We start from the raw sequence: 72089 nt of genomic DNA, 5'->3' as shown, positions 1-72089 counted from the left end.
CAACAGTTACCAAACCAGTTTGAATATGGCACCTTTCGAAGCTTTATACGGAAGGAGGTGCAGGACACCGTTGTCATGGGACGAAGTTGGAGACCGTCAATTCTTTGGACCAGATTTGATTAAGGAGTCTGAACGGAAAGTTAAGTTGATTCGCGATAGGCTCAAGGTAGCCCAGTCCAGGCAGAAGAGCTACGCAGATTCAAAACGCAAGGAGACAGTTCACGAAACTGGAGATAAAGTTTACCTTCGAGTATCCCCACTTCGAGGAGTTAAGCGCATTGGAGTTAAGGGAAAATTAGCACCGCGCTTCGTTGGACCATACAAGATCTTGCAACGTATGGGAGAAGTCGCTTATAAGTTGGAATTACCAGAGGAACTGTCAGGAGTTCATGATGTATTCCATGTTTCTCAGCTGAAGAAATGTCATGCCGAGATGGCGGAGGTACCGCTAAGAGATACCGTGCCACTCGAAGCGATTCAGTTGGAGGATGACTTAACATATGAGGAGAAGCCAGTCAAGATTCTCGATTATGCCAGCAGAGTTACCCGCAGCAAGGTTACCAAGTTTTGCAAAGTTCAGTGGAACCACCACTCAGAGGATGAAGCCACCTGGGAAAGAGAAGAAGATTTGCTCAAGGACCACCCTCTCCTATTTTCTAGCCAACCCGAATCTCGAGGGCGAGATTCATTTTAAGGGGGGTAGATTTGTAACATCCCAAATTTGCAATTTGGAATGTTATACACTAGATCATCATGCATAGCATATTTTCTTGCATTTTGGCCGATCCTAGAAATTTCACGCAACTCAAGGACCTTCGGAGAGAGTTGGAGATTTCGTTATTTTCATATTTGAGAGTTTTCTCAAATTTGAAAAGAGGATCATTTGATTTATTTATTTCATCTTCAATTACTTTTCCAATATCAAAAAAAATGAGAGAGGGAATAATATGACTTTCCCAAAGTTAGGAAAAATGAAGATTTAATGAATAAGTCAAGTTTTGGTTTTGCCGGAGTTTTGTTTGCTTTTATTTGGATAGGGGAAAATGCGTGTTTTCAAAAATTGCATTTTAGGCCCGGAGAAAAGTTCATTTTGTTCGACTCATTTTTAGGAGTCGGGGAAAATTTACTTTAGATTTTCGGAGTTCGTTTAGATAGTTTTTCTTTTGTTTTTCTGCGCGCGAAACCGATTAAAAAAAGGAGCAGCTCCCGCGCGCCAGGCCAGCCGGGCCAAGGCCCAGCCAGCCGCCACCGCCCCAGCCCCTCGCGCGAAGCCGAGTCCCAGCGGGACTCTAGGCCGCCGCCCCCCCCTTTTGCCCCTTGGCCAAGTCACACCCCCCTCCTAGTATATATACTCACCCCCCCCCCTCTCCCCACACCACCCCAAGCCGCCGCCGCCTTAAGCCGCCGCCGCCGCCCGGAGCCCCGCCTCCCGAGGTAGCCGCGCCGCCTCTTCTTTTCCTCGGTTCGGTTTTTCTTCTAGAAGACCGTTCCGGTTCTTCTCTTTTTTCTTCTGGTTTTTCTTCCGGCTTTGTTTCGGTTTTCTTCCAAAACCCTAGATCGGTTTTCATTCTTCTTTCGGACCGTTCGTCTCAATGAACGTGATCACCGATTTTTCCCGGTTAACGACGCCCGTTCGTTTAACCGTTCATCTCTTTCTTTTCGTCGGAGTTATTCCGCGATCGCGATCTCGGATCCGATCTTCGTTCTAGTCTTTCTTCCCGCTCGTTTATCGGAATCAGTTGATTCAAGCGCTTGGAGTTTCATCTCGAAACCGCCGTTCCATCTAATCAACTTGAACAAGCCTTTGCTACAATAAAATTTGACCTAGTTTCAACTTGCTAGAACCGAGTTGCTTTCTTCCGCCGTTTGTTTTTCGGTCGTCTGTTCGGTTCTTTCTTTCTTTGCAACCGGAGTTCTTAAGTTGAACTTTCTGGTTAGTTCTCTTGTTCGAGTTTTACCTGTGCATTAGATGAGTACTTATTGTGTGCTTGTTGTTTGTCTGTGATAGATCACCCGGATTGCGCCGCTTGTTACTTCGAAACCCTAGGTCTCGCGGATCATCAGCAAGGCAAGTAACACTTTGATCATACCTTTTCTACAACCCATGTTTTATTGCATTAGATCAATCCTCTCACATTGCATGATTAGGATCTAATTAAATTGTGGGATGGGAAGTAGATGAGGTAGTACCTATTACCTGTATTATTATCAAACCTTTGGGAGTTACTTCTACGTTTGCTTATTATGCCATGCTATGCTAGTAGACGTGGATTGGGTGAGTGATATCCATGACAGATGTGAGATTGATAATTAAGGGTTTATCTAAGGTGGCAACTTGAACACACATCTGGGTGGATTGAGGCACCTGATGTCTATCAGGACTTGCCTGTTTTTATTTCGGACCGCCACCCAGGCTCAAAGGGATCATAAGATCATTCATGCTAGTAACTTCCGTTTGCAGCCACAAGCCATTATGGGCTCTGGCATAGTTGACTAAGTCATGTGAACTCTTACAGGGTAGAGTAGCAGATGTAGGGGAAAGTAGGTGTACCGGTCTATCCATCGTAAGGTGCTAGCGCTTCTGAAAGACTGTGTCTTGGTCATCCGTCTTCTCAAACACCATGTAGTGCGAGAAACCAAACGGAGGCGATCGAGTCTTGTGGGGAAAAGTGCGCAAACCTCTGCAGAGTCTAACAAACTAATCATGATTAGCCGTGTCCCCGGTTATGGACAACTTGAGTATCTAGTACTTGAATATCATGTGAATCTCATCACGTTACTTCTAATTAATGTTGTTGGGTTTTAATTATTCACTTAATTGGGATCGGAATGCTGTCAACCATTCTCGATGTTTAACAACTACCATGATAGTTAAATAAATTTATTCCTTTGCAGCAGGGAAAAACTGGCTTTACGCAAAACTATAACCATAGAGCTTTCCACCAGCCATATATGCATGTAGTATAGCTGTTTCATTCCATTACTCTCTATGTGTTACATTGCCAGCATATTCCATGTGCTGACCCGTTTTCGGGCTGCAACTTCTCATGTTGCAGACTTTTTTCAGACGACGAGTAAGGTGCTTTTAGGTCGTGGTTCTATACTCAGTGATGCCGTTGGAGTTGATGGACCCATTTATCTTCCGAGCCTTCCGCTGTTATCGTTATTAGATGGCCTTAATCCATATTTATTGTATTAAGTTCTCTTTGAGAAATTGATGTAATAAGTGTGTGATTGCAACTCTGCTATAAATCCTTCGAAGTACTGTGTGGTGTCAGCATTACTGATCCAGGGATGACACCGGAGCACAGTAGACTTCATCCATTCGGGTCGGGTCGCTACAGAGATGGTATCAGAGCACACACTGACTGTAGGACACGACCAGTAAGTTAAAGCCATAGATCACCATTCTCTTCTCATTTTCTAACTCCTCATATTTTCTACTCTTTTAGGATGACGAACGCGAAGATTAAGTACACTCAACCAGATGAAGGCACACCATTTGGATTTCACCTGAAGGAAGTCACCAAGTACCTGAACATTGGATTACCAAGCTTCACGGGAACCTTCAACGCCACTCTGCCTGAAGAGGAGCGCTGGAAGATTCAAGCTCACGTTCCGGGAAGGACATTCGCGCCAATCATGAAGCCTATAGATAGTGTTTTCAATGCACCAACCTGTAGTCTGGGAAGGAGCATGGCAGCTCATATCACCATGGGACGCATTGGAGAAGTTTATCAAGAAGACTTCAAGGACACTATCTACCAGATTTGTGGACGCCGAGACGAACAATGGGAGTTAGTCAGCAACAAGAGGGATAGATCCATTGCATCTTTCATCCAGGAATTAAACCAGCACATTCGACGCCACGAGATCCAGATGTGCAATGATATGATAGAGTTGAAGAATGCAAAGGCAAGGATCATCGAGCTAGAAGGAGAACTGAAGTCTACACGCAAGGACTACATGGACGAGATCGTAGCTCTAGCAAGACACAATGGCGATCCTAAGCAGGAGATTGAAGAACTCAAGAGGGAGTTAGCATCCAAGGAGGAAGACGAGTATGTCGCATGTCCGGACAACTACATCATCATCGACGACACCGATTCGGATCCAAGTGAACCCGACTTTGTAGACGAAGCTGGAGCAGATATCATGGAGTCTTCCACCGGTTCAAATTTCTAGATGACCACCAGATAGTAGTAGTATTCCCCCATGTAAACATCATAGTCGAGCACTTTTGCGATAGTTTTAGACCGATTGTAAGCCCTTGTTTGATTGAATGAAGTGATTTTGTGTGCATTTGCTCATGCGCATTGGGGTAGTGTTTTTCTCTTTAGACCTCACTCTATTCTTAATTCTCGTCTTTTCTAAACCCTCAGATGCCTCCAAGACGTGACAATGGATTCCCACCGGAGCTCACTCAGTTGATCCAGCAGCAGAATCAATTGATGCAGATGTTAGTCCAGAACCAGCAGAACAACAACAACAACAACAACAACCCACCACCACCACCACCTGTTGACCACTTAGCCCGTTTCCTTAGGCTAAATCCGCCGGTGTTTTCCAGTAGCACCGAGCCAATAGTAGCAGACGATTGGCTCCGCAAGATAGGAAGGGAGTTGACCACTGCAGGATGCATAGATGGTGAGAAAGTGAAGTTTGCCGCACATCAGCTTGACGGACCCGCGGCAGCATGGTGGGAGAATTTCACAGCCACTTACCCAGTTGACACTGTCACATGGGATCAGTTTCAGCAAGCTTTCTGCACTGCCCATGTTTCAGCAGGAGCTATGGCCATGAAGAAGCGTGAGTTTCGCAACTTACGCCAAGGAGGAAGGACAGTTGGCCAGTACGTTGACGATTTCAGCAAGTTAGCACGTTATGCCCCAGATGACGTTGCTACGGATGCAGCTAAGCAGGAGAAGTTTCTGGAAGGACTGAATGATGAACTAAGCATGCAGTTGATGGTAGCGAGTTTCAACAACTGCCAGGAGTTGGTAGATCGTGCCATCATGATTGAAGGAAAGCAACAGTAGATTGAGAACCGTAAGAGGAAGTATGGACAGGGGAAGTATAACTCTGGAGCCCAGCAGAAGCCCCGTTTTACCCCTAAACCGGGATTTCAGTTTCAGCATACCCATGGAGGAGGTAGTTCGCTCAACCATAATGGCCACAAGAATGGTAATGGGAATGGAGGAAGCAACGGCCAGAACCGTACCACCCCATCGACCCCAACCAAGAGAGATCTGAGTCAAGTCACTTGTTTCAAGTGTTCCAAGACCGGACATTATGCCAATGAATGTCCCGAAGGCCAGAATGGAAATGGCAATGGAAGCTCTGGGAAGAAGCCGAACCCTTTCAATAGGGGACAGGTGAACCACGTTAATGTGGAGGAGGTTGAAGATCAGCCTGATGTAGTAATCGGTAAGTTTTTGGTTAAGACATTTACCGCACTCGTTCTTTTTGATACTGGTGCATCGCATTCATACATATCAAGGGGATTTGTGGAAAAGTATAGCCTGCCCACTAGGATTCTTAAAACGCCTATGCTAGTAAGCTCGCCAGGAGCAGAGTACATGGCCAGACAAGGATGTTTCCAAGTGCCATTAAGTATAGGAAGGCATGTTTTCCCAACGGATTTAATTATTCTGGAGTCCCAAGGTCTGGATTATTCTGGAGCACAGTAGACTTGATCCATTCTGGTCGGGTCGCTACACATAGCAAGCATGGATCAACAACAACATCCTCGGCAAAATCGCTAACAAGTAGACAATCTGCCAGGAATCACGAAATAGCAAAAGTAGAGCTTGATTGACTCAATCTAGGATGCTCCATAATTACAAACAAAGACATGGATGGATAGAGCACTACACGATTAACAAATCATTCTTACTGATCATTCTCAAAAGAGGCACGGATCACTAGGAAACAACATGAACATACGGCATATTGATAAAAATAGATCAAGGACTTAGTGAAATCCTAAGTCCCTGAAATCAGCATTAACGAATGCACTACTTTACGAGCTTGTGCTAGTCACCACACATATCACAAAAATACATGGATAGCACCTCTGGAAAGATGGCATGGCATATAACAAAACACATGTAGAGCTCAGGAGCATATCATGCACACAATAAACATGGAAAAAATGACAAATAGCTATTTAGTGCAGCAGATCTGACAAATAACTCAAATAGCACTCTTCCAACAGCATTTCGGGCATCAAGATGAGCTCAAATGAAAATGATGCAATGAGATGAAATGATGTGCTCTCTGAGACGAACATTTTGATATGCTACACGCGCAAAACGGAGCTACGGATGCAGAGTTACGACATGATGAACATGGGCATTTGAATCTGGAAAACTCAGGGACTTAGCCGAAATTATACCTCCCGAAACGGATCTAGGGTTTCGGGCATGCCGTACGAGGTTCGCCTGGATCTTCGCCGGAAAAGCTTGATCTTGCCAGAAAGAAGGACGGGGAGGAGCTCCGGCGGCCGGATCCGGAGCAGCCGAGGCGTGGGGAGGCCGTGGCGGCGGGCGGCGCTAGGCCGGCGGTGCTCCGACGAGAGCTCGAGGCGGCGCGGCACGGGGAAGATCCCGGGCGGCACGGACGATGAGGTTGCCTTGCGGCGGCGGAGGCGGGCGGCTGCACCGGCGAGGCGCGGGCGCGTCGGGGCGGCGCGGCAAGGAGCGGGAGGCGGCGCGGTGCGGATGGGCTCGGGGGCCCGATCCGGGCTCGCCCAGGCCGGTGGCGATGGGAGGAGGCGCGGGACACGTGGCGAGAGGCCATTGGCGCGGACGGCGGCGGCGGGTTTGTCCGGCCGGGTCCGGACATGTCCGGCGCGGTGCGAGGGAAAATTAGGGTTAGAGGAAGGGGAAGACCCGAGAATTTTCGTGGGGGATCTTTATATAGGGGTAGAAGGAGCTAGGAGAGTCCAAACGAGGTGCGGTTTGCGGCCACGCGATTGTGATCGAATGACCGAGATGATGGAGGAGGTTTAGGTGGGTTTTGGGCCAAAATGGAAGGGTGTTGGGCTGCAACACACACGAGGCCTTTTTGGTCCCTCGGTTAACCATTGGAGTATCAAACGAAGTCCAAATGGTACGAAACTTGATAGGCGGTCTACCGGTAGTAAACCAAGGCCGCTTGGCAAGTCTCGGTCCAATCCGAAAACGTTTAGCACCCGCATACGAAAAATAGGTAGAAAGGGACACCGTATGACATAGGAGCGCCGGATTGCAAAACGGACAACGGGGAAAATGCTCGGATGCATGAGACGAACATGTATGCAAATGAAATGCACATGATGACATGATATGCAATGCATGACACGCAAGCAAGACAAGGCAAACAACAAGGAATAACTGGAGGACACCTGGCACATCGGTCTCGGGGCGTTACACGCTTATCTTAAGCTTAAGATGCCCGGTCCACGTGGCATCATCATAGTTAGCGGAAACATAGAGCATTCCTTACATGCGGAGGAATGTGTGGCGGCTTTAGCAGCCGAACACTGAGTGGCCTCTACAACCAGAATAAATGATCAGTCGTCAAGACCGCGGACACGGCTAGACGAGTCCGGCGCACCACTAGTTGTAACAGCTCAGATAAACCTAAGACTGGGGTCGATGGATATACCCCCATAGGTGGTGCTAGGGGCTTCCCACATGTAAAAAGGACTGCAGTTCAGCTTGACCTTATTTAGATTGAATTTTAATGGTTTATTAAGAATAACCAATTTTTTGCACGAAAACTTTCACCTGGGTTTTTCTCTCTTACAGATGATCATCGTGCTACACCCCTCCAGGATACGGCACAACGGAGACACAGGCGCAGACGTGCAGCAGGGGCCCGTTCAAAGGTTTCTTTTTAGATTAAGACCATGTGTAAACCTTTTTTTACCGTCTCTTGTTGCTTCACACCCTCCGGATACTCAACATAACCAAGAGGGATGCTGGCGTTATTGGCATTTCGTCACGTCAGACTAATGCACACGTACCTGGAAATTCATGGCTTACTATCGAGGGCGTTACTCAGCCCAGTATACATTGTAAAGACCGAATACCTTAGGGAGTGTTCGGCGTCTTGAGTTTGGCCTTATATGCATCAGCTCCAAATCATGTCTTTGGTCAATAGTTGGGTTTGCCTGGCTCCCGTGTTTTGCTACCTTACGTTCCGCTCTATCGGCTAAGGTGGCACCGGGAGAACTACTGCGATTGTGCCCTGGTTCATCTGGATGAGCACCTCAGTAGAGAAAGCCGAAAACTGACTGTCATGATAAAGCGCGAGACTGGTCAACCACTCGAGGACTCAGCGGAATCTTCGCGATTTCTCCGCATTAACGAAGGACCGGTTTCCCGGTCATGTATGTACGCGCACCGTACTCGGATAAGCGCGGAAGTACCAGGGGCTATATAGTAGTCCCACTGTCAAACTCCTATGGCTAAGTGGAAGTGTTAAAGCAATATAGTCCGATTGCCTTGTTCGCCGCGCTATCACCTCCTTAATGGACCAAGACGTTGGATCAAGTGTGAATATGCGCTTTTCCGAACACCCCTGCATTATATGCATGGGGGCTGAAGCCGACGATTGCAAACTTTCAGGTTATATACATACATAAACGGCCGCACATGAGGCATCATAATACTTTCAGGCAAAAGTATAGACACAGCCTTTATAATCCAAATAGCATTGTTTTTACAATTGGGATACATGTCACTCGAATAGGATACTTTTTGAGCACTGAGCCTCTATTAAACGAGCACCTTCTAGGAGTTCTTCAAAATAGTGCTCGGCCGAGACCTGTCCTACGGCCGGACCCCGGGTTGCAATAGCGGTGGCATCCATATCTGCCCAGTATGTCTTAACATGGGCAAGAGCCATCCGCGCACCCTCTATGCACGCCGACCTCTTTACAGCGTCGATATGCGGCACAACACCAAGGAATCGTTGCACTAAACTAAAATAACTATTCGGCCTTGGTCCTTTCGGCCAAAGATGATCCATGACAGACCTCATGGCAAGCCCGGACAACCTATGGAGCTCAGCCCACTCAACCATTTGCTCATTTAACAGCAGCGGACGTGTTGGAGCACTGAACTGTGACCAGAACAACTTTTCCACTTCGTGATCTTTTTGATCTTTGAAAAACGCAATTGCATCAGCAGCACTCATTGCCAAGTCCGAATACGCATCTGCAGCACTCCATAATTGATCCGGAAGGGCATACTTTGGATCTCCGAACTTCGTCCGCAACAAAAAGGGCTTCCCAGCCGTGATGTCTCTGGCTTGACGGAGCTCCTCCTTCGCCACTCTGATTTCAGAACGGGTTTCCTTGGCTGCTTCCACGGCTTTCTTCAAGTCAGCCGCTCTCGCTTGGATTTCCTTTTCAAGAAGCTCATATCGGTCGGCGGCATCTTTCAACTCAATAGCCATCTTGGCTATTTTATCTTCGCTCTTGCGATGAGCAGCCTGTTCGGCTCTTAAGTCTTCGGCCGCCTTTAGGTCGGCCGCATCACTCCTCCTGGCTTGTTCCTTGGCTCGGGCAAGTTCCGCCCGAAGGGTCTCCATGGCGGCAGCTCCATCTGCAGTCACAACATATTATAGATAGTATCATCATGCTCCTCTTAATATTTGTTGACCACCCGAAAATACATACCCTGTGCCTCGTCAAGCCGCTTGTTCACAAGCGTAATGTCGGCATCTGCTGCGTCAAGTTGCCGGCTCATTCTGGCCAACTCAGCAATCCGGTCAGCCACCGGACTGTCAGCCGCCTGCACATGAAAGCAGCGCGATCATTACTTGGGACTACGATCTTCTGTTTGCCGCCTCTGGACAGCAAGCAGAGTCTCAAGGGCTACTATCTGTATAGAGCACACCTAGCGTGTGCGGTACCGTCAAAAATTTTATATATTACTTTACGTACCTCAAAGCCTCTTAGCAGGCTCGTAAAAGCTCCATGCAACCCACTTGTGGCGGATGAGATCCTCTCAACCACCGTACCCATTAAAGTACGATGCTCCTCTGAGATAGCCGCTTGCTCCAAAATACCCACCAGTACGTCCGGTTGTGCACCAGACAATCCCGGACTCTTTCTGTTGCTCCCCTTAGGACCCGAATACTCCGGACTCCGGGTGGCCGAAGGGTTACCCTCTGGCCTTGGCGGATCAGAAGAAATCCTCCGTGATGACACCTCAGGGCCGTCCGCCCCAGGAGACGGGGAGACAGGGGGAGGCGTTTTGCTCTCCATCATCTCTGGAAGAAGATCCCCCGAAGACGAACTCTGTCGAGAAGGGCTACGATCCGGCCTGCAAGACATATATCTCGGTTATTATCCTTGGAGATAAAGCATGATATATTTACCAAAGGTACTCTTGTTCACTTACAGCTCGGTGGAGGGCTGATCCCCTTGTGGGCACTGTGCGGTAAGGATGCCCTCCGGGGCAGGACCCCCTGGCGAAGGTTTCTTCCCTCGTTTGGAAACCCTTGTTTCCAAGTCTTCAGAGGCGGTCCTTTTCCTTCCTTGGGGAGAGGGAATTTCAGATTCTTCTCCCCAATTATCCTCCTTCACGGAGACACTAATTCCCCCGGTTTGGATGAGTAATGCGTGAGGCCCGCTTTCGGCTTCTTTATTCCTCCCTTTATCTTCCCCCGATGGCACTTGATAAGGTGCGTGCTCAAGCATCCTGGCTAGTACAGGATCCTATGAGCCTTCGGGAAGGGGGGCCGAACACCTGATCATCTTCGCCTTTCTTATCCAGTCCTGGCCAAGAGCAATTTTTTCAGAATGATGTTATGACAAATGAAAAGACAACATGTTCGGCCGCAGAATTACTTACGTGGGTATCTGGGCGATTGCAGTTTAGACCCGCATCCTCGGTGGTGTCCGGACACTTTATTCGTGGTCCGAAGAACAATCCATACATCTCTTCGAGCGTCACGTCGAAGAATTGCTGAATAGTTCGCGGTCCTTCCGGGTTGAACTCCCACATACGGAGAGGTCGGCGTTGGCATGGCAGGACCCGACGAACTAGCATGACTTGCATTACCTTGACAAGGCTGACATCTCTCTTGAGGAGATCTCAGATGTGACTCTGTAATATCGGCACGTCATTAACCGGCCGCCAGTCTAGCCCCTTGTTAACCCATGACGCCAGTTGCGGCGAGGGGCCCGAACGGAAGGCGGGGGCAGCTACCCACTTAGTACTTCGGGGAGCTGTGATGTAAAACCACTCCCGCTGCCATAAGTTGGACATCTTCGGGAAGGAACCCTTTGGCCATGGAGCATCGGCGCCTTTGCTTATTATGGCACCTCCGCATTCTGCGTGTCGCCCATCAATCATCTTCGGCTTCACATTGAAGGTCTTGAGCCATAATCCGAAGTGTGGGGTGATGCGGAGGAAGGCCTCACACACGACGATAAACGACGAGATGTGAATGATGGAATCTGGAGCTAGATCGTGGAAGTCGAGCCCATAATAGAACATGAGCCCTCTAACAAAGGGATCAAGATTAAAGCCTAGCCCTCAGAGGAAGTGGGAAACAAATACGACACTCTCGTTGGGTTCGGGAGTGGGGATGGCCTTCCCTTGAGCAGACAGCTTGTGCGAGATTTCGACGGTCAGATACCTGGCTTCCCTTAGCTTCTTGATGTCCTCCTCTATGACAGAGGAAGCCATCCACCAGCCTTGAAGGTTGGATCCGGACATGGTTGAAGGTCCGAAGCGCTTAGCCTGAGCCTTGGGTGTTGGAACTCAGGGTGGGGGAAGGGAAGGATTGAGCGCGAGAAGAAAAGGACATGCCTTGGCCCCTTTATAAAGAGGGCGAATATCAAGAGTCCTCCGCGTGACCGTTTGGAACTTGCCTAAAATCGAGGAGTCGTACTAACAAGCATGATTGGGTTACCCACACCCGTATTGATGAGAATCCCGTGATAAGGGGAACACGATCTCTGCTTCGACAAGACGTGCCAATAAAACCGCCTCGCAACACGTGTAGTGGCAGGCAGGGAAAAACGGTTCATAATGACCGGGCCACGGCAGGACGTCACGTTATGAAGAGTTGTCAGCAGATTAGATTTGTGGAATAATATACTCTCTACGGTGGTATGTGGAATTTGTTTTGCAGAGCCGGACACAATCCTTGTGTTCAAAATCTTCTATGGAGTATTCGGAGAAGGAACCCGCCTTGCAATGCCGAAGACAATCTGCGCCGGACTCATCGTCATTGAAGCCTAGTTCAGGGGCTACCGAGGGAGTCCTAGATTAGGGGGTCTCGGACATCCGGACTATATACTTCGGCCGGACTGTTGGATTATGAAGATACAAGATTGAAGACTTCGTCCCGTGTCCAGGTGGGACTCTCCTTTGCGTGGAAGGCAAGCTTGGCAATTCGGATATGTAGATCTCCTCCCTTGTAACCGACTCTGTGTAACCCTAGCCCCCTCCGGTGTCTATATAAACCGGAGGGTTTAGTCCGTAGGAAAACAACAATCATAATCATAGGCTGGCTTCTAGGGTTTAGCCTCTACGATCTCGTGGTAGATCAACTCTTGTAATACTCATATCATCAAGATCAATCAAGCAGGAAGTAGGGTATTACCTCCATCGAGAGGGCCCGAACCTGGGTAAACATTGTGTCCCCCGCCTCCTGTTACCATCCACCTTAGACGCACAGTTCAGGACCCCCTACCCGAGATCCGCCGATTTTGACACCGACAGCTGTGTCTCCGGCCCGCCCAGGACGAAAAGCCCATTTTCTGTCATGATTTTTTGTCATAGAAGTAGGAGCCCACCACATCTATGATGATATCGGGTTTTGTCACAATTATCATCATAGAAGTGTCATAGGTATGATAGAAAAAAATTCGTTCGGCCCAAAATGTCACGAATGTGTCTTTTTTTGTAGTGAACACTTGAGCTAGTCCTAGAGGCAATACTAGGAACCTTTTATTTAACTGTATATCATTCCACACGTGCATATGAGTTTTCCACTGAATCGCATATTCCACGATCGTAGCAGTTATAGCATATAATATAAACTCTTTAATTATGAATATGGAAACTCTAGGGCATATTTCCAACACTGAGCTCCCCGACAGGGATGGCGAATGCATGAACGCAATTTCCCAGATCATCACCACGCACGCTGGGCCAGCTAGATGCCTTGTCATCGTTTGCTTCCATTCCAACTGCAAGATCAAAGCCAAGTTTGATGAGTGGTTCAGATCTCCTGGCCTAGATTAACTCAAGGAACTAACAAGAAAAGGTCTATAGGTGAACTATAATTAGTGGTGGGCAGGGCAGGTCAGCCGCCATTGATATTATTCAAAAATAGTTGTGGCGGGTACCAGGACCCACCCATCACAGCTAACCGCATCCCAGTGGCGGGCGCTAGCTTGCGCCTGTCACAGGTAGGCTCTACCAAATAAGCCCGCGGGATGGAAAGTGTAGTGGCTGGCATGAATGTACTAACGACCACTATTTCTCACATAGTTGTGGCGGTAACTCAGTTTTGGCAAAACGCACCAAATAAATCCAAATTAAAAAATTTCTGCTGTGGCGCGCGTTTAGCTACCCGCCACTGCTCTCCACACACAATTACATACCCCTCCGCGCTGGCCGAACCATCACCAATCTATTTTTCGTTTCCCCTCCCTCCATTTCATATCTCAGTCAGCCCTCCTCTCCCCCTTCCACGCCGTCCTGCGCCTCGGCCACCACCGCAATCCCTCCGACTCGCATTGTCGCAGATTTGTTAGCCGCCCCATCCGCCTCCGCAGCCGCCGCCGGATCTTCTCGCCGTCTTGTCGTTCGCTTCCGACCCACGCTGCCGCCAGATTTGCTCGTCGTCTTGTCATCCGCCTCAACCATAGCCGTCGTCATCCGACACGACCAACGCCGCCTTCCCGCCGTTGTGTCCGCGGCCAGAAAAGCCGCCACCGGTATACTATTTTCGTGTTCTTTTGTGTTACTTTATTTATTTGAAGGGATGGGGTTGCATTGGGGTGTATAATAACCTTTTTGGTATGCACGGAACAACTCCCAACTCAATTTAGGATCAAATGTAGGAACCTCATGGATAAGGATAAGGTAAGGGAATTGATAGAGAAATTCATAGACCTAGGTAGGATAAGTAAATTGATAAAGTGGATAATTTTGTACGGGTACAACTTTTATTTGAATGAAGTGGAAAAATGCGATCTTTTTCTCTAATAGAACAAAAACTAATACCTTATTTGAGTCGGTAAAGATTAGATCTATTATTAAAGTGATTTAGGATCGTTTAGCCTCTACATATGACAAGTGGTGATGATGCTTGCATTTTATTACGTATGACAAGTGCATGGGCTTATCATGTTATTCATAGGGATTTGAAAAGGAGTAACAAAGTTTTGGCAGAATGTTGATTCATTTCCGTTTCACCAAATTTATGTATCTCAATATGTTAACTTCTAAAGCAAAGTTCATGTCGAATTTTGTTTTTGTCACTCAATATAAGTGGAATTGAGTCAAATTTTCTTACATATAACAAGTGCATGTGCTTACCATGTTATTCACAAAGATTTGAAAATGAGTGTCAAAATTTTTGTGGAACGTTGATTAACTTCCGTTTTGTCAAATTTCTGGTACTCAATATGTTCAATATTAAGCAAAGGTCATGCCAAATTTTCTCGGACCCTTCTTAGCCGGCACCTCATCTCACTATTACTTTCATAATTTAATATTCATGTCAACCATTTAACATTAATAAGTGCTTCAAAATTATTATTAGGGATCATGAGGCGTAAGATCTTCCAGCTCTGCAAAAATCCATGTATGGACAGTATTGAAACTACAGTGCAGTTCGAGGTCTTCTTGAGGAAGTGATTTCAAAAATCAGTGGTAACCGTCTTTAACTTCAATTTGTATTCAATTCTAATCAATTGTTTAATTGTTTTACTGACTTTATTGTTGACTATTAACTATCGCATAGTGTATCCCATGCAACATAAGGGTTGACTTCAACAATTTATGCAATAAGGTTATGTACTATGAGGATGATCACGGGCGCACATTCGAACTGTATGTGCGTTAACGAAAGGATAGAACCATCATATATAGCGTTGGATATGGGAGCAGTACATTTCACAGAATAATTTTAGAGGAGGAGAGTACATAGCCTTTTCCTAAAAAGGAGAGGTCAACAGGTTAAGGACATTGTATTTCAACAACGATGACGATGACAATGACCAAGATGACGAGGACAAGCAAGATGACCAGGATGATGGAACAACCAAGATGGAGATGAGGGCAACCAAGATGAAGATGAGGACAACCAAGATGAAGATGATGATCCATTCCTTTCTGCAATTTTCTCTCAAAGAATGAAGAAGCTTACTCAGGATGAGAACATGAATGTCACCGCGATGTTACCATCCAGTTTGTCCTTCTTGGGGAAGCCCTTTGTGCACCGTTTAACTAAAACCAGCATCGTCAAAAAAGTCATGGTGAGGTGTTTTGTATTCTTTCATCTTTTTTTGGGTCATAACCAAGTATGGTGAGATGTCTAACATTGCGTGCTTTCTATTTGCTCTTAATGATGGGGAGTTCAGAAGTTACCTATGAAGATGTTTTTCGGAGTGGACATCCCTGCCATCGGCACTGCTGGAGTACGCCATGGACCAACATGGCATGTCACAAACGTCCAGTACAAGATGGAATCGGATGGGTGCATATCATTCTATGAGTCCGGCTGGCGGGAGTTCATGACAGGAAAGAGAGAACTAAGGGTGGACACCCTTGTGATAATCACCATAAGGAAGAGCAATCGCAATGACTCTCATATGATGGTTGTCGTTGACCATGTTTAAAACTAAGGTCTACTAAGTCATGAATATACCAGCTGATGAACTGTTAATTAGTTAATTAATTAGTATGTTAATATGGATGTGATACACTGATGTTTGTTTCTTAAGTTGAACAACTTTGAAGTGTTACTGAATTATTTGAGCATTTGTTTTCAAAATGAATTCATTCCGCTTTAGTTATATTAAGAATCATATGATTACGCCTTTTGCGCGATGTGCCAATATTCAAAATGAATATACCCACTGAATTCCCTCCTCATAATCCAAACCATAGCTCACAAAGGCCGGGAAGTCGTACGAGAGTAAGAGACCACCCCTTGGTCAGCCCGAACAAGACCGCAAATGAGAGGAGAAGAGTTAAACACCAACACCGAAGAGCGATGAGAGAAGAGACAAACCCTAGCGAGAGGGAAAAGGTGATACCAATGACTGCTTATTTTTTCATCGCTCGACTAAGCTTGTGTGATAATCGGGGAGCTCCTAATTGACACCTTGACTGGCCGACCCATTAGCGTGCACGCCCGTTCGCCCATGCTGGTACTATAGCGCAACCCCTGGTTAGCCCGAACAAGACCCCAGATGGGAGGAGAAAAGATAAACTAAAACCTCGGCGGAGCAACGAGAGAAGAGACAAAACCTGGAGAGAGGGAAAAGGCGACACCAACGACTACTTTTTTTTGGTGTTGTTCGACTGAGCTTGCATTACAATCGGTGAGCTCCTCTTTGACGCCTCGATTGGGCCGACCCGTTGGCGTGCACGCCCGCTCTCCCTACTCGTAGTGTAGCGCAACAACAATTCACAAAAAGCAGTGAACGCACAAGGATTCAAACTATAGACCTCTCACTGGTTAAGGAGTGTTGCTAGCCAAAGTTTGAAATTTCAAAATTTTGCTCATGCTATTCAAAAAATGTTCTCTTTTTCAAACATTATTTGTCTTTTAAAAAATTGTTCATGGTTTCTAGGAAATGTTCAACAAAAATTTGAACCACGTGAATAAATTTTGAAATGCATGAACAAATTTTTAAAAATGTGATCATTTTTAATTGTGTTTTTTATTATAATTTTTTGAAATTGAAAACAATCTTTACAATTCTAAAATAAATTTAAAAATATTGAACATATTAAAAAATGAAGATTTTTTGAAATCACTCTTTTTAAAAAGTGATCAAATTAAAAAATATGACACCATCATCATATAGGAAATTCCTTACAATTGGTCGTCCTCTGTGGTTGTCGCTTGGCTGGGCCTGCGATCTACTTGGACCTTCTCTCGTGTCTAGCTGCTGTACATCGGCCCGGTTTTCCACTAGGTCGATTTTCTGTAAAAGAAACCATCGAAGCCCACAACGCAGGATTCTCAAAAGAAAAAAAAGCCCCCAACGCAGGCGGCAGCCATTGATCCCCTCCTTCCTCCGCCGCCACGAACTCCTACTCCGACACGAACTCTGCTCAAGCCCGCTCCCATGATTCCCGTCATCGACATGGACTCTTTGCCCGGTCCGCAAGCCCAAGGCACCACCTGTTAGAAATATGAGCAATTTACCAAATGATTTTATTAATAGAAATACTAGATAAAACATAACTAATATAATAGGGATAAAACAAGTCATGCGTTCTGATAGAGAGAAGGTAAATAGCTTCTGCATATATGAACCGTAGCTTATCATATCTAAAGCAGACAGTATAACAAGTAGCATATATGAAGTAGAACCTATCATGTGTAGGACAAGGACTAGAACAAGGAACTGCGGTAGAACCTTTGACAGGAAAGACAAAAATACGTATGGTACAGCAGCAGCAGAAGCGCTAGACTTGGGGTCAGTGTCCTCGCCTGCCATGTCGTCAAGGAGGTCGTGGACGTCGGGGAAGTAGTCGTCGGCGACCGGATCGTCCGTGATGAAGCAGCCAGTAGTCGCGCTGAGCGCTCCCCAAAAACCTTATCACCATTTTCCCGTACAAGACTCAAAAGATGCGGTTTCGAAGGACTACTATCCCGGTCTGCGGTGCACGCCGCAAAACGGGATGGGGAAGAACGTAGCAGCAGCGCAATGGTCGAAACTTTGTGGCAAGAGGAAGAGGAGATTCTGTTGTGTCTCTCTGGAGAGGAGCGACCTCTCTTATATAGGCACAGGAGAAGGACGCGAAGAGACTGCGGCAGGAGGTGAAGCAACGAAGGGAGACGAAGCGAACAGGCAGCGACTGAAGAGGCGTGCCGTTCGAATTCAGTGTCCACTACAGAAAACGTTTCAACTCCCACATGACCTTTCGTATACCCGTAGTGCGTGGCAAAAATTTAGATATTGGATTGGCTCATTCCCGCAACCCGCATCGAGGCGTAGCGAGGCGGGCGACGGAGGAGGAGCGCGCGTGGATATCTTTTTGTTCTCATGCTCGTACAAGTGGGGAAAAAACCTCCCTTATAAGGAGATCCAACTCTCACTAAACTAGCAATATGGGTCTAAACTTTAGTAGTATCCCTTGCCTTGCATAAATGGGCTAAGTAAGCTTCTAAGATTTATTAAGAATTTCTTAAATAGTTATTGGACTGCCCAAAATAGAATAAATTCCAGCACCACGTACAGAAAGGACTCGAGTCCCTCGATCGAAATCCCAGATCAGATCGGATCGTGGCGGCCGGCGGCCGGCGGCGCCACGACAGGTTGCCGGCCTGCAGTCCTCCTCACGGGACAAGCTGCGTTCGCGGTGCGCTCTCGCTGCCCGCCGGCTTCGACGGTGTGGGCCGGGGCGCCGCCCTTCCGCAGATCCGCAATTGAGTCGTGCGTCCGGTCTGCCGCCTCCCCTCGACGTCCACGGCTCTGTGCTCTTCCGTGTTCTCTCCTAGCGCAAGCTGCAGGGGCGCTACGCCGCTATCTTCCGGCTCCTCATACAAGAGCGATGGACAAACTGAGCCCTGTGGGAAACAATTGCATCAGCTCAGCAACGTCCAGCGTTTCTCCTCTCTACGTTTCTTTGCACGCCTCATCTCCAAGCACGAAGCCACGGCGAAATGTAAGTTCCATCATCATTGCTCTGTTTTCTTGGTCATGACTTGATTCCCTCTTTTGCTCTAAATATTCTGATTACTGCATGCCATTGCTCTAAATTTCTTGATTGTTGCATGCCGCTGGAGTTGCTGTGTATGAGTAGTGAACCATAATACATGTATGTTATGCCTCCCACATGTTTGACGTAATGCCCGACCGAATTGCGCACACAAAATTCGATGGGAACATAAAGCAGCATGGCTTCCAGCTGTCAATCTTCGAGTTTCTATAAATTTTAAGCCCAATGGTCCTCTATGTCCCTGTTTCTTACCTCCTCATGCACCGAGCTGATCAAGAAGCAGCACCGAAGTCCCCCTGATGTTCCATCTCCCCCATTTGTGTGCCTCCCATCTTTCCATGTTTGTCTCTCCATCTCTTTGACAAAATTAACAAGAACTAGTCCTCTCTATCTTTCTTTCTCTACATAAGGTCTAGTACACTATTGAAGGATACATGTCTTGACGGAGAGATAAAACTCACATTATGCGTTGTAATTCAAATTATTAGTTATTTTTATTAGGTGGGTCATCAGCCTAAGGCAACAAGCCAAGAATCGTGAGGGGAGAGAATTTGACATCATAAATGACTATCTCTAGTAAGACCTTTTTCCTTATATGTTTTTTGTCAATTATATTTCAACCTGCACCTTTCAAATATTATTTCTCTGTGTCCTTACTCCTTGTACTAAGTCTACAAAAACAAAATACAGAAATAGCAAATCTAAGTATGCTCTAGATATTTAACATGTGAGACAATAGGTGAAAAACACCAGCAAAGCATCATTCTGGAAAGAAGATATCAACATTGGGATTTGAATCTTTCACATTTTATCACAAAGAAAGACAGCTAAAAACTCACTTCCAATGGATGTGGCACAAACGAAAGGAACCAAGCAGGACTGAGTGCAAGTCTTGTATTCTTCATCTGCATATATTAATAATGTAGGGTCTATGTACAGTTTATTACACTCTGACTATCTTGTATGGACAAAAATAATCATGATTCAGATCTTTTTATATAATAATTAGCGTGTGAATTTTCTTGGGGTTGGCAATTAGTATAGGTATATATCCGATAAGGATTAGGGTGCAAGTGATGCAAATTCACATGAAGTTTATTATACAATGCAAGCAAACAATTGTATAGACTCACAAAATAATGGAACCTTTTGTTCTTCAGGCAAGCTGGAATGTTCTTGCATCACCAGTGAATGTGCTGCTATCCATAATATTGATTTTAATTTTAAAATAAATAAGTAGACATCAAAATAAACTCATAAAATAATAGCACGGCCAATACCACAATTGAGTACGCTAGATGGTCTCTCCTAAAATAATTTTGTGATATTTAAATGAGCTAAATAATGAGTTTCACATATCTCTCTCAGTCTCTTGGTCAGAAATAGTTCTGTAATTTACAAGTCATGATAAACCTAGAACATGATAAATCAAAAATAACATTTATCTTACAAATGTGAACCATCTTTCATATTGTAGTAGTCAAACTTACATATTTTTTACTGCATGTTTCGTAGTAGGACATCTATTTACGAAATGGAAGGTAGCATACTTGTGGCTGCACAAATTATATTGTTTACATCGAGCTAGTTTTTTTTGCTGCATATTTGGTATTAGGACATGTGTTTATGAAACGGAAGGTAGCATACTTGTGTCTGCACAAGCAATTATATTGTTTACATCGAGCTAAAAGAATGACGGAAAAAATATTTACTTGCTAGACTAAAAGTGTAACATCCCAAATTTGCAATTTGGAATGTTATACACTAGATCATCATGCATATCATATTTTCATGCATTTTAGTTGATCCTAGAAATTTCACGCAACTCAAGGACCTTCGGAGAGAGTCGGAGATTTCATTATTTTCATATTTGAGAGTTTTCTCAAAATTGAAAAGAGGATCATTTGATTTATTTATTTCATCTTCAATTATTTTTCCAATATCAAAATATGAGAGAGGGAATAATATGACTTTCCCAAATTTAGGAAAAATGAAGATTTAATGAATAGATCAAATTTTGGTTTTTCCGGAGTTTTATTTTTCATTTTATTTGGATAGGGAAAAATGTGCGTTTTCAAAAATTGCATCTAGGTCCGAAGAAAAGTTCATTTTGTTCGGCTCATTTTTAGGAGTCGGGGAAAATTTACTTTAGGTTTTTCGGAGTTCGTTTAGTTTCCTTTTCTTTTGTTTTTTGCGCGCATAACCGTTTAAAAAAAAGGAGAGCCAGCGCCCGCCTGGGCCAAGGGCCCAGCCGGCCGGCCCAGCCGCCCCGTGCGCCAGGCGCAGCCGCCAGCCCCGCCGCCTGCCTTGCGCCGCCCTAGGCCGAGTCCTAGTAGGACTCTAACCCCCCCCTCTTGCTTGCCCCCTCCCCAAGAAACCCCCTCCCACCACCACCTATATAAATACCCCCATAACCCCCCTCTCTCCCCACACCACCCCTAACCCCAAGCCGCCGCCGCCTATAGCCGCCGCCGCCGGAGGTAGCCCCGCGCCGCGCCTCTTTTTCTTTCCCCGGTTCGGTTTTTCTTAAAAGAACTGTTCCGTTTCTTTTCCGTTTTTCTTTTCGGTTTTTCTTTTCGGTTTCTTTTCCGAGAACCCTAGATCGGTTTTCGTTCTTCTTTCGGACCGTTCGTCTCAACGAACGTGATCACCGATTTTTTTCCGGTTAACGACGCCCGTTCGTTTAACCGTTCGTCTCTTTCTTTTCGTCTGATTTATTCCGCGATCGCGATCCCAGATTCGATCTTCGTTCTAGTCTTTCTTCCCGCTCGTTTATCGGAATCAGTTGATTCAAGCGCCTGGAGTTTCGTTTCGAAACCGCCGTTCCGTCTAATCAACTTGAACAAGCCTTTGCTACAGTAAAATTTGAGCTAATTTCAACCTGCTAGAACCGAGTTGTTTTCTTCCGCCGTTTGTTTTCCGTTTCTTTGTTCGGTTCTTTCTTTCGTTGCAACCGGAGTTCTTAAGTTGAACTCTCTGGTTCGTTCCCTTGTTCGAGTTTTACCTGTGCATTAGATGAGTACTTATTGTGTGCTTGTTGTTTGTCTGTGATAGATCACCCGGATTGCGCCGCTTGTTACTTCGAAACCCTAGGTCTCGCGGATCAGCAGCAAGGCAAGTAACACTTTGATCATACCTTTTCTACAACCCATGTTTTATTGCATTAGATCAATCCTCTCACAGTGCATGATTAGGATCTAATTAAATTGTGGGATGGGAAGTAGATGAGGTAGTACCTATTACCTGTATTATTATCAAACCTTTGGGAGTTATTTCTACGTTTTCTTATTATGCCATGCTATGCTAGTAGACGTGGATTGGGTGAGTGATATCCATGACAAATGTGAGATTGATAATTAAGGGTTTATCTAAGGTGGCAACTTAAACACACATCTGGGTGGATTGAGGCACCTGATGTCTATCAGGACTTGCCTGTTTTTATTTCGGACCGCCACCCAGGCTCAAAGGGATCATAAGATCATTCATGCTAGTAACTTCCGTGTGCAGCCACAAGCCATTATGGGCTCTGGCATAGTTGACTAAGTCGTGCGAACTCTTACGGGTAGACTAGCAGATGTAGGGGAAAGTAGGTGTACCGGTCTACCCACATGTAAGGTGCTAGCGCTTCTGAAAGACTGTGTCTCGGTCATCCGTCTTCTCAAACACCCTGTAGTGCGAGAAACCAAACGGAGGTGATCGAGTCTTGTGGGGAAAAGTGCGCAAACCTCTGCAGAGTGTATAAACTAATCATGGTTAGCCGTGTCCCCGGTTATGGACAACTTGAGTATCTAGTACTTGAATATCATGTGAATCTCATCATGTTACTTCTAATTAATGTTGTTGGGTTTTAATTGTTCACTTAATTGGGATCGGAATGCTGTCAACCATTCTCGATGTTTAACAACTACCATGATAGTTAAATAAATTTATTCCTTTGCAGTAGGGAAAAACTGGCTTTACGCAAAACTGTAACCATAGAGCTTTCCACCAGCCATATATGCATATAGTATAGCTGTTTCATTCCATTACTCTCTATGTGTTACATTGCCAGCATATTCCATGTGCTGACCCATTTTTGGGCTGCAACCTTCATGTTGCAGACTTTTCAAACGACGAGTAAGGTGCTTTTAGGTCATGGTTCTATACTCAGTGATGCCGTTGGAGTTGATGGACCCATTTATCTTCCGAGTCTTCCGCTGTTATCGTTATTAGATGGCCATAAGCCATATTTATTGTAATAAGTTCTCTTTGAGACAACAATGTAATAAGTGTGTGATTGCCACTCTGCTATAAATCCTTCGATGTACTGTGTGGTGTCAGCATTACTGATCTAGGAATGACACCGGAGCACAGTAGACTTGATTCATTCAGGTCGGGTCGCTACAGAGATGGTATCAGAGCACACGCTGACTGTAGGACACGACCACTAAGTTAAAGCCATAGATCACTATTCTCTTCTCATTTTCTAATTACTCATCTTTTCTACTTTTTTAGGATGAAGAACGCGAAGATTAAGTACGCTCAACCGGATGAAGGCACACCATTTGGATTTCACCTGAAGGAAATCACCAAGTACCTGAACATTGGATTACCAAGCTTCAGGGAACCTTCAACGCCACTCTGCCTGAAGAGGAGCGCTGGAAGATTCAAGCTCACGTTCCGGAAAGGACATTCGTGCCAATCACGAAGCCTATAGATAGTGTTTTCAATGCACCAACCTAGAGTCTGGGAAGGAGCATGGCAGCTCATATCACCATGGGACGCATTGGAGAAGTTTATCAAGAAGACTTCAAGGACACTATCTACCAGATTTGCGGACGCCGAGACGAACAATGGGAGTTAGTCAGCACCAAGAAGGATAGATCCATTGCATCTTTCATCCAGGAGTTAAACCAGCACATTCGACGCCACGAGAACCAGATGTGCAATGATATGATAGAGTTGAAGAATGCAAAGGCAAGGATCATCGAGCTAGAAGGAGAACTGAAATCTACACGCAAGGACTACATGGACGAGATCGTAGCTCTAGCAAGACACAATGGCGATCTTAAGCAGGAGATTGAAGAACTCAAGAGGAAGTTAGCATCCAAGGAGGAAGACGAGTACGTCGCATGTCCGGACAACTACATCATCATCGACGACACCGATTCGGATCCAAGTGAACCCGACTTTGAAGACGAAGCTGGAGCAGATAGTAGGACTGCCCATGTTTCAGCAAGAGCTATCGACGACACCGACAGTCACATGGGATCAGTTTCAGCAAGCCTTCCGCACTGCCCATGTTTCAGCAGGAGCTATGGCCATGAAGAAGCGTGAGTTTCGCAACTTACGCCAAGGAGGAAGGACAGTTGGCCAGTACGTTGACGATTTCAGCAAGTTAGCACGTTATGCCCCAGATGACGTTGCTACGGATGCAGCTAAGCAGGAGAAGTTTCTGGAAGGACTGAATGATGAACTAAGCATGCAGCTGATGATAGCGAGTTTCAACAACTACCAGGAGTTGGTAGATCGTGCCATCATGATTGAAGAAAAGAAACAACAGATTGAGAACCGTAAGAGGAAGTATGGACAGGGGAAGTATAACTCTGGAGCCCAGCAGAAGCCTCGATTTGCCCCTAAACCGGGATTTCAGTTTCAGCATACCCATGGAGGAGGTAGTTCGCACAACCATAATGGCCACAAGAATGGTAATGGGAATGGAGGAAGCAACGGCCAGAACCGTACCACCCCATCGACCCCAACCAAGAGAGATCTGAGTCAAGTCACTTGTTTCAAGTGTTCCAAGACCGGACATTATGCCAATGAAAGTCCCGAAGGCCAGAATGAAAATGGCAATGGAAGCTCTGGAAAGAAGCCGAACCCTTTCAATAAAGGACAGGTGAACCACGTCAATGTGGAGGAGGTTGAAGATCAGCCTGATGCAGTAATCGATAAGTTTTTGGTTAAGACATTTACCGCACTCGTTCTTTTTGATACTGGTGCATTGCATTCATACATATCAAGGGGATTTGTGGAAAAATATAGCCTGCCCACTAGGATTCTTAAAACGCCTATGCTAGTAAGCTCGCCAGGAGCAGAGTACATGGCCAGACAAGGATGTTTCCAAGTGCCATTAAGTATAGGAAGGCATGTTTTCCCAACGGATTTAATTATTCTGGAGTCCCAAGGTCTGGATGTGATTCTTGGTATGGATTGGCTGTCGATGTATGGAGGAAACATCGATTGCGCCAGTAAGATAATTTTGCTTACCACACCAGAAGGAAGAAGGATCAAGTATGTATCCCGGCATGTGCCAAACAGGACACAAGTAAACTGCCTAATAGGAGTTGTGCAAGAAGAAGTACCAGTGGTAAAGGATTTTCCTGATGTATTTCCTGAGGAATTACCAGGCATGCCACCGGATAGAGACATTGAGTTTTTGATTGAGTTATTGCCAGGTACAGGCCCAATATCGAAGCAACCGTACCGGATGCCAGCAAAGGATTTGGTGGAAATTAAGAATCAGATTAAGGAGTTATTGGATAAAGGTTACATTCGCCCAAGTTCTTCGCCTTGGGGATCACCCGTACTTCTAGTGGAAAAGAAGGATGGATCATTAAGGATGGTTGTTGATTATCGAGGATTGAATGAAGTAACCATCAAGAATAAGTACCCACTGCCAATGATTAATGATCTGTTTGATCGTTTGCAAGGAGCTAAAGTGTTTTCCAAGATCGATTTGCGATCAGGGTACCATCAGTTGAAGATTCGAGAGCAGGACATACCTAAGACATCATTCACCACAAGATATGGACTGTATGAGTATATCGTTATGTCATTTGGATTGACTAACGCACCTGCCTATTTTATGAACCTGATGAACAAAGTGTTTATGGAGTTTTTTGATAAGTTCGTCGTAGTGTTCATTGATGACATCCTGGTTTATTCAAAGAATGAAGAGGAGCATAAGGAACATTTGCGTTTGGTTTTGGAGAAGCTAAGGGAACATCAGTTATATGCCAAGTTCAGCAAATGTGAATTTTGGTTAAAGAAAGTTGGATTTCTTGGACACGTTATATCCGGAGAAGGTATAGCAGTTGACCCCACTAAGGTTGAGACCGTAACCGAATGGGAATCACCAACGACAGTTGGAGAGATCCGGAGTTTTCTTGGACTCGCAGGATACTATCGGAGATTCATTGAGAACTTTTCAAAGATTGCAAAGCCTATGACTGAATTGTTGAAGAAGGATACTAAGTTCAATTGGACTGAGGAATGTGAGGCTAGTTTCCAGGAATTGAAGAAACGCTTGGTTACCTCACCAGTATTGATTTTGCCAGATCAGACCAAGGATTATGAGGTGTATTGTGACGCTTCACGTCGAGGACTTGGAGCAGTGCTTATGCAGGAAGGAAGAGTTGTTTCGTATGCTTGACGACAACTGAAGCCTCATGAGTTGAATTATACCATGCATGATTTGGAGTTAGCAGCCGTGGTGCATGCATTAAAAACGTGGAGACATTTCCTCATTGGAAATCATTGTGAGGTGTACACGGATCACAAGAGTTTGAAGTACATTTTCACGCAGAAGGAGTTGAATCTCAGACAAAGGAGATAGTTGGAGCTCATCAAGGATTATGACATGAGATTGCATTACCACCCCGGAAAAGCTAATGTGGTAGCTGATGCATTGAGCCGTAAGAGCCATGTCAATACATTAATGACGGGAGAAGTACCAAAGGAGTTAGCAGAAAACCTTCGTGAGCTATGTTTGGAAATAGTTTCGAGAGGCTATGTAGCAGCATTGGAGATCCTGTCAACATTGATGGATAAAATCAGAGAAGCTCAGAAATCTGACAAGGAGATTGCTGCTATAAAAGAGAAATTGAGCGAAGGAAAAGCAAAGGGATTTCGTGAGGATGAGCACGATACCCTATGGTTTGAGGACCATGTTTATGTGCCAAATGACCCGGAGATCAGGAAGTTGATTTTGCACGAGGCACATGATTCACCGTATTCGATTCACCCAAGGAATACCAAGATGTATTTGGATTTGAAGGAAACATTCTGGTGGACCGGAATAAAGAAGGATATTGCAGCATATGTAGCAGTTTGTGACGTTTGTCAGAGAGTAAAGGCAGAGCATCAGAAGCCAGCAGGATTGTTACAACCATTGCCGATACCCGAATGGAAGTGGGATAAGATAGGCATGGATTTTATCACAGGACTACCCAGGACGAAAGCAGGCTATGACTCGATATGGTTAGTAGTTGATCGTTTGACGAAGGTAGCACATTTCATTCCAGTTAAGACCACTTACACCAGTGCTAAGTTGGCAAAGATATACATGAATAGGATCATTTGTTTGCATGGAGTTCCGAGGAGTATCGTATCAGATAGAGGAACTCAATTTACCTCAAAATTTTGGAATCAGTTGCATGAAACTTTAGGAACCATACTAGAGTTCAGCACAGCTTTTCATCCGCAGACAGACGGACAGACCGAGAGAGTTAATCAGATTTTGCAAGATATGCTGAGAGCTTGTGCACTAGATTATGGATCTAGCTGGGACGATAACTTGCCGTATGCGGAGTTATCTTATAACAACAGTTACCAAACCAGTTTGAATATGGCACCTTTCGAAGCTTTATACGGAAGGAGGTGCAGGACACCGTTGTCATGGGACGAAGTTGGAGACCGTCAATTCTTTGGACCAGATTTGATTAAGGAGTCTGAACGGAAAGTTAAGTTGATTCGCGATAGGCTCAAGGTAGCCCAGTCCAGGCAGAAGAGCTACGCAGATTCTAAATGCAAGGAGACAGTCTACGAAACTGGAGACAGAGTTTACCTTCGAGTATCCCCACTTCAAGGAGTTAAGCGCTTTGGAGTTAAGGGAAAATTAGCACCGCGTTTCGTTGGACCGTATAAGATCTTGCAACGTATGGGAGAAGTCGCTTATAATTTGAAATTACCAGAGGGACTGTCAGGAGTTCATGATGTATTCCATGTTTCTCAGCTGAAGAAATGTCATGCCAAGATGGCGGAGATACCGCTAAGAGATACAGTACCGCTTGAAGCGATTCAGTTGGAGGATGACTTAACATATGAGGAGAAACCAGTCAAGATTCTCGATTATGCCAGCAGAGTTACCCGCAGCAAGGTTATCAAGTTTTGCAAAGTTCAGTGGAACCACCACTCAAGAATGAAGCCACCTGGGAAAGAGAAGAAGATTTGCTCAAGGACCACCCTCACCTATTTTCTAGCCAACCCGAATCTCGAGGGCGAGATTCATCTTAAGGGGGTAGGTTTGTAACATCCTAAATTTGCAATTTGGAATGTTATACACTAGATCATCATGTATATCATATTCTCATACATTTTAGTCGATCCTAGAAATTTCACGCAACTCAAGGACCTTCGGAGAGAGTCGGAGATTTCGTTATTTTCATATTTGAGAGTTTTCTCAAAATTGAAAAGAGGATCATTTGATTTATTTATTTCATCTTTAATTATTTTTCCAATATCAAAAAATGAGAGAGGGAATAATATGACTTTCTCAAATTTAGGAAAAATGAAGATTTAATAAATAGATCAAATTTTGGTTTTTCCCTAGTTTTATTTGCATTTTATTTGGATAGGAAAAATGCGCGTTTTCAAAAATTGCATCTAGGTCCGGAGGAAAGTTCATTTTGTTCGGCTCATTTTTACGAGTCAGGAAAAATTTACTTTAGGTTTTTCGGAGTTTGTTTAGTTTTCTTTTATTTTGTTTTCTGCGCGCGTAACCGTTTAAAAAAAAGGAGAGCCAGCGCCCGCCTGGGCCAAGGGCCCAGCCGCCCCGTGCGCCAGGCGCAGCCGCCAGCCCCGCCGCCTGCCTTGCGCCGCCCTAGGCCGAGTCCTAGTAGGACTTCTAACCCCCCTCCTATTGCTTGCCCCCTCCCCCAAGAAACCCCCCACCTATATAAATACCCCATAACCCCCCCTCTCCCCACCCCAAGCCCCAAGCCGCCTATAGCCGCCTTAGCCGTGCCGCCGCCGCCGGAGGTAGCCCCGCGCCGCGCCTCTTTTTCTTTCCCCGGTTCGGTTTTTCTTAAAAGAACCGTTCCGTTTCTTTTCCGTTTTCTTTCCGGTTTTTCTTTTCGGTTTCTTTTCCGAAAACCCTAGATCGGTTTTCGTTCTTATTTCGGACCGTTCGTCTTAACGAACGTGATCACCGATTTTTCCCGGTTAACGACGCCCGTTCGTTTAACCGTTCGTCTCTTTCTTTTCGTCGGATTTATTCCGCGATTCGCGATCTCAGATCCGATCTTCGTTCTAGTCTTTCTTCCGCTCGTTTATCGAATCAGGTGATTCAAGCGCCTGGAGTTTCGTCTCGAAACCGCGTTCCGTCTAATCAATTTGAACAAGCCTTTGCTACAGTAAAATTTGACCTAGTTTCAACTTGCTAGAACCGAGTTGTTTTCTTCCGCGTTTGTTTTCCGTTTCTTTGTTCGGTTCTTTCTTTCTTTGCAACCGGAGTTCTTTAGTTGAACTTTCTGGTTTCGTTCTCTTGTTCGAGTTTTACCTGTGCATTAGATGAGTACTTATTTGTGTGCTTGTTTGTCTGCGATAGATCACTTGTTACTTCAAAACCCTAGGTCTCGCGGATCATCAGCAAGGCAAGTAACACTTTGATCATACCTTTTCTACAACCCATGTTTTATTGCATTAGATCAATCCTCTCACATTGCATGATTAGGATCTAATTAAATCGTGGGATGGGAAGTAGATGAGGTAGTACCTATTACCTGTATTATTATGAAACCTTTGGGAGTTACTTCTACGTTTGCTTATTATGCATGCTATGCTAGTAGACGTGGATTGGGTGAGTGATATCCATGACAGATGTGAGTTTGTTAATTTTAATGGTTTATCTAAGGTGGCAACTTAAACACACATCTGGGTGGATTGAGGCACCTGATGTCTATCAGGACTTGCCTGTTTTCTTTTGGACCGCCGCCCAGGCTCAAAGGGATCATAAGATCTTTCATGCTAGAAACTTCCGTGTGCAGCCACAAGCCATTATGGGCTCTGGCATAGTTGACTAAGTTGTGCGAACTCTTACGGGTAGACTAGCAGATGTAGGGGAAGTAGGTGTACCGGTCTACCCACATGTAAGGTGCTAGCGCTTCTGAAAGACTGTGTCTCGGTCATCCGTCTTCTCAAACACCATGTAGTGCGAGAAACCAAACGGAGGCGATCAAGTCTTGTGGGGAAAAGTGCACAAACCTCTGCAGAGTGTACAAACTAATCATGATTAGCCGTGTCCCCGGTTATGGACAACTTGAGTATCTAGTACTTGAAATATCATGTGAATCTCATCATGTTACTTTCTAATTAATGTTGTTGGGTTTTAATTGTTCACTTAATTGGGATCGGAATGCTGTCAACCATTCTCGATGTTTAACAACTACCATGATAGTTAAATAAATTTATTCCTTTGCAGTAGGGAAAAACTGGCTTTACGCAAAACTGTAACCATAGAGCTTTCCACCAGCCATATATGCATATAGTATAGCTGTTTCATTCCATTACTCTCTATGTGTTACATTGCCAGCATATTCCATGTGCTGACCCGTTTTCAGGCTGCAACCTTCATGTTGCAGACTTTTCAGACGACGAGTAAGGTGCTTTTAGGTCGTGGTTCTATACTCAGTGATGCCGTTGGAGTTGATGGACCCATTTATCTTCCGAGTCTTCCGCTGTTATCGTTATTAGATGGCCATAAGCCATATTTATTGTAATAAGTTCTCTTTGAGACAACGATGTAATAAGTGTGTGATTGCCACTCTGCTATAAATCCTTCGATGTACTGTGTGGTGTCAGCATTACTGATCCAGGGATGACACCGGAGCACAGTAGACTTGATCCATTTGGGTCGGGTCGCTACAAAAAGATCGATGGAAAAATATTTCTCGAGTTTATAACTCTTATCAATTTTACCTCGACAAAGAGGCAGATCATAAATTTTGCAACCAACATTTCATTTGCATGGTACTCGGCAATCTGCACCGATGTGAATCCTACATCCCATCAATTGAGTTATTCCACGACAATCTATCTGTGACCATAAAGTCCCGCATTGCTATCTGAACTGTGTGGCTTCTCTCTACCACAAGTGAAATCCACCTCGAATTGCCTATTTTTGGATTGCATTGATGCGCATTGGTTGTAGACACAATCCAGTCTTCTACTAACGAAATATCGAAACAATATAAGTAACTCTATTAATGCACGTAAATACAGAAAAGCAAAATATCTATCAGGCCTACAATGGCGACATGCCTGCAAACTTAATTCTTGAATTTGCATTACTAAGTATAATATATAACTGAAGTTTAACCAAGAAACATTACATCATTGCATTTCTTTACAAAATTAGCCCACTGTTGTGATACAATGCTTATTGTAGTAATTTTTACATTCAACTATGTTATAGAACTGAAGGTGCCTACACTAAATTTCTGCAAGATTTCTAAAAAAAGCAAAAATAAGAAAATATTTTCCCTAAGATTTCTCCAAGAGATGCATACCAGGAGCAAAATTAATATATTGATGTAGATGACTTTAATCTTCATGTAAGGTGGATCAACTGCCATACAGGAGGGTCCAGGTACATGCTCATAAACTTGGCTGATGTTGCCGTGGCTAATCTAGCCTTATTTCTTGGAGAGAATTCCTTATTTAACACTATCTTAAAATCTGCTTCCTTATTTGACACTGGAAAAAAAATTCTTCCCTATTTGACACAATTTCTAAATTTTCTTCCCTATATGACATTTCCGTTCATTTTGAGCCTAAATGACACCTGAAAAGACTCTTTTGCCCCTCATGTGGTATGTGTGTGGGGGGCAATAGCGCACACACACAGCACCAGTGCGAGGGCAGAAGCACACACGCAGCAACACATACACATGCACCAACACACACGCACGCGCACACACACGCAACAACACGTACGCGCACGTGCACACACACACACGCACACACATGCAGCAACACACATGCACGCGCACACACACGCAGCAACACACACGCACGCAGCACACACACACATACACACACACGCAGGTAGCACATAGGCACGCAACAGCACACACACACGCGCACACGTACACACGCAGTAGCAAACACAGACGCAACGACACACATGCACACACACATGCAGCAGCAGCACACATGTGCGCGTGCACCCACACACACAACAGCACACACGCACGCACACACATACCGCATGAGGGGCAAAATCGTCTTTTCAGGTGTCATTTAGGCTCAAAATGGACGGAAGTGTCGCATAGGGAATAAAATTTAGGACTAGTGTCAAATCGGGAAGAAAAACTTTTCCAGTGTCAAATAAGGAACCATATTTTAAGACAGTGTCAAATAAGGAATTTTCTCTATGTCTTGCTGCCGGTTCTATGAACAAGAAACCAACAAAACTAAAGTTCATTTTAATATAAAGTTTTAGCTGCAGCCAGAAAGAATTGCCAAGCTCTTGTATGTTTAGTCGGTGGACTTTAAAGAAAAATCATGGATAAATGAAGATGCTAGATCTGGCCATATAGTGCAAGAAACAAATAGTGAGCGAGACAAAAGCTTACTGATGAGAAAATAATACATTGGTATTGAAGACAAATACCAGGGAAGCCTTAACAAATCGACTCTCACCCTTTCGGCGGCCGCCCAAGCAGGGACCATGAGAACTCCAAGAACCTCTCTTGAACCCACGGTGCCTCTGTCCAATACGCTAGAAAGCAGGTAGAGATGAAGGTCGTATGTGACATAGAAGATGGCGAGCTACATCTTGCATCTACAAACGAGGGTGACCTAGGCTCGTGTTCGACACTGCAGTTCTTGGTTGGTGTGTCAGATAGCAACCCGGGCAGCGGTGTGAGGCGGTAACGGCTGGACGCGATAGTAACCCTAGCTGTGGCCGCACTCGCTCTTAACAAGAGAGGCAGAAGAAATCAGATTGGGGCTAGCGAGTCGATGAGCCAGGGAAGAGAGCTCGCGGGTCCACTCATCAACGAGTATTTGTTTGAGAGAGGAGGCGAGGAAGCGACACACGAACATGTGAATTGACGTACCACAACCTACCATCACAACCGCACTCCCCTTTAATAGTAAAGACAGTAGGAATAACAATAGTTTCTTCCTTCAGAGGTTCGTGAGGTTCATGAGCTTGATGAGCTCCATCAGCTCATCAACAAGCGAAGGATTTCTATTGCTGTTTCTTTAAAGACCGTTGGCTAATATCCTTTATTTTCATACCGTGGGATGGTACTTCCAATCGGTACAATGATTGTTGGATTTGATGGAACTACGAGTGGCCTTTTGACATATTTTAGTGTCATTAAGCAGTACTTAGGTCTATGCCTAACAATTCTGCTCTTTTTCTAGGGTCTGGTCTTGGTACTATGTTGATAGCAAGGGTGCAAGGCTCAAGGGAATCAGCCGGTTCTGTAGTTCTTTGTATGCTTATGGTATCTTGGATGAGGGGTATGTTTTTCTATACATCTATATGTTGCTTTGCTCAGAGTTCATATTATCTTGAAGTTGCATCCCTTATGTTTGTGCTTTACATTTCAGTTACAAATCCAACATATCAGTTGAGGAAGCTGCTGAGTTAGCATGGTGGGCTTTTATCACACACTATTCTGTGACAGAGCTAGTGGTGGCTGTGTTCCTGGTGGTATGCATTCTGTTTCTTAGTTTCTATCCTGATATTTGTTTTGTTCACTCAATAAGCACGATACAACATGCATGCAGGTTTGTTAAACACCTTGCCATTTATATCTTTCTTTCGAAATCACCTACATAACTGTTTATTTGAGTTACTTATTGGCGAAGTTCAGAGATTTTTCCCCGTCGTGTAATGCACACCCCTAGGTTGGGAATAGAGATTACCATCGAGATGATGGTGATAAATTAACCCACATCAAACGTACATTGTTGTAGAGTATAGAAGGTGTTGTACAGTGTAGACATGGGTCTAGACATCTAGACAAACCTACCTAGAGTTTCTAAAACGGTATAATTATAATGGTACATGTAAATTACATGCGTAGATTTATTCTTTTTGTATCGGCTTTCATGTTAGTAGATTCTAAAATATGGTGTGATGTATAAATAATTATGGTCAACGCTACATTTCTGAAATTGGCAAACATTTTTTGAATTAGCAAACATATTTTTTGAATTTGTGAACATTTATTTAATTCGCAAACTCTTTTTTTCAAATTTGCCTTAGATGTTAGTAGATTCTAAGGATATGGTGTGATGTATAAAGAATTATGGTCAATGCTATGTTTAGTGTTTGGGTCATTATTATTTGGAAGCAGGGTAAGAAAAGAAGATTATCATTTGGGCTTGATAGAGTATGATTATATCCCAGTCGGTCATGTTTGCATCAAACGCGTGTCCCACTTTGGAGAAGAATACACCAACCATTTTGGTAGCGGGCCTATAACTCATCTCAACAATTCTGTTTAGGTCTCATTCCGCTAATACGCTAGGCATCATCTCCTTTCCCGTATTTCTTTTAGTCTCACTCCCAAACACTTCACGATCCAACAGAGGGAATGCCAACATCCATGGTGGCATTGTCCCATTCGACCATTCATGCCACTTAAGAGGATGAAGGCTCTAGCAAACATCATGTGAGAGGCATCGACGCTAGTGATTTGGCCACCATCCTGGCCACGACGACAATGCCACAGAGCATATAGTGGAGGGTAGAGTAGGAAAGTGGAGCGACGGCGCCGCGGGAAGAGGTGAACTTGAACGGGGGCACTGCAGTCTGTTTCTTCTTCCGGGCGAGTGTTAGGTAGATAGACAAGACTCCCACCAAAATGTCGATAAAGCATCAGATTAGACAATGGATCAACATCAATAGCACATATAGTGGAGGGTAGAGTAGGAAAGTGGAGCGACGGCGCCGCGGGAAGAGGTGCACTCGAACGGGGGGCACTGTAGTTTGTTTCTTCTTCTGGGTCAGTGTCAGGCGGATAGACAAGACTCCCAACAAAATGTTGATAAAGCGTCAGATTAGACAATGGATCAACATCAGAAGTAGGGAGGTGAACATTGAGTTACATGGGAGTCTCAACAGTGCGCTCATCGGTAAGAGCAGCACGAGTAAGATCCTGGATTATTATTTTTGAGCAAGAAGGGACCTCAATCCCAAGAGAGTAGCAGAGAAAGCCAAGATAAGACATAAGAAACTGCATAACATGCCTTCATAAAGGCAATATGCTCACGGTTTGCGTCGGTGATGATCATGTCATCAACATGAAAAAGAGTCCTACCAGGAGCAGAAAGGAGGGCAAACAACGTCGGATCTTGAGCACTCGCTGAAAACTAGCAACATCCACCATAGAGGCAAAACGCTCAAACTAGGCGCGAGAGGCTTGCTTAAAGCCCAACATACGGTTTTGCAGGAGCAAAAGTCTCATCGTAATCAGGACCATGCTCGTGCTGAAAGCCATGACCCACAAGACAAGTTTTTCTAATGCTAAGAGAACCATCAGAGTGAGTCCTAACCTTGTAGTCCCACCAAGTGATGGGACGATCACGAGGAGGAACAGAAACAATATCCCACGTGTCGATGCACTCAAGAGCAGCAACCTCCTGTGTCATCACAAGGTGCCATTTGGTATGAACAACATCACAACAAGAAGTCGGCTCAAGAACAGCAGCGCCAACGCTTGGAAGACCAAGGCGGTCAACAAGCCGAAGCGGACGAGGACGCAAGCCATAAGTAGGTTGAGACTTAAGTTGGCACATCAGTAGACGCATCGACAACATGCAGACGACCTATATAGAAGTTAGGAAAAAATGGAAGGATACGAGCTGGAATCATTGGGGATAAACTGAGGCGATGGAGATAAGGAAGCCACCGGTGATGAAGGTGTAGAATCATGTGATAAGCGAGGTGAGGAAATCATAGGAGATGATGACGTTGGTTCTACAATAACCAGAGAAGCATAAGCAGTACAACTACTAGATCAGGGCTCAATAGGAGTGGTAGGAGTGTCAGGAAAATTGTGGGAAGAGATATACTCCACTTAAAAGGCTAAATAAGATGGATGCGGGTCATATCCTAAGAAATAGGCATCCGACGACCAACATGATCCCAACAATGATATTCCTTATGCTCATCGTTGTATCCTAATAAGACACACTCAACAGACTGAGAAGTCAGTTTGGTGCGTTCACGAGGGGTAAGAAGGAGATATCAAACACAACCAAAAAATTGAAGCGCCGAATAACCAATCAAATAGACGATCGAAAGGAGCGTCATCCTGCAGAGCAGTGGGTTGCTGAAGGTTGTTGAGATAGATGGAAGTGGAGACAGACTCGGCCCAAAAGTGCGCTGAAAGAGAGGTGGTGACCATCAATGGAGGAGCCGTCTCAAGATGGTGACAATGCTTGCGCTTAGCCACGTCATTTTGAGCATGAGTACCAAAATAAGAGAACCAAAGTCTGCGCAGCAAGGATTCCACACAACATCTTGGAGATACTCTCCACTAGAGTTACCACAGAACACATGAATAGGCGTATAGAATTGAATGTGAACCATGGAAGCAAAAGGCTTATAGATAAGACCTCACTACGAGAAGAAATAAAGTATGTCCATGTGTGTTGAGAGAAGTCACTAGCGGAGGCAAAGGGAGATGATCCCTCGAGATTAGAGTAACAAAGTCTAAAGGATGCTGAGACATTGTCTCGCCATGAGTATAAGGTAAATGGACCATGTAATAGAGACATCATTGGAGACGGATCCAAGAAGATCGTGTTGAACTAAGGATGAGAGATCACAAGTGACCTAAGGTGATGATGCCACTCTTGAAAATATATGGTAAACAGGGCAATAGAGGCAGAGACTGGCGGCACTGGCAGTAGAGGGACTTGATCCGGCGTCCCACTTGCCTGTGCACTCTTCGTACCCCACCGATCTGGCTAGGTGTTCCTTTCCTGTTTGCGGGTTGTGTGCCACGTGCTTGATTAAGCACCCTGGGTTCTCCTACTTTGCGCCCTTGGCCTTGACTTTTGGTAGCGCCTGTTCTCGGCTCGTCTCGTGCATAATCCAGGTACGCGTCGACCGTCTGAGCTCCTCCTCACCATTGGTGGTGCTTGAGCGTGCGGTTATGGTGTCACACATAAAGGGAACACAGGATGTGGGATTGAGACAGTGCTTGTAGCAACCCGCAGAAAGGCAAAGGATGCCCATCAAGACTGGTAGGGAGCGAAGGTGGTCACAAAGGTGGACGTTGCTAGTGATGATCCTGGTGCCAGTGATGATCGACATGTAGAAGTGTTCGACCACGAGCCTTCAACAAGGCAATGTACTTAGAGTCGTTGCCAGTGATGATCGACATGTAGAAGAAGTGTTCGACCACGAGTTGAATGGTGGACCGAAAGTGTAGGATAATGAGCACTCGCCAAAAACTAGCCGCAATCACCACCGAGACGAAGCGCTCAAAGCAGGCATGAGGGGTTTGATTAGAGCCATATAGACAGCGACGAAGACGACAAACCATGCCATTAGGAAGAGAACCGAGGTGGTGGCTAGTTGTAGGCATTCTTGACATCAAACTGAGAGACAGACTAGCGGCGAATAGAAGCCACATTGAGAAATGTGCGAAAAGTGGTCATGTGGGCCATATATATAGGAGTAAATGTCTCTTCATAGTCATGACCATGTTCTCACCACTAAACAAGCTTTGTTATGCTCAAGAGTATCATCAGTCTTAGCCTTGTAGACCCACTTACAAGTGATGAGACAAGAACGAGGAGGAAGGGAAATGAGATTCCACGTGCCGATGCGGGCAGGAGCATCAATCTTTGATGCCATCACATGCAGCCATTTGGGATGAACAGCCTCACGACAAGAAGTTGTCTCGGGAAGAGCTGAGCAGTAACCATAGCGGTCAATAGGCAGAAGCGGACGAGCTCGAAAAGCATAAGTAGGCTAAGCTGTAGGCTGTGCGTTTCCAAGGAAAGAAGATATAATAGTCGAGGGAGATGGCTTATCAGAAGAATCCACAACATGCGGACCATGAGTGTAGTAAAGTCGAGGAACATGAGCAAAAGAAGGAACATATAAAAAGTCAAAGTGAGTCTTAACATTCCCACCAAGTGATGGGACGAACACGAGGAGGAAGAGAAACAATATCGCATGTGCCGATGCGCTCAAGATCAACAATCTTCTCTGCCATCGCAAGATGCCATTTGGTATGAATAACATCACTATAAGAAGTTGGCTCAAGAACACCAGCGCCAATGCATGGAAGACCAAGGCGGTTAACAGGCGGAAGCGGATGAGGAAGCAAGCCATAAGTAGGCCGAGAGGGGAAGTGGCCCATCAGTAGACACATTCACAACACGCGGACGATGTATATACAAGTGAGGAAAAGATGGAAGAATACGAGTAGAAATCATCGGGATAAACTCAGGTGATGGAGACAAGGAAGCCAAAACTAATAAGCGAGGTGAGGAAATCATAGGAGATGATGACATTGGATCTGCAATTATGAGAGAAGCAGGAGCAGTACAATGAATGGATAAGGGAGTGACAGGAGTATTGGATTAAAAAAGAGATTTCCTCCATTGAAAAGGTCGAGGAAGATGGACGCGGGTAGAAGGGATGAGACTCATCAAAAGTCATATCCCGAGAAATAGGCATCCGACGCCCAACATGATCCCTTATGCTCATCGTTGTATCCTAAGAAGACACACTCAACGGACTGAGCAGTCAGTTTAGTGCGTTCACGTGGGCAAGGACATAACAAACACAACCAAACAATTGAAGTGTTGAATAATCAAGAAAGAATCAAATAGACGGTCGAAAGGAGCGCCACCCGACAGAGCAATGGATTGCTTTGCTGAAGGGGTTGATGAGATAGATGTAAGTGGAGACAAACTCGGCCCAAAAGTGTGGTGAAAGAGAGGCGGTGACCATCAATGGAGGAGCCGTCTCAAGAAGGTGACGATGCTTGCGCTCAGCCACGCCATTTTGAGCATGAGCACTAGGATAAGAGAACCAAAGTCTGCTCAGCAAGGATTCCATGCAACAGCTTGGAGATATACTCTCCACCAGAGTCACCATAGAACACATGAATAGGCGTAGAGAATTGAGTGTGAACCATGGCAGCAATAGGCTTATAGATAAGACCTCAGTACGAGAAGAAATAAAGTATATATCCAGGTGTGTTGAGAGAAGCCACTAGCGGAGGCAAAGGGAGAAGATCCCTTGAGATCAGAGTGAACAAGGATGAGAGATAAGGTAACTGGACCACGTATTAGAGACATCATCGGAGATGGATCCAAGAAAATCACGTCAAACTAAGGATGAGAGGTCACAAGTGACCCAAGGTGATGATGCCACTCTTGAAAATATCTGGTAGACAAGGCAACAGAGGCAGAGACTGGCGGCACTGGCAATAGAGGGACTTGATCCGGGATCCCACTTGCCTGTGCACTCTTCGTACCCCACCGATCTGGCTAGGTGTTCCTTTCCTGTTTGCAGGTTGTGTGCCACGTGCTTGATTAAGCACCCTGGGTTCTCCTACTGTGCGTCCTTGGCCTTGACTTTTGGTAGCGCCTGTCCTCGGCTCGTCTCGTGCATAATCCAGGTACACGTCGATTGTCCGAGCTCCTGCTCCCCATTGGTGGTGCTCGAGCGTGCGTTTATGGTGTCACACATAAAGGGAACACAAGATGTGGGATTGAGACAGTGCTTGTAGCAACCCGTAGAAAGGCAAAGGATGCCCATCAAGACTGGTAGGGAGCGAAGGTGGTCACAGGTGGACGTTGCTAGTGATGATCCTGGTGCCAGTGATGATCGACATGTAGAAGTGTTCGACCACGAGCCTTCATCAAGGCAAGAAGATCACGGGTTGAATGATCCACATGTAGAAGAAGTGTTCAATCACGAGTTGCCTGGTGGACCGAAAGTGCTGGATAATGAGCACTCGCCAAAAACTAGCCGCAATCACCACTGAGACGAAGCGCTCAAACCAGGCACGAGGGGTTTGCTTCGGGCCATATAGACAACGACGATGACGACAAACCATGCCATTAGGAAGAGAACCGAGGTGGTGGCTAGTTGTAGGCATTCTTGACATCAAGCTGAGAGATAGACTAGCGGCGAATAGAAGCCACATTGAGAAGTGTGCGAAGAGTGGTCATATGGGCCATATATATATAGGAGTAAATGTCTCTTCGTAGTCATGACCATGTTCTCACCACTAAACAAGCTTTGTTATGCTCAAGAGTATCATCAGTCTTAGCCTTGTAGACCCACTTACAAGTGATGAGACGAGAACGAGGAGGAAGGGAAATGAGATTCCACGTGCCGATGCGGGCAAGAGCATCAATCTTCGATGCCATCACATGCAACCATTTGGGATGAGTAGCCTCACGGCAAGAAGTTGTCTCGGGAAGAGCTGAGTAGTAACCATAGCGGTCAATAGGCAGAAGCGAACGAGCTCGAAAAGCATAAGTAAGTTAAGCTGGAGGCGGTGTGTTTCCAACGAAAGAACATATAATAGTCGAGGGAGATGGCTTATCAGAAGAATCCACAACACGCGGACCATGAGTGTAGTAAAGTCGAGGAACATGAGCAAAATAAGGAACATATAAAAAGTCAAAGTGAGTCATAACGTTCCCACCAAGTGATGGGATGAACACGAGGAGGAAGAGAAACAATATCTGACGAGGAAAAAAAATCGTATGTTAGATTTGTTTGACTACTTCTAGATGCTTCACTTATTCGATCCCTCGAGATCAGAGTGAACAAGGATGAGAGATAAGGTAATTGGACCACGTATTAGAGATATCCTCGGAGATGGATCCAAGAAGATCACGTCAAACTAAGGATGAGAGATCACAAGTGACCCAAGGTGATGATGCCACTCTTGAAAATATCTAGTAGACAAGGCAACAGAGGCAGAGACTGGCGGCACTGGCAATAGAGGGACTTGATCCGGCGTCCCACTTTCTTGTGCACTCTTCGTACCCCGCCGATCTGGCTAGGTGTTCCTTTCGTGTTTGCGGGTTGTGTGCCACGTGCTTTATTAAGCACCCCGGGTTCTCCTACTGTGCGCCCTTGGCCTTGACTTTTGGTAGCGCATGTCCTCGGCTCGTCTCGTGCATAATCCAGGTACGCGTCGACTGTCCGAGCTCCTGCTCCCCATTGATGGTGCTCGAGCGTGCGGTTATGGTGTCACACATAAAGGGAACACAGGATGTGGGATTGAGACAGTGCTTGTAGCAACTCATAGAAAGGCAAAGGATGCCCATCAAGACTGGTAGGGAGCGAAGGTGGTCACAAAGGTGGACGTTGCTAGTGATGATCCTGGTGCCAGTGATGATCGACATGTAGAAGTGTTCGACCATGATCCTTCACCAAGGCAATGTACTTAGAGTCGTTGCTAGTGATGATCGACATGTAGAAGAAGTGTTCGACCACGAGTTGAATGGTGGACCGAAAGTGTTGTATAATGAGCACTCGCCAAGAAGATCACGTCGAACTAAGGATGAGAGATCACAAGTGACGCAAGGCGATGATGCCACGCTTGAAAATATCTGGTAGACAAGGCAACAGAGGCAGGGACTGGCGGCACTGGTAGTAGAGGGACTTGATCCGTCATCGCACTTGCTTCTTCGTACCCCGCCGATTTGGCTGGGTGTTCTTTTCCTATTTGTGGGTTGTCCTCGGCTCGTCCCGTGCATAATCTAGGTATGCGTCGACTGTCCGAGCTTCTGCTCACCATTGGTGGTGCTCGAGTGTGCGATGATGGTGTCACGCAAAAAAGGAACATGGGATGTGGCATTGAAACAGTGCTCATAGCAACCCGCAGCAAGGCAAAGGATGCCCATCTAGGCAGGGAGCGGTGGTCACAAAGGTTGACGTTGACTCCATAGGAGTCTCAACTGTGCGGACATAAGAAATTCACTATGACGAGCCTTCACCAAGGCAATTTACTCAGAGTCGTTGCCAGTGATCATCGACATGTAGAAGAAATGTTCAATCACGAGTTGAATGGTGGACCGAAAGTGTAGGATAATGAGCACTCACCAAAAACTAGCCACAATCACCACTGAGATGAAGCGCTCAAACCAGGCACGAGGGGTTTGCTTCGGGCCATATAGACAGTGACAAAGACGACAAACCATGCGATTAGGAAGAGAACCGAGGTGGTGGCTAGTTGTAGGCATTCTTGACATCAAGCTGAGAGACAGACTAGCGATGAATAGAAGCCACATTGAGAAGTGTGTGAAGAGCGGTCATATGGGCCATATATATAGGAGTAAATGTCTCTTCGTAGTCATGACCATGTTCTCACCACTAAACAAGCTTTGTCATGCTCAAGAGATCATCAGCCTTAGCCTTGTAGACCCTCATACAAGTGATGAGACGAGAACGAGGAGGAAGGGAAATGAGATTCCACGTGCCGATGCAGGCAAGAGAATAAATCTTCGATGCCATCACATGCAGCCATTTGGGATGAACAACCTCACGGCAAGAAATTGTCTCGTGAAGAGCTGAGCAGTAACCATAGCGGTCAATAGGCAGAAGCGGGCGAGCTCGAAAAGCATAAGTAGGCTAAGCCGGAGGCGGTGCGTTTCCAATGAAAGAAGATATAATAGTCGAGGGAGATCGCTTATCAGAAGAATCCACAACACGCAGACCATGAGTGTAGTAAAGTCGAGGAACATGAGCAAAAGAAGGAACATATAAAAAGTCAAAGTGAGTCATAACATTCCCACCACGTGATGGGACGAACACGAGGAGGAAGAGAAACAATATCTGATGAGGAAAAAAATCGTATGTCAGATTTGTTTGAGTACTTCTAGATGCTTCCACTCGAATGGTGAAACTTACATAATGTTTTCTAGAGTATTCCAGCTATAAGTAGAAGTATGTGAAGGCTTCCTGAAGTCCTATAAATAGAGGTCTTCACCTCTACTTTGTACCAGACTATGTACCCACTACCTGTAATAGAACTTGTTGTTCTTATCTAAAATCTTGGAGTAGATCTTGTGCCCTAAGAGCTCTGGACTGAACTCTTGCTGCCCTATCGGCCTACATTTGCCTCTAGAGCGATATCTAGCACAGCACATTGAAGTTGTTCCTTCGACACTTGTGTTGTACATATTGTACCAGCAAGGTGGAGTTGCTCCTCCACAATCTTTGTGCTGCTTCGGGTGGCATCAAAGCCTCGTTGACCCATACTAGTTCTTGCTGTCCCCATCTGGATGATATGTTGGATCAGCTTAGTGGAGCAAGATTGTTCACAAAGCTAGATTTAAGAAGTGGATATCATCGAATCCATATAAGACCTGGGGATGAATGGAAAACTGCCTTCAAGACAAAGGAAGGGTTGTTTGAATGGCTAGTCATGCCATTTGGACTCTCAAATGCACCAAGTATCTTTATGCACTTAATGAATCAAGTCTTTCGACCCTTCTTATCCCACTTTGTTGTGGTCTATTTCGATGACATCTTGATCTATAGCAAGGATGAGGATGAACACTTTGATCACATTCGGAAGGTGCTAGAAGTACTAAGGGAAAATGAGCTCTGCGTCAACTTGAAGAAATGTGTTTTCCTGCAAACACAACTTCTTCTCCTAGGATTCGTCATAACATGTGACGGCATTCATGTTGATGATTCTAACGTTGAAGCAATCCGAGAATAGCCAACTCCGAAGACCATTTCTGAGGTAAGAAGTTTTCGTGGCTTTGCAACTTTCTATAGGCGATCTGTGAAGAATTTCCGCACTATCATGGCACCAATTACCGAGTGTTTGAAGAAAGGAAAGTTCCAATGGACGGAAGCAGCTGAAGCTAGTTTCAATGGATCTGGCTTGCCTGCTCCCTTCCCATGCTCCCATCCGTGCTCCCACTTCATCCTACGGCTGTCTTTTTTTTTCCTTTTTTCCTTCTAATCTAATCATCTCCCCCTGATTTTAAGGGGGTGGGGCCGGGTCTTATTTTGTTCCAATCAAATCAAGCCACATATGCGGTAACACGGATGGGCACACGCGCGGGGAGCAGGCAAGTCTCGTCCAGTTTCAATGAGATTAAACAAAAACTATCACAAGCTCCTGTCTTGGTGCTACCTGATTTCAACAAGACTTTTGAGTTGGAGTGTAATTATCAGCAAAGGACAATGCTTATGTGATAGACCTTCCAAGCGACATGGCCATATCCAACACTTTCAATGTTGCAGACTTGACTCTCTACCATCCAGAGGAAGCACTCTATGAAGATAACTCGAGGGCGAGTTCCAAACAACCAGGGGAGAATGATGAGGAACATTAGTTGAGGAAAAAATCGTATGCCAGATTTGTTTGACTATTTCTAGATGCTTCCACTCTAGTGTAGTATTTCTTTTATTTTCTTTTTCACCCTACCTACTGTTTTCTAGAGTCTTCTAGTTGTGAGTAGCTATGAGTAGAATGATGAAACTTACATAAGGTTTTCTAGAGTATTCCAGCTATAAGTAGAAGTATGTGAAGGCTTCCCAAAGCCCTATAAATAGAGGTCCTCACCTCTACTTTGTACCAGACTATGTACCCACTACCTGTAATAGAACTTGTTGTTCTTATCTAAGATCTTGGAGTAGATCTTGTGCCCTAGGAGTTCTGGACTGAACTCTTGCTGCCCTATCGGCCTACATTCGCCTGGAGCGATATCTAGCACAACACGTTGAAGATGTTTCTTCAACACTTGTGTTGTACACATTGTAGTAGCAAGGTGGATTTGCTCCTCCACAACCTTTATGCTGCTTCAATATCCCACGTGCCGATGCGCTCAAGAGCAACAATCTCCTCTGCCCTCGCAAGGTGCCATTTGGTATGAATAACATCATGATAAGAAGTCAGCTCAAGAACATCAGCGCAAACGCTTGGAAGACCAAGGCGGTTAACAGGCGGAAGCGGGCGAGGAAGCAAGCCATAAGTAGGCTAGGAGGGGAAGTGGCACATTGGTAGACACATTCACAACACGCGGACTATATATATAGAAGTGAGGAAAAGATGGAAGAATACGAGCAAAAATCATCGGAATAAACAAGTGATGGAGACAAGGAAGCCACAACTGATGAAGGTGTAGAATCCCGTGATAAGCGACGTGAGGAAATCATAGGAGATGATGGCATTAGATCTGCAATTATCGAAGAAGCAGGAGCAGTACAAGGAATGGATAAGGGATTGATAGGAGTGTTGGATTTAAAACAAAGAGATTTCCTCCATTGAAAAGGTCGAGGAAGATGGACATAGGTGACCCAAGGCGATGATGCTAGTGCTGAAAATAGCTGGTAGGCAAGGCAACAGAGTCTGAGATCGGCGGCGATAGCAGCAAAGGGACTTGATCCAGCATCCCACGTGCCTATGCACTCTCCGGACCCTGTCGATTCGGCTTGGTGTTCTTCTCCCATTTGCGGGTTGTGTGCCACGCACTTGATTAAGCACCCAAGGTTCTCCTACAATGCTCCCTTGGTCCTGGCTCTAGGTAGCGCCTTGTCCTCGGCTTGTCCCGTGCATAATCTAGGTACGTGTCAACTATTCGAGCTCTTGCTCACCATTGGTGGTGCTCGACCGTGTGGCTATGGTGTCGCGCAACAAGGGAACACGGGATGTAAGATTGAGACAGTGCTCATAGCAACCCACAACAAGGCAAAGGATGCCCATCAAGATTGACATGGAGCGAAGGTGGGAACAAAGGTGGACGTTGACTCTATATAGGAGTCTCAACAGTGCACTCATTAGTAAGCGCAGCACGAGCAAGATCCTGGATATACTTCTCTTTGGCAATAATGAACAATCTCAAGGAAGTAGCGAAGAGGATCAAGATCAGACATACAAAATTCACTATGACGAGCCGTCACGAAGGCAATGTACTTAAGAGTCGTCGTGATTGCCATGTGGACGAAGTGTTCGACCATGAGTTGAATGGTGGACTGAAAGTGCAGGATCATGAGCACTCGCCAAAAACCAGCCGCAATCACCACTGAGACGAAGCGCTCAAACCAGGCACGAGGGGTTTGCTTAGGGCCATATAGACAGTGACGGAGACGACAAACCATGCCATCAGGAAGAGAACCCAGGTGGTGGCTACTTGTAGGCATTCTTGACATCAAGCTAAGAGACAGACTAGCGGCAAATAGAAGCCATATTGAGAAGTGTGCGAAGAGTGGCCGTGTGGGCCATATATGTAGGAGCAAATGTCTCATCGTAGTCATGACCATGTTCTCACTACTAAGCGAGCTTTGTAACACTCAAGAGTATTATCAGTCTTAACCTTGTAGACCCACTTACAAGTGATGAGACAAGCACGAGGAGGAAGGGAAATGAGATTCCACATGCCGATGCGGGCAAGAGCATCAATCTTCGATGCCATCACATGCAGCCATTTGATATGAACGACCTCACGGTAACAAGTCGTCTCAGGAAGAGCTGCATGGTAACCTTAGCGGTCAATAGGCAAAAGCGGGCAAACTGGAAAGCCATAAGTAGGGTGAGTTGGAGGAACTGTGTTGCCAACAAAAGAAGATAATAGTCGAGGGAGATGGCTCATCAGAAGAATCCACAACATCGGCAGTAAGAACATGAATAGGAGAATCTGGTGGTGGATTGGAGGACAAATTGGAAGAATCATAAGTTGTATGAAAACCTTGAAAACCTGTCGATGGAGAACCAAAAGAAGTAGCTACCAGACACTAACATCTTGTAATCTCTAGCGTATTCAGGGGCCCAATGGAAGAGGTCGACGAAGAAGCATCACGAGACGAAGAATCACTCAATTTTCTAGAAGCAGTCGCGGATTGCGGATTGTTCTAACCGGTTTTTCAGTTTCATATTTTATCTGTTTTTCTCTATCTTTTTGTTTTTTTGCCAAACCGGAAAGGTCGAGGAAGATGGACAAAGGTAGAAGGAAGAGATTCATCAAAAGTCATATCCCCAGAAATAGGCATCTGAGGACCAACATGATCTCAACAACGATATTCCATGTGCTCATCGTTGTATCCTAAGAAGAGACACTCTACAGACTGAGCAGTCAGTTTGATGCATTCATGTGGGGCAAGGACATAGCAAACATAACCAGACAATTGAAGTGCCGAATAATCTGGAAACAATCAAATAGGCGCTTGAAAGGAGTGCCACCCCTTCAGAGTTGTGGATTGCTGAAGATTGATGTGATAGATGGAAATGGAGACAGACTCGACCCAAAAGTGCGGCGGAAGAGAGGTAGTGACTATCAACGGACGAGCCGTCCCAAGAAGGTGACAATGCTTGCACTCAGCCACGCCATCGCCATCGCCATTCTGAGCATGTGCACTAGGACAAGAGGCCTGTGCAAGATTACCTTGCTCAGTAAGGACTACACGTAACAGCTTGGAGATATATTCTCGAGCAAAGTTAGCATAAAACACATGAATAGGCGTAGAGAACAGAGTGTGAACCATGGCAGCAAAAGACATATCTAGATAAGACCTCACTACGGGGAGAAATAAAACATATCAATGTGTGTCAAGATAAATCATCTATATATATTCTCCAGCAGAGTCAACATAGAACACGCGAATAGGCGTGGAGAACTGAGTGTGAACCATGGCAACAGAATGCTTATATATAGATAAGACCTCACTATGGGAGAAATCAGGGTCAGGCCGGCAAAATTAGAGTCCCTGTGGGAAACTCAATCCTGCAATAGAGAATTAAACAGGTGTAGTGTATATATCATAATGTCCTACATAGCAAGGATATTCAAGAATCATACCTATTCAAAGCTTGGTTGCATAGTCTTTACTTGAATAACAACATTCTTTTAGTGTTCTTTGAAATAAAATCTTCAATTATATCCTCAAAATCAATGTTCTCCAACACTTCACTCTCAAGTGCTATTGTGGCCAAATCAGTAACCCTTTGTTGTGTCATTGTAGTACACATAGGACTTCAATAGCTTTAATTTTGAAAAGCTTCTTTCTGCTGATGCAACAGTCACATGAATGGTCAAAAGAACTATGTATGCAATACCTGCATTGGGAAAACAATCATGTCACTTTAAAAACTTTAGAATTTCAACTAGGCCCATATCATCCTTTGGAATGGAATCTTTAAGTAACCTCAACTCCACTGCAGTTCATTAGCATCAATGTCAGATTTGCTATCTTTTTTAAGGGCCGCCTCAAGATTATCACAATATTTCAAGCTCTCATTATCCAATGACTGCAATGATTTGGAAGTAAATAAGAAACGAAAATTTTCTGCTAACCTCATATTGTTCAAATCTTCTTGTAAGTGACATAATTGCTTGATCAACAATAGTTGTAAAATAACCGTTTCTAAATGACCTCTGCAGACTGTGTGGCAACATTTTTGTCATCTGGGTTCTCATCAAAATGTCTCTTTCTTTTAATTTCTCGTCTTTCATGAAATGTTGTACTAATAACCACATCAAGTGCAATTTTTTTGGCTATCCCCAATGCTTCTAACTAGCCACTTTCTCTATACCCTTTGAAAAAAATAATCAACCCTTTCACTTTCTCAATAGCAACATCTATATGCATATCCTTTGCTTGCAAGTGTTTGCTTACTAAATTAACAACATCTTGTTATCCTCGATGGCAACGATACAATACGTGTCTTGCTGCCCCTTCTATCACTGGGAAAGAACACCGCAAGATTGAACCCAAAGCTAAGCACTTCTCCTATGGCAAGAACTACCAATCTAGTTGGCCAAACCAAACGGATAATTCGAAGAGACTTGCAAAGATAAAAAATCATACATAAAAGAATTCAGAGAAGATTCAAATATTGTTCATAGATAGACTTGATCATAAACCCACAATTCATCGGTCTCAATAAACACACCGCAAAAGAAGAAGATTACATCGAATAGATCTCCACAAGAGAGGGGGAGAACATTGTATTGAGATCCAAAAAGAGAGAAGAAGCCATCTAGCTACTAACTATGGACCCGAAGGTCTGAGGTAAACTACTCACACTTCATCGGAGAGGCTATGATGATGTAGAAGCCCTTCGTGATGACGGCCCTCTCCGGCGGAGCTCCGGAACAGGCCCCAAGATGGGATCTCGTGGATACAGAAAGTTGCGGCGGTGGAATTAGGTTTTGGCTCCTGTTCTGATCGTTTGGGGGTACGTGGGTATATATAGGAGGAAGGAGTACGTCGGTGGAGCATCGAGGGGCCCACGAGGCAGGGGGCGCGCCCTAGGGGGGGCGCCCCTACCCTCGTGAGCACCTCTTTGCTTCCTTGCAGTAGGGTCCAAGTCTCCTGGATCACGTTCGGTGAGAAAATCACGTTCCCGAAGATTTTATTCTGTTTGGACTCCGTTTGATATTCCGTTTCTTCGAAACACTGAAATATGCAAAAAACAGCAATTCTGGACTGGGCCTCCGGTTAATAGGTTAGTCCCAAAAATAATATAGAAGTGGAAAATAAAGCCCAATATAGTCCAAAACAGTAGATAATATAGCATGGAGCAATCAAAAATTATAGATACGTTGGAGACGTATCACACCAACGTTGGTGACCGTCGCTCGTTGCTCGAACTGTAGCGCCGCCTGATGAGGTTGATCTCGCGAAGCCCAAGGTCATCAAGGAAACGGTGAAATTTGCCCATCTATCTTCTTTCTAGGTTAGCATTATTCTTACCCGCCCCTCGCCTGCTAGATCAAGTTGGAGTCACCGGTAACGACCCAAGGACCAGGTTGCGAGGAGCGCAACTCAGCTTTTGGAGGAAAGCAAAGTGATTTGCATCAGCAAAGGACCACATACGATTGACAATCACCAAGGGGGTGCCTAAGGCGAACACAGAGGGCAAAGGTTCGAGTCAGTGCAGCATTAAGGCCTCACATGTTTCAAGAAGACCACACCGAACTAAGGATGAGAGATGAGAGTAACACAAGTAACCAAGGCGATGATCCCACTGCTGAAAAGAGCTGGTAGACAAGGTAACAGAGGTGGAGAGACTGGCGGTGGTGGCAACGGAGGGAAAGTGAAGCCAGTCAAGCTCCCAGAGGCCCTAGGAGTTATGACATCGGGGGCCAGCGTGAGGAGAATGTCAAGAGAGGTCGGGGTAGACCGAATTTGACATGGGAGGAGTCCGTTAAGAGAGACCTGAAGGGTTGGAGTATCACCAAATAACAAGCTATGGACAGGGGTGCGTGGAAGCTTGCTATCCATGTGCCAGAGCCATGAGTTGTTTGCGAGATCTTGTGGGTTTCACCTCTAGCCTACCCCAACTTGTTTGGGACTAAAGGCTTTGTTGTTGTTGTAGCAAGGAAAAGAAATTTTGGTTGTGGGTATTGCGAGCTAGCCTCCCCGCAGTTTCTGGGAAGCGCGGACTCCACTACCAGCAGCATCGAGGTCGGAGGCAAGGGGTGGCCGGTTTCGGCCGCAAGCGGGCGGTTTTGCGTTGGGTGTCCTCGTCGGCGCTTGGCTTCAGCCGCGGAGTAATCGGGGCCTTGGCTTTGCCGTGACACATTACAGCGTCCCTACTGTTGTGCTTCTGCTCTCGGTTGATTCGGGGGTGGGCATCAGCGTGTGACATCGATTGCAGAGGATTCGGGCCGTGGGGCATCGCATCTTCCTGCCAGTGGAAGTCCTGCGTCCCCTTGAGGCTGGTACGGATTCTGGCAAGGACAGAGTTTTTCTCAGCCCTTTTTCATTGCGTGTGCATTCTTTAGAATCACGTATATTCTTCAGTAATGCTCCCAAATCTCTGCTCACTCCAGAAGTCCAGCTACAGTGCATCACGTAATTTTCTTGTTTAGTTGCCATTAGCCAACTTCACAGAATTCAACTTGGATTTATTTGAACGGCAATGTCTCGAGCTTTTGGGGAGCAACAGTAATTACAAGCTTAGCTAGTGCCATACCAACACTTTGCCATTGTGAGGATTTGCGTCCCACCTCTACCCCAATGTCACAAGTAAAATTATTGTGATTATCTATCTGATGACATGAGTAATTTAACTTTTGTTCTGTGTTTCATGTTGTCTGGAGCAATGCTTGGCTCCTAGCAGTTTCTACATGGATTTATTTCCGTGCAATGAGAACGACTATCAATATTTGCTGAATTTTTGGTCGACTCAACCCACAAACCAAGAGGACTTAACCCTCTTCTCCTTGATAGTCCAACAATCAGCAAGTTGAAAAGATTTAAATCAAGGTTCCATGATAATTCTTTTGAATCTCCCTGTAAGGTAGGCTTTTCAGATATTGCATTTCAAACTAAAGGTGCATTCCTTTTACTTCCGGCAATATAACCTATGTACTTTTAATTGTGCATAATCTATGTACAATATTTAGGTTTTGCAGAAAAATATTGTTTTAATTGGTTGTTGTTTGCCTGTCAGTCACACAAGCCTTTATTTATATTAGGCCTTAGATGCTACTCCCTCTGTAAATTAATATAAGAGTGTTTAGATCACTATGGAGGGAGTACTAAGTACTAACTGTTATCCCTTTGTAATAGAAGAGCATAATTTCCACTCCATAGTTGTTGATCATATTTCTGTGTGCCACATTCTAGTTCCAAAAATGCATGTTGATGGCCCACCTTATTGATTGCCTGCTGATATTGTGAGATATTTGATTATGCTTGATAATATTAGTAGCGAAGAGTGCCTCATTAAAAATCTTAGTTGGAGAGTGAAATTTGCGTTAGTAGTATGTACTGAATTTTACGGCAGTCATAAGATGAAATTGTTCCTGTGAAACTGAGGACTGAAAGAGCTGATTTTGGTGCTCAACGATATGATATTTTAGCCCCTGCATAAATTGTGGGAAATCCCATGTACATGGAAAATGAAGGACTCAAAGGTTAACATAATCCATTTTATAAATCATCACAGGTGCATATTCATTATGTATGAGATTATTCTGGGATACCGCCTCCATTAATTAATTATGTATTAGAGAGGGAATTTATCTTTTGCGATAAACTGAGGAGGGGAGCAGTTATGTTTGCCCTTGCAATTGTGACATGTGTATTTCTACATCTGACACACAGCGTAACTATTTCAGGGCTTGACAGACCAGTTTTTATCCGGAAGAAAGGCCTTTAGCGTGTGTTTGGATCTGAAGAAACAAAGCAAGATATGGCTGTCATTCCTCCTAACTTGGCTAGTTACTAGTATCTCCTTGATCCTTTGATGAGGTAGTCTTGGCGAGTGTTTGGGCAATAGAGAACATAACTTGGCAATTTCTGTACAGGTTTACCGTATCCATTTATTCAGGACTAGGAGCTGAAATTCTGAATTTTATAGTTCAGGAGTAACTACCTCCTGATGTACCGGTGGAATTTAATAGTTTCATCGAATGTGAATCAGAGTATATGTTGTTAATATAGTTGGGTATACATATCATGCCATATTTCTTTTCTAAGGTGTTCGATGAGTTCAATGCAATGAAACAGATGAGCTGAACATATTCAAGGTTTCTAGCGGGAATCACTTCATGTCCATTCTGGTGATAATGGTTGTACTCCAGGTAAAAAAACAAATAGTATAATTCTTCGTTTCCATATATGTATTAGTTTTGGTTGTTGTTATATGTTGTTTCCTTTGTATATATGCAAGCTCTTATCATCGATTTCCTTGGCAAATTAACTTAAACAATCATGTTAAGCTGGCAGTTATGGTTGGTACTGATGGGAGCTTGTTTAGGTGCTGATGGTCCAAGAATTGTATTTGTGTGGTGGATGTAATTATGTTATGAGGTCAATATGTAACTTATTATACTACATTTATGGACCAAGCCATGAATCAGTACCAAAATTCAGCATTCGTGAGAAGAAATGTGAACTTATAATGTTTTTTTTGTGAGGGAAAAGGGAATTTTATTCCAATGTACCAGGGTTACAATCAAGAGGCACAAGTTCTCAATGCAAGGACCTCTATGGATCCATACAGCGGTAGTAGTCTTTGTACTCTGTACGGCTGTAACTAGCCAACCGATCAGCAACCCTATTTTGTTCCCTTCTAAGCCTATGTTTGTCCATATGAGTGAGCATATTCCCCGATAAAATGGATAGAGATAAATATACTCATGGTCACTATAGTTGCGATGGAAGCATGATACGGTCACTGAACTTCGGAATACACTTGATACGGTCATTGAATACGATGTGACGTGAAAATATAGTCATTGTAGCACGTACACGGTGGGTAGACGGTGGGTTTGACCAACTGTTGACCGCCACGTAGTTCGTCTTGATTCGGCCAATCTTGCATGGAGTTTTTTTGTAAAAGAGCAAAATTCCCCATCCTCAAATCCCTAACCTGCAGTTCCCCGTCAAATCCCTAACCTCACTCTGCTCCGCCTCCCTCCCGTTGCTTTTCTCCGCCTCCCCTCATCGCCGTCGTCGAGGAGGGCAGTTCCTTGCCCTCTGGTGCTCATGTCTGCCGCTAGCTCCTCCTCCTCTGCTGTTCGTCGCCGTGCACTGGCACTGCCACTGGCCCGCTGCCCGACCTGCAAGGAGAAGGTGCGCATGTATGTCTCCACAACAGAGAAGCATGATGGATGGGTGTTTTACAAGTGCCAGAAGCATGGGGTAAGTTATGCTGTTCGTTTTACATTGTTGATGTGATTTGCTTATGTTCTGGATCCAAAGATTGAAGCACCACATTCGTCTCTGGTTCGGGATAGGTCACTTGTGATTTCTGGCGGTGGGAGTTGGAGTATGTTGAGCACGTAGTTGAGAAGCAGTATCTCGTTGGTGATGCGACGGTGGATGCTATTGGTGCGACGGAGGAACGCAGGGAGGAACTTCTGAAAGCACAAGAACTGTTCTATATGAATGGGTTTGTCAGCAATGTTAAGAAGGTTTTGAAGAAGAATGACAGTAACAATCTGATGACCGGGCAGCAAGCTGTTGCACTGATGATGCTTGGGAGAGAGCTGGTGATGCTCATGAAGATGTTGGTTGGTGTTGTGGTGGTGCTAGGTCTTGCAGCATTGGTGGTGATCATGCTGAAGAAGTGAAGATGATGATGTTCTGGTGTTGCTAGGTCTATGCTGTTAGTTATTTTGTGTCTTGTAATGGTGGTGGTGAACCTTGCTGTTAGTGTGTGTCCTGTCCTCTAATGGTTGTGGTGAATCTTGGTGAACCCTGATGCAATGGTGGTGTTTGAACTCTTTTGTTTCAGCATGATGCAATGGAAAGTAGTACTTGGCATGTTTCTGTCTGTTCTATGTATGATCACTGCATGATGTTGTCAGTTGATCAGTCCTTTTAAACTGCCAATTTAAGTTAAGTGATAATGTAGATGATTGTTGATGTGTTGTTCTAATTGGCAAAGTTAAGTTTCAATGTTAAGTGCCAAAGTTAAGTGACGGTCCTTTAAAGAGCCAAAGGACTTACATATTTCTGTCTATAATAAGCAGTACCAGTTTTCAATGCTAATGATCATCAACAGTTTCTTTGTACAATAAGCAGTACCGGTTTTGAATGTGAAGTGCCAATTTGTGATCAGCATAATACAAGAGAAAATGGCATTAAACTGCTCAATTGGAATAAATTTGGCATGAGAAGAAGACCAAACATGATCATCCACCAAAATAACTAAACATCATCATTCATGAAGAGTAGTAAATGATACGTCCATTTTGCGTCATGCTTTTATATCAATATTTATTGCATTATGGGCTGTTATTTCACATTATGTCACAATACTTATGGTTATTCTCTCTTATTTTACAAGGTTTACATAAGGAGGGAGAATGCCGGCAGTTGGAATTCTGGGCTGGAAAAGGAGCAAATATTAGAGACCTATTCTGCACAACTCCAAAAGTCCTGAAACTCCACGGAACACCTTATAATAAATAATGAAAAATCCTCGCCAAAGATGAAGACCAGGGGGCCCACACCCTTCTCACGAGGGTGGGCCCCCCCTAGGGCGCGCCCCTGTCTCGTGGGCCCCCTGGTGGCTCTCCGATGACCATCTTCTCCTATATGAAGTCTTTCGTCGAGAAAAAAAATAAGAAGCAACCTTTCGGGACGAAACTACGCCGCCACAAGGCGGAACCTTGGCGGATCCAATCTAGAGCTCCGACAGAGCTGTTCTGCCGGGGAAACTTCCCTCCCGGAGGGGGAAATCATCGCCATCGGTATCACCAATGCTCCTCTCATTGGGAGAGGGCAATCTCCATCAACATCTTCATCAGCACCATCTCATCTCAAAACCCTAGTTCATCTCTTGTATCCAATTCTTGTCTCCAAGTCCGGGATTGGTGCTAGTAGGTTGCTAGTAGTGTTAATTACTCCTTATAGTTGATGCTAGTTGGTTTAATTGGTGGAAGATCATATGTTCAGATCCTTTATGCATATTAATACCCCTCTGATTATGAACATGTTTATGCTTTGTGAGTAGTTATGTTTGTTCCTGAGGACAAGGGAGAAGTCTTGCTATTAGTAGTCATGTGAATTTGGTATTCGTTCGATATTTTGATGAGATGTATGTTGTCTAGCCTCTAGTGGTGTTATGTGAATGTCGACTACATAACACTTCACCATTATTTGGGCCTAGAGGAAGGCATTGGGAAGTAATAAGTAGATGATGGGTTGCTAGAGTGAGAGAAGCTTAAACCCTAGTTTATGCGTTGCTTCGTAAGGGGCTGATTTGGATCCATAGGTTTCATGCTATGGTTAGGTTTACCTTAATAATTTTGTTGTAGTTGCGGATGCTTGCAATAGAGGTTAATCATAAGTGGGATGCTTGTTCAAGTAAAAACAACACCCAAGCACCGGTCCACCCACATATCAAATTATCAAAGTATCGAACGCGAATCATATGAACATGATGAAAACTAGCTTGACGATATTCCCATGTGTCCTCGGGAGCGCTTTTCCTTATATAAGAGTTTGTCCAGGCTTGTCCTTTGCTACAAAAAGGATTGGGCCACCTTTCTGCACTTTATTTACTTTTGTTACTTGTTGCTCATTACAAATTATCTCATTACAAAACTATTTGTTACCACTTATTTCAGTACTTGCAGAGAATACCTTGCTGAAAACCATTTATCATTTCCTTCTACTCCTCGTTGGCTTCGACACTCTTACTTATCGAAAGGACTACGATAGATCCCCTATACTTGTGGGTCATCAAGACTCTTTTCTGGTGCCGTTGCTGGGGAGTGAAGCGCCTTTGGTAGGTGGAATTTGGTAAGGAAAAATTTATATAGTGTGTTGAAATTTACTGTCACTTGTTATTATGGAAAGTAATCCTCTAAGGAGCTTGTTCGGGGTATCTTCACCCCGACCAGTAGAGGAAAGACTTGCTCCTCAACCTACTGAACCTATTGAAAATGAAATTCCTTATGAGTATCCTTCGAGTATAATAGAAAAACTGCTAGCTAATCCTTTTACAGGAGATGGAACAAAGCATCCTGATGAACACCTAATATATGTGGATGAAGTTTGTGGATTATTTAAGCTTGCAGGTATTTCCGATGATGTTGCTAAGAACAAGGTCTTCCCTTTATCTTTGAAGGGAGACGCATTGACATGGTATAGGCTATGTGATGATATGGGATCATGGAACTGTAGAAGATTGAAATTGGAATTTCATCAAAAGTATTACCCTATGCATCTTGTTCATCGTGATCGGAATTATATATATAATTTTTGGCCTCGCGAAGGAGAAAGCATCGCTCAAGCTTGGGGGAGGCTTAAATCAATGTTATATTCATGCCCCAATCATGAGCTCTCAAGAGAAATGATTATTCAAAAAAATTATGCTCGGCTTTTTGAAAATAATCGCACCATGCTTGATACTTCTTGTGCTGGCTCTTTTATGATGAAGACTATTGAATTCAAATGGGATTTATTGGATAGAATTAAACGCAACTCTGAAGATTGGGACCTCAACAATGGTAAGGAGTCAGGTATGACACCTAAGTTTGATTGTGTTAAATCTTTTATGGATACCGATATTTTCCATAAGTTTAGCACTAAATATGGACTTGATTCTGAGATAGTAGCTTCTTTCTTTGAATCTTTTGCTACTTATGTTGATCTCCCTAAGGAGAAGTGGTTTAAATAGCATCCTCCCATAGAAGTAAAAGTAGTTGCACCTATTAAAGTTGAAGAAAAGACTGCCACTTATAATGATCCTATTGTTCCTACTTCTTATGTTGAGAAACCACCTTTCCCTGTTAGGATAAAGGATCATGCTAAAGCTTCAACTGTGGTTCGTAAAAGCAATATTAAAACATATACACCTCCTAAGCAAGTTAAAGTTGAACCTAATATTGCTATTGTTAAAGAGCTCTTGTCTGATAATATTGATGGGCATGTTATTCAGTTCTGTGGTGAAACTGCTAGAATTGCTAAACCTTGTGCTAAAGATAAACATAGACATGTGGTAGGCGTGCCTATTATTTCTGTTAAAATAGGAGATCATTGTTATCATGGCTTATGTGATATGGGTGCTAGTGCTAGTGTTATACCTTATGACTTGTATAAAGAAATCAAGCATGAAATTGCACCTGATGAGTTAGAAGATATTGATGTCACAATTAAACTTGCTAATAGAGATACTATTTCAGCAATGGGAATTGTTAGAGATGTTGAAGTCTTGTGCGGGAAAACTAAATATCCTGCTGATTTTCTTATTCTTAGTTCTCCACAAGATAGCTTTTGTCACATTATATTTGGTAGACCCTTCTTGAATACAGTTAATGCTAGGATAGACTGCGAAAAGAATGTTGTTACTATTGGCTTGGATGATATGACTCATGAGTTTAATTTCTCTATATTTAGTAAACAACACCGTGAAGAAGAACCGCCTAGTAAGGATGAAATTATTGGTCTTGCTTCTATTTCCGTACCTCCTAATGATCCTTTAGAACAATATTTGCTAGACCATGAGAATGATATGTTTATGAATGAAAGAAGGGAAATAGATGAAGTATTCTTTAAACAAGAACCTATGCTAAAACACAATTTGCCTGTTGAAATCCTAGGGGGTCCTCCTCCACCTAAGGGTGATCCCGTGTTTGAGCTTAAACTGTTGCCTGATAATCTTAAATATGCTTATCTTGATGAAAAGAAGATATATCCTGTTACTATTAGTGCTAACCTTTTAGAGCATGAAGAAGAAAGATTATTGAAAACTCTGAAGAAGCACCGTGCTGCTATTGGATATACTCTTGATGATCTTAAGGGCATTAGTCCCACTCTCTGCCAACATAAAATAAATTTGGAAGCAGATGCCAAACCAGTTCGTGATCCTCAACGACGTCTGAATCCTAAAATGAAAGAAGTGGTAAGAAAAGAAATACTAAAGCTTCTGGAGGCGGGTATAATTTATCCCGTTGCTGATAGTCAGTGGGTAAGTCTTGTTCATTGTGTCCCTAAGAAGGGAGGTATTACTGTTGTTCCTAATGATAAAGATGAATTGATTCCACAAAGAATTATTATCGGTTATAGGATGGTAATTGATTTCCGCAAATTAAATAAGGCTACTAAGAAAGATCATTACCCCTTACCTTTTATCGATCAAATGCTAGAAAGATTATGCAAACATACACATTACTGCTTTCTAGATGGTTATTCTGGTTTCTCTCAAATACCTGTGTCGGCTAAAGATCAATCAAAGACTACTTTTACATGCCCTTTTGGTGCTTTTGCTTATAGACGTATGCCTTTTGGTTTATGTAATGCACCTGCTACCTTTCAAAGATGCATGATGGCTATATTCTCTGACTTTTGTGAAAAGATTTGTGAGGTTTTTCATGGACGATTTTCCGTCTGATCTTCTTTTGATGATTGCTTGAGCAATCTTGATCGAGTTTTGCAGAGATGTGAAGAAACTAATCTTGTCTTGAATTGGGAAATGTGCCACTTTATGGTTAATGAAGGTATTGTCTTGGGGCATAAAGTTTCTGAAAGAGGTATTGAAGTTGAATAAAGCCAAGGTTGATGCTATTGAAAAGATGCCATGTCCCAAGGACATCAAAGGTATAAGAAGTTTCCTTGTCATGCCGGATTTTATAGGAGGTTCATCAAGGACTTCTCAAAAATTTCTCGGCCTCTACTAATTTATTACAAAAAGATATACCATTTGTCTTTGATGATGATTGTGTAGAAGCATTTGAAATACTTAAGAAAGCATTAGTCTCTGCACCTATTGTCCAGCCACCTGATTGGAATTTACCCTTTGAAATTATGTGTGATGCTAGTGATTATGCTGTAGGTGTTGTTCTAGGCAAAGAGTGTTAGGGAACGTAGCAATAATTCAAAATTTTCCTACGTGTCACCAAGATCAATCTATGGAGTCATCTAGCAATGAGGGAGGAGTGGATCTACATACCCTTGTAGATCGCGCGCGGAAGCGTTCAAGAGAACGGGGTTGATGGAGTCGTACTCGTCGTGATCCAAATCACCGATGATCCTAGCGCCGAACGGACGGCACCTCCGCGTTCAACACACGTACGGAGCAGCGACGTCTCCTCCTTCTTGATCCAGCAAGGGGAGGAGAGGTTGATGGAGATCCAACAGCACGACGGCGTGGTGGTGGAAGTAGCGGGATTCCAACAGGGCTTCGCCAAGCGCTGCGGGAGGAGGGAGATGTGTCATGGGAGGGAGAGGGAGGCGCCAGGGCTAGGTATGGTTGCCCTCCCTCCCCCCACTATATATAGGGCCAAGGGAGAGGGGGGGGCCAGCCTTGGCCCTTCCTCCAAGGAAGGGTGCGGCCAAGGGAGGAGTCCCTCCTCCCCAAGGCACCTCGGAGGTGCCTTCCCCCTTTTAGGACTCTTCCTTTCCCTCTTCTCTTGGCGCATGGGCCTCTTGGGGCTGGTGCCCTTGGCCCATATAGGCCAAGGCGCACCCCTACAGCCCATGTGGCCCCCCGGGGCAGGTGGCCCCACCCGGTGGACCCCCGGGACCCTTCCGGTGGTCCCGGTACAATACCGGTGACCCCGAAACTTGTCCCGCTGGCCGAAATAGCACTTCCTATATATAATTCTTTACCTCCGGACCATTCCGGAACTCCTCGTGACGTCTGGGTTCTCATCCGGGACTCCGAACAACATTCGGTAACCACATACAAGCTTCCTTTATAACCCTAGCGTCATCGAACCTTAAGTGTGTAGACCCTACGGGTTCGGGAGACATGCAGACATGACCGAGACGTTCTCCGGTCAATAACCAACAGCGGGATCTGGATACCCATGTTGGCTCCCACATGTTCCACGATGATCTCATCGGATGAACCACGATGTCAAGGACTTAATCAATCCCGTATACAATTCCCTTTGTCTATGGTACGATACTTTGCCCGAGATTCGATCGTCGGTTTCCCGATACCTTGTTCAATCTCGTTACCGGCAAGTCTCTTTACTCGTTCCGTAACACATCATCCCGTGATCAACTCCTTGGATCACATTGTGCACATTATGATGATGTCCTACCGAGTGGGCCCAGAGATACCTCTCCGTTTACACGGAGTGACAAATCCCAGTCTCGAATTCGTGCCAACCCAACAGACACTTTCGGAGATACCCGTAGTGTACCTTTATAGCCACCCAGTTACGTTGTGACGTTTGGCACACCCAAAGCACTCCTACGGTATCCGGGAGTTGCACAATCTCATGGTCTAAGGAAATGATACTTGACATTAGAAAAGCTTTAGCAATACGAACTACACGATCTTGTGCTAAGCTTAGGATTGGGTCTTGTCCATCACATCATTCTCCTAATGATGTGATCCCGTTATCAACTACATCCAATGTCCATGGTCAGGAAACCGTAACCATCTATTGATCAACGAGCTAGTCAACTAGAGGCTTACTAGGGACATGGTGTTGTCTATGTATCCACACATGTATCTGAGTTTCCTATCAATACATTCTAGCATGGATAATAAACGATTATCATGAACAAGGAAATATAATAATAACTAATTTATTATTGCCTCTAGGGCATATTTCCAACAGTCTCCCACTTGCACTAGAGTCAATAATCCAGTTCACATCGATATGTGATTAACACTCAAGGTCATCCCAATGTGAACTAACACCCAAAGAGTTTACTAGAGTCAATAATCTTACACATTACCATGTGATAACACTCGATGAGTCTGGGTTGAACAGTTGGCTTGTGAGAGATGTTATAGTCAATGGGTCTGAATCTTTCAGATCCGTATGTACTTCGCAAATCTCTATGTCAATCTTGTAGATGCACTACTACGCTATATTTGGAGCCATTTCAAATATAACTGTTCTACTTGGAGCTATCTAAATTGTGCTCCATTATACGTATCCGGTATCTCTACTCAGAGCTATCCGGATAGGTGTTAAGCTTGCATCGACGTAACTCTTTACGTCGAACTCTTTATCACTCCATAACCGAGAACATAATCCTTATTCCTCTAAGGGATAATTTAGACCGCTATCTGGTGATCCTACTCCTAGATTACCTTTGTACCCTCTTGCAGATATGTGGCAAGGCACACATCAGGTGCGGTCTCAGCATGGCATATTATAAGAGCCTATGACAAAAGCATAGGGGACGACCTTCGTCCTCCTCTTTCTTCTGCCGTGGTCGAGCTTTAAGTCTTAACTTCATACCTTACAACTCAAGGCAAGAACTCTTCTTTGACTGGTCCATCTTGAACACTTCAAGATCATGTCAAGGTATGTGCTCATTGAAAGTACCTTAAGCGTTTGATCTATCCTTATAGATCTTGATGCTCAATATTCAAGTAGCTTAATCCAGGCTTTTCATTGAAAAACACTTTCCAAATAACCCTATATGCTTTCCAGAAATTCTACGTCATTTCTGATCCAACAATATGTCAACAACATATATTTATCAGAAATTCTATAGTGCTCCCACTCACTTCTTTGGAAATACAAGTTTCTCATAAACTTTTGTATACACCCAAGACATTGATCGTCTTATCAAAGCATACATTCCAACTCCGAGATGCTTACTCCAGTCCTTAGAAGATTGCTGGAGCTTTGCATACTTATTAGCATCTTTCAGGATTGACAAAACCTTCCGGTTGTATCACATACAACCTTTCCTCAAGAAAATCGTCGAGGAAACAATGTTTTGACATCCTATCTGCAAGATTTCATAAATATGCAGTAATCGCTAATATAATTCCAACAGACTCTTAGCATCGCTACGAGTGAGAAAGTCTCATCATAGTCAACTCCTTGAACTTGTCAGAAAAATCTTAACGACAAGTCGAGCTTTCTTAATGGTGATATACCATCATTGTCAATCTTCCTTTTAAAATCCATGTGTACTCAACAGCCTTACGACCATCGAGCCGTTCTGCCAAAGTCTACACTTTGTTTTCATACATGGATCCTCTCTCGGATTTTATGGCCTCGAGCCATTTATCGGAATCCGGGCCCACCATCGCTTCTCCATAGCTCGTAGGTTCATTGTTGTCTAGCAACATGACTTCCAAGACAGGATTACGTACCACTCTGAAGTAGTACGCATCCTTGTCATCCCACGAGGTTTGGTAGTGACTTGATCTGAAGTTTCATGATCACTATCATAAGCTTCCACTTCAATTGGTGTAGGTGCCACAGGAACAACTTCCTGTGCCCTGCCACACACTAGTTGAAGAGACGGTTCAATAACCTCATCAAGTCTCCACCATCCTCCCACTCAATTCTTTCGAGAGAAACTTTTCCTCGAGAAAGGACCCGATTCTAGAAACAATCCCTTATTGCTTTCGGATCTGAGACAGGAGGTATACCCAACTGTTTTGGGTGTCCTATGAAGATGCATTTATCCGCTTTGGGTTGAGCTTATCAGCCTGAAACTTTTTCACATAAGCGTCGCAGCCCCAAACTTTTAAGAAATGACAGCTTAGGTTTCTCTAAACCATAGTTCATACGGTGTCATCTCATCGGAATTACGTGGTGCCCTATTTAAAGTGAATGTGGTTGTCTCTAATGCCTAACCCATAAACTATCGTGGTAATTCGATAAGAGACATCATGGTATGCATCATATCCAATAGGGTGCAGTTATGATGTTCGGACACACCATCACACTATGGTGTTCCAGGCTGTATTAGTTGTGAAACAATTTCCACAATGTCTTAATTCTGTGCCAAACTCGTAATTCAGATATTCATCTCTATGATCATATCATAGATATTTTATCCTCTTGTCACGACGATCTTTCAACTTCACCCTGAAATTACTTGAACCTTTCAATAATTCAGACTCGTGATTCATCAAGTAAATATACTCAACATCTACTCAAATCGTCTGTGAAGTAAGAACATAACGATATCCACTACACGCCTCAGCCCTCATTGGACTGCACACATCAAAATGTATTACTTCCAACAAGTTGCTTTCTAGTTCCATTTTACTGAAACCGAGGCTTTCAGTCATCTTGCCCATGTGGTAGGATTTGCATGTCTCAAGTGATTCAAAATCAAGTGAGTACAAAAGGGTCCATTTGCATGGAGCTTCTTCATGCATATATACCAATAGACATGGTTCGCATGTCTCAAACCTTTCAAAAACGAGTGAGCCCAAAGATCCATCAACATGGAGCTTCTTCATGCGTTTTATACCGATATGACTTACGTGGCAGTGCCACAAGTAGGTGGTACAATCATTACTATCTTTTGGCATGAACATGTGTATCACTACGATCGAGATTCAATAAACCATTCATTTTAGGTGTAAGACCATTGAAGGTATTATTCAAATAAACAGAGTAACCATTATTCTCCTTAAATGAATAACCGTATCACGATAGACATAATCCAATCATGTCTATGCTCAACGCAAACACCAACCTCGATGGTAGAGGGAGCGTGCGATGCTTGATCATATCAACATTGGAAACACTTCCAACACATATCGTCAGCTCACCTTTAGCTAGTCTCCGTTTATTCCGTAGCTTTTTGTTTCGAGTTAATAACACTTAGCAACCGAACCGGTATCTAATACCCTGGTGCTACTAGGAGTACTAGTAAAGTACACATCAACACAATGTATATCCAATATACTTCTATCGACCTTGCCAGCCTTCTCATCTACCAAGTATCTAGGGTAATTCTGCTCCAGTGGCTGTTCCTCTTATTACAGAAGCACTTAGTCTCGGGTTTGGGTTCAACCTTGGGTTTCTTCACTAGAGCAGCAGCTGATTTGCCGTTTCATGAAGCATCCCTTTTGCCCTTGCCCTCCTTGAAACTAGTGGTTTCACCAACCATCAACAATTGATGCTCCTTCTTGATTTCTACTTTCGCGGTGTCAAACATCGCGAATATCTCAAGGATCATCATATATGTCCCTGATATATCATAGTTCATCACGAAGCTCTAGCAGCTTGGTGGTAATGACTTCGGAGAACCATCACTATTTCATCTGGAAGATCAACTCCCACTCGATTCAAGCGATTGTTGTACTCAGACAATCTGAGCACAAGTTCAACAATTGAGCTTTTCTCCCTTAGTTTGCAGGCTAAGAAAATCGTCGGAGGTCTTATACCTCTTGACGTGGGCACGAGCCTGAAATCCCAATCTCAGCCCTCGAAACATCTCATATGTTTCGCGACGTTTCAAAACGTCTTCGGTGCCTCAACTCTAAGCCGTTTAACTCAACTATCATGTAGTTATCAAAATGTGTATGTCAGATGTTCGCAACATCCACAGACAACGTTCGAGGTTCAGCACACTGAGCGGTGCATTAAGGACATAAGCCTTCTATGAAGCAATGAGGACAATCCTCAGTTTACGGACCTAGTCCGCATAATTGCTACTATCAACTTTCAACTAAATTTTCTCTAGGAACATATCTAAACAGTAGAACTGAAGCGCGAGCTACGACATAATTTGCGAAGACCTTTTGACTATGTTCAGGATAATTAAGTTCATCTTATGAACTCCCACTCAGATAGACATCCCTCTAGTCATCTAAGTGATTACATGATCCGAGTCAACTAGGCCGTGTCCGATCATCACGTGAGATGGACTAGTCAACGTCGGTGAACATCTTCATGTTGATCGTATCTTCTATACGACTCATGCTCGACCTTTCGGTCTCTTGTGTTCCGAGGCCATGTCTGTACACATGCTAGGCTCGTCAAGTCAACCTAAGTGTTCCGCGTGTGTAAATCTGTCTTACACCCGTTGTATGTGAACGTTAGAATCTATCACACCCGATCATCACGTGGTGCTTCGAAACAACGAACTGTCGCAATGGTGCACAGTTAGGGGGAACACTTTCTTGAAATTATTATGAGGGATCATCTTATTTACTACCGTCGTTCTAAGTAAACAAGATGCATAAACATGATAAACATCACATGCAATCAAATAGTGACATGATATGGCCAATATCATATTGCTCCTTTTGATCTCCATCTTCGGGGCTCCATGATCATCAACGTCACCGGCATGACACCATGATCTCCATCATCATGATCTCCATCATTGTGTCTCCATGAAGTTGTCACGTCATCTATTACTTCTACTACTACAGCTAACGGTTAGCAATAAAGTAAAGTAATTACATGACGTTTATGTTGACACGCAGGTCATAAATAAATTAAGACAACTCCTATGGCTCCTGCCGGTTGTCATACTCATCGACATGCAAGTCGTGATTCCTATTACAAGAACATGATCAATCTCATACATCACATATATCATTCATCACATCCTTTTGGCCATATCACATCACATAGCATACCCTGCAAAAACAAGTTAGATGTCCTCTAATTGTTGTTTGCATGTTTTACGTGGCTGCTATGGGTTTCTAGCAAGAACGTTTCTTACCTACGCAAAAACCACAACGTGATATGCGAATTGCTATTTACCCTTCATAAGGACCCTTTTCATCGAATCCGATCCGATTAAAGTGGGAGAGACAGACACGCGCTAGCCACCTTATGCAACTAGTGCATGTCAGTCGGTGGAACCAGTCTCACGTAAGAGTACGTGTAAGGTCAGTCCAGGCCGCTTCATCCCACAATGCCACCGAATCAAGATTGGACTAGTAACAGTAAGCATATTGAACAAAATCAACGCCCACAACTACTTTGTGTTCTACTCGTGCATAGAAACTACGCATAGACCTAGCTCATGATGCCACTGTTAGGGAACGTAGAAATAATTCAAAATTTTCCTACGTGTCACCAAGATCAATCTATGGAATCATCTAGCAATGAGGGAGGAGTGGATCTACATACCCTTGTAGATCGCGCGGGGAAGCGTTCAAGAGAACGGGGTTGATGGAGTCGTACTCGTCGTGATCCAAATCACCGATGATCCTAGCGCCGAACGGACGGCACCTCCGCGTTCAACACACGTACGGAGCAGCGACGTCTCCTCTTTCTTGATCCAGCAAGGGGGAAGGAGAGGTTGATGGAGATACAACAGCACGACGGTGTGGTGGTGGAAGTAGCGGGATTCCAACAGGGCTTCGCCAAGCGCTGCGGGAGGAGGGAGATGTGTCATGGGAGGGAGAGGGAGGCGCCAAGGCTCAGGTATGGTTGCCCTCCCTTCCCCCCACTATATATAGGGCCAAGGGAGAGGGGGGAGCAGCCTTGGCCCTTCCTCCAAGGAAGGGTGCGGCAAAGGGAGGAGTCCCTCCTCCCCAAGGCACCTCGGAGGTGCCTTCCCCCTTTAGGACTCTTCCTTTTCCTCTTCTCTTGGCACATGGGCCTCTTGGGGCTGGTGCCCTTGGCCCATATAGGCCAAAGCGCACCCCCTACAGCCCATGTGGACCCCCGGGGCAGGTGGCCCCACCCGGTGGACCCCCCGGGACCCTTCCGGTGGTCCCGGTACAATACCGGTGACCCCGAAACTTGTCCCGATGGCCGAAATAGCACTTCCTATATATAATTCTTTACCTCCGGACCATTCCGGAACTCCTCGTGACGTCCGGGATCTCATCCGGGACTCCGAACAACTTTCGGGTTACCGCATACTAATATCTCTATAACCCTAGCGTCACCGAACCTTAAGTGTGTAGACCCTACGGGTTCGGGAGACATGCAGACATGACCGAGATGACTCTCTGGTCAATAACCAACAGCGGGATCTGGATACCCATGTTGGCTCCCACATGTTCCACGATGATCTCATCGGATGAACCACGATGTCAAGGACTTAATCAATCCCGTATACAATTCCCTTTGTCTAGCGGTACGATACTTGCCCGAGATTCGATCGTCGGTATCCCGATACCTTGTTCAATCTCGTTACCGGCAAGTCTCTTTACTCGTTCCGTAACACATCATCCCGTGATCAACTCCTTGATCACATTGTGCACATTATGATGATGTCCTACCGAGTGGGCCCAGAGATACCTCTCCGTTTACACAGAGTGACAAATCCCAGTCTCGATTCGTGCCAACCCAACAGACACTTTTGGAGATACCCGTAGTGTACCATTATAGCCACCCAGTTACGTTGTGACGTTTGGCACACCCAAAGCACTCCTACGGTATCCGTGAGTTGCACAATCTCATGGTCTACGGAAATGATACTTGCCATTAGAAAAGCTTTAGCATACGAACTACATGATCTTGTGCTAGGCTTAGGATTGGGTCTTTGTCCATCACATCATTCTCCTAATGATGTGATCCCGTTATCAATGACATCCAATGTCCATGGTCAGGAAACCGTAACCATCTATTGATCAACGAGCTAGTCAACTAGAGGCTTACTAGGGACATGGTGTTGTCTATGTATCCACACATGTATCCGAGTTTCCTATCAATACAATTCTAGCATGGATAATAAACGATTATCATGAACAAGGAAATATAATAATAACTAATTTATTATTGCCTCTAGGGCATATTTCCAACAAAGAGTTGATAAGAAATTAAATGTTATCCATTATGCTAGTAAGACTCTACACAATGCTCAAATAAATTATGCTACTACTGAAAAAGAACTTTTAGCAGTTGTATTTGCTTGTGATAAGTTCAGACCTTATATTGTTGATTCTAAAGTAACTATCCACACTGATCATGCTGCTATTAAATATCTTATGGAGAAGAAAGATGCTAAACCTAGACTTATTAGATGGGTTCTCTTGCTACAATAATTTGATTTGCATATTTTTGATAGAAAAGGAGCTGAGAACCCCGTTGCAGACAACTTATCTAGGTTAGAGAATGTTCTTGATGACCCACTACCTATTGATGATAGCTTTCCTAATGAACAATTAAATGTCATAAGTACTTCTCGTAGTACCCCTTGGTACACTGATTATGCTAATTACATAGTTGCTAAATTTATACCACCTAGCTTCACATACCAACAAAAGAAAAAATTCTTCTATGATTTGAGACATTACTTTTGGGATGACCCACATCTTTATAAAGAAGGAGTAGATGGTGTTATTAGATGTTGTGTACCTGAGCATGAACAGGAACAGATCCTACGCAAGTGCCACTCCGAAACTTATGGAGGACACCACGCGGGAGATAGAACTACACATAAGGTATTGCAATCCGGTTTTTATTGGCCTACTCTCTTCAAGGATGCCCGTAAGTTTGTCCTTTCTTGTGATGAATGTCAAAGAATTGGTAATATTAGTAGACGTCAAGAAATGCCTATGAATTATTCACTTGTTATTGAACCGTTTGATGTTTGGGGCTTTGATTATATGGGACCTTTTCCTGCCTCTAATGGATATACACATATTTTAGTTGCCGTTGATTACGTTACTAAGTGGGTAGAAGCTATTCCAACTAGTTGTGCTGATCATAACACTTCTATTAAAATTCTTAAAGAAGTTATTTTTCCGAGGTTTAGAGTCCCTAGATATTTAATGACTGATGGTGGTTCACATTTTATTCATGGTGCTTTCCGTAAAATGCTTGCTAAATATGACGTCAATCATAGAATTGCATCTCCGTATCACCCACAGTCTAGTGGTCAAGTAGAATTGAGTAATAGAGAACTCAAATTAATTTTGCAAAAGACTGTCAATAAGTCTAGAAAGAATTGGTCCAAGAAACTTGATGATGCATTATGGGCCTATAGAACTGCATATAAAAATCCTATGGGTATGTCTCCGTATAAAATGGTATATGGAAAAGCATGTCACTTACCTCTCGAACTAGAACATAAGGCATATTGGGCTATTAAAGAGCTCAACTATGATTTCAAACTTGCCGGTGAAAAGAGGTTATTTGATATTAGCTCATTTGATGAATGGAGAACCCAAGCTTATGAAAACGCCAAGTTGTTTAAAGAAAAGGTTAAAAGATGGCATGACAAAAGGATACAAAAGCGTGAGTTTAATGTAGGTGATTATGTATTGCTATACAACTCTCGTTTAAGATTTTTTGCAGGGAAACTTCTCTCTAAATGGGAAGGCCCCCATGTTATCGAGGAGGTCTATCGTTCCGGTGCCATAAAAATCAACAACTTCGAAGGCACAAATCCGAAGGTGGTAAACGGTCAAAGAATCAAACACTATATCTCAGGTAATCCCATAAATGTTGAAACCAATATCATTGAAACCGTAACCCCAGAGGAATACATAAGGGACACTTTCCAGAACGTTTCAGACTCCGAAAAGGAATAGGTATGTGGTACCGTAAGTAAACCGACTCCAAAAGAATTTTAAGGCAATATTTCTCCGTTTTGGAATATTTAGAAAAATAGAAAATTAAGTAGCAGTCCGGGAAGGACATGAGGGCCTCACGACGGTGGAGGGCCCGCCCTACCCCCCTGGGCGCGCCCCCTACCTCGTGAGCTCCTCGTGTGCCTTCCGGACTCCGTTTTCTTGCACGATACGTATTTTGGTCGGTAAAAATTCATTATATATTCTCCCGAAGGTTTTGACTCCCGTATCATGCAAAAATCTCCTGTATTTGTTTCAAGCTGTTTTTCTGACACATCTAGATTATCATGACATCCCCAAGTGCTTCCAAGGACAAGTTCTTCAAGAAGGTCATCAACCCTTACCTCGCGGAGGTGCTGCGACACCCTCAAACCATTGAGATGTGTGATGGGTTGCTGCACATTCGCGATGCTGAGGGACCAAAGGGAATCGAAAGCGTGGAGACGAGGCTCGAAGCAATGGAGCAACAAGTTTTCAAGTGCCAGGGGATGGTGGAGCGTGGAATCAACGCTAGCCACATGATGCTCGCGGAGTTCACTAACAACTACAAGCCGAATGCCAAGAACACCGAGGAGGCCATCTTCAAGCTATATGAGAAGATCGAGCACCTCCAAGCCCAAATCTATGACCTGCAAAACCAAAACTGTGAGTATGAATATAGATTCAAAAGAATGAGTTTGGCTGCAGATTCGAGGATTCCGGAGACTCGATCATCTTTCTATGATGGTGAACCTATGCCTTGGAAGATGGATGACAAGCCCGCATCATCAACAACACCTCCACCGTCTCCTCCAACAAAGAAGAATTGAGTATCTGGGTATGGGCACTCCCCTTGGCAACCGCCAAGCTTGGGGGAGGTGCCCCGATATCGTATCACAATCACAACTCCTATCTTTACCGTTTTCCTTAGTTCGATCCTATTAGTAGTATTTTGATCTAGTAGAATAAAGTTTATGGCATGATCTAGTTGTGAGTTTTGCTTTATTATCCTTCTATGTAATCGAGTCCGTGAGCTATATAATAAAGATTAGTGTTGAGTCAAGGGCTTGATTATTTTGCCATGATCCTAAGTGAATAAAAGAAAAGAGAAAGAAATAAAAAGAAACAAAGAGATCATATGGATCTCATGGAGAGTAATGTGCTCAGATAGAAAAAGTATGATGAATAGAAGTTGTTGAGAGTTGACAAGCATAGTTTTGGTCATCGTTGCAATTAATAGGAAGTAATAAAGAAAGAGAGGTCTTCACATATAGATATACTATCTTGGACATCTTTTATGATTGTGAGCACTCATTAAAATATGACATGCTAAAGAGTTGACATTGGACAAGAAAGACAACGTAATGGGTTATGTTTTCCTACATCTGAGATAAATTATATTGTCTTGGATCTTCCAACATGTTGAGCTTGCCTTTCCCCCTCATGCTAGCCAAATTCATTGCACCAAGTAGAGATACTACTTGTGCTTCCAAATACCCTTAAACCAGTTTTGCCATGAGCGTCCACCATATCTACATATGGATTGAATAAGATCCTTCAAGTAAGTTGTCATCGGTGCAAAGCAATAAAAATTGCTCTCTAAATATGTATGATTGATTGGTGTGGGAGAAATAAGCTTTATACGATCATGTGATGTGGAAGTAATAAAAGCGACGGACTGCATAATAAAGGTTCATATCACAAGGGGAAATATAAAGTGATGTTCTTTCGCATTAAGATTTTGTGCATCCAACCACAAAAGCGCATGGCAACCTCTGCTTCCCTCTGCGAAGGGCCTATCTCTTATCATTATCTTCTACCTTATGCAAGAGTCATGGTGATTTTCACCCTTCCTTTTTACACTTTATCCTTTGGCAAGCGCAGTATGTTGGGAAGATCCTGGTATATATATGGCTAATTGGATGTGAGTTTTCATGAACCATTACTGTTGACATTACCCTTGAGGTAAAACGTTGGGAGGCAAGACTATAAGCCCCTATCTTTCTCTGTGTCCTATTAAAACTCCACACCCATAAGTATTGCGTGAGTGTCAGCAATTGTGAAAGATTATATGATAGTTGAGTATGTGGACTTGCTGAAAAGCTCTTATACATTGACTCTTTCCTATATTATGATAAATTGCAATTGCTTCAATGACCGAGATTGTAGTTTGTTAGTTTTCAATGAAGTTTACGATTCATACTTGATATTGTGATTGAATTATTACTCTAGCATTAGGGATCGTATGACAAAAATTATATAAGTTGTTGTTATAAGAATGATCATGATGCCCTCATGTCCGTATTTTATTTTTATCGACACCTTCATCTCTAAACATGTGGACAGATTTTTCGATTTCGGCTTTTCGCTTGAGGACAAGCGAGGTATAAGCTTGGGGGAGTTGATACGTCCATTTTGCATCATGATTTTATATCAATATTTATTGCATTATGGGTTGTTATTTCACATTATGTCACAATACTTATGGCTATTCTCTCTTATTTTACAAGGTTTACATAAGGAGGGAGAATGCCGGCAGCTGGAATTCTGGGCTGGA

At 44.2% G+C, this 72089-nt stretch overlaps 1 protein-coding gene across 6 annotated transcripts; it reads left to right on the top strand.

Moving 5' to 3' along the window:
- The first annotated feature begins 18295 nt into the window (after positions 1–18295).
- On the top strand, positions 18296–52407 carry LOC125514527. Of its 6 annotated transcripts, none has more exons than XR_007286516.1 (5): positions 18418–18869; positions 19412–19499; positions 33339–33437; positions 33528–33630; positions 52002–52407. XR_007286516.1 is itself a non-coding variant. In XM_048679869.1 (4 exons), coding segments are annotated over exons 1-4 (333 nt in total). In that variant the 5' UTR covers positions 18418–18867; the 3' UTR covers positions 52131–52400. The 6 variants fall into 6 exon arrangements, 1 of the variants encoding a protein (XP_048535826.1); XR_007286481.1 differs by having other exon boundaries at positions 18420–18869; positions 19425–19499; positions 52002–52388; XM_048679869.1 differs by lacking the exon at positions 19412–19499 and having other exon boundaries at positions 52002–52400.
- The last annotated feature ends 19682 nt before the right edge of the window (positions 52408–72089 follow it).

This window comes from Triticum urartu, chromosome 1 (genome assembly GCF_003073215.2).
Source record: "Triticum urartu cultivar G1812 chromosome 1, Tu2.1, whole genome shotgun sequence".
Taxonomy (NCBI): domain Eukaryota; kingdom Viridiplantae; phylum Streptophyta; class Magnoliopsida; order Poales; family Poaceae; genus Triticum; species Triticum urartu.
Note: the sequence above shows the minus strand (reverse complement) of the source record. Positions and strands in the feature narration are given on the sequence as shown.

What these genes read in the sequence shown, in the direction of transcription:
- LOC125514527 (XM_048679869.1), top strand. An exon ending in TATGGTATCTTGGATGAGGG is followed by an intron (nt 33,438 to 33,527) that starts GTATGTTTTTCT and finishes TTTACATTTCAG; the next exon opens with TTACAAATCCAACATATCAG. An exon ending in TGGTGGCTGTGTTCCTGGTG is followed by an intron (nt 33,631 to 52,001) that starts GTATGCATTCTG and finishes TAACTATTTCAG; the next exon opens with GGCTTGACAGACCAGTTTTT.